Source organism: Topomyia yanbarensis, chromosome 1 (genome assembly GCF_030247195.1).
Source record: "Topomyia yanbarensis strain Yona2022 chromosome 1, ASM3024719v1, whole genome shotgun sequence".
Classification (NCBI taxonomy): domain Eukaryota; kingdom Metazoa; phylum Arthropoda; class Insecta; order Diptera; family Culicidae; genus Topomyia; species Topomyia yanbarensis.
The window spans coordinates 139,375,304-139,447,392 of NC_080670.1; the positions used below are offsets into that span (position 1 = coordinate 139,375,304).

The window sequence follows — 72,089 nt, forward strand, 5'->3', positions numbered from 1 at the left end:
TTCGGATTGGATTTAGGGTTCAACCCATAACCGAGTAATGACGAGGGCTGATAGCCTCTCGCTTCGCGTATGCTGTCAGTATTATCAGACCAAACTTGAGCAAACATTTCACCGATGAGGACACTCGGTCGATTAATTTTTTTGGATGAATTATTTATAAATTGCGGAAGAAATAATTAGGTGTAGTTAGTTTTTCTTTGTTTATTTATTTATTTATTCATTTCGTTCATTATTATTGTATCGGTGTTAGGTGTTAGGTTAGAAAAAAATTGTTTCCAATTTTTTTTCCACCCGGTGTGGGCGAGATTGTAACCCGCCAGGGTAACAATTTTGCACTGGGTGGCAATATACCCTTTTTTTGCGTATACACTCCGTAGAGTGTATTGTTTACGTAAAATTATGCTCACCGCTGTTCGGTACCGTTCACATTTAGTTGTAAATTTTTGTTCATTTTCGCGTTTGTGAACGGTTTTATTCGTACAGATAGGTTAGATAATTTTTGTTTTATGTTTGTGAATTAGTAACATAGGGCTTAGCTAGGCTACCGCTCTCCTCTTGCAAAAATTCGTGTGTACTGGTTATGCTGCTCATCGTTGACAGCTGTGCGACAAGGCGGTTGGCGGTTTGTGATAGTCGAGTGCGGAAGGCGGCCATCGTGTTAGAGTGAACAGATAGTGACGGACCACAGCCAGGAACAGACGTCCCAAATTTGTTTCCTTTCTCCGGGACAGTTTTCCGCCACCGTAACTCAGTTCAGTGCGCGCGTGCGACGGCAAATTAAATCCGTCAATAGTGTCGGTGTGTGGTCCGGGCATTCGTAAACGCGGTGTCGATTCGCCATTAAGGGGTAAGCTAAACGTCAAGGAGTGTTTTCGCTACCCCGGCTAAACATTAAGGAATCGTATCACCGACCGTTCTCACTGTGGAGGATCAGTCGAACGAGCCTAGCTCTCCTCCACAGTTAATCGCCAAGGAGAACGAAGCAGGGCGGACAAAGGTTCCCCCTGGGAAGTGCACTGCGGTGACTTCCGGGATCGCTTGCGGCGAGCAAGTCGATCCGGCGATAATTCGCCAACGTCGCTAGGGAGGTTCCAACAAAGGAGCCAAGCTCACCTTCCTAGCTAAACGCCAAGGACCGCTGCCGGAGCAGCCAACGATCAAAGGAGAACGCGGCCGTTGTTGTCCCGGCCGGTCGGAAGAAACCGCCCTCCTTTCCGCCAGCAGTAGCAGATCACCAGCAGCAGCAGCAGCAGCAGTTGAGAGTGGCGGGAATAAAAGTCGGTAAATTTTATAATTTATTGTTTGTTTACATTTTTTTTGTTGTGTTACGAAATCCGAAAGTCTTGGTAGAAGCACCTAGGCCGCCCTGAAAAGAAGGGTACGCCGGGCAAACAAGAACCCGAGTAGTGGGCAAAACCCTACTTACAACATCAATTCATCTTCGTATAACGTTAACCGTGCTCATCTCTTAGATACTCCTGCTCCAACTGTATTTTTCGACACATCCATGAAGGAAGAGATTTGTGGAATCCCGGATCACATTCGCGGACAAGTGGTCCCAAATATTTTCTATAATAAATACCATCAAGTCGACTGCGGCAAAATATTCTACATTGACGGATCAATTCTCGACGGGTCCACAGGCTTCGGTATCTTCAATGAAAATCTTGCTGCCTCATTCAAACTCAATGATCCTGCTTCAATTTACGTCGCAGAATTAGCTGCCATTCAGTATACTCTCGGGATCATTGACACCCTGCCCTCAGACCATTACTTCATCGTTTCGGACAGTCTCAGCTCTATTGAGGCCATCTATGCGGCGAAGCCTGGAAAGCATTCACCGTATTTCCTGGGAAAAAATACGGGAATATCTGAGTGCTATATCTGAAAAATCTTACCAGATTACCTTAGTTTGGGTCCCGTCACATTGTTCTATTGCGGGCAATGAGAAGGCGGACTCTTTAGCCAAGGTGGGCGCATTAGAAGGCGACACTTGCGAAAGACCAATTTGCTTCAATGAATTTTTCAGTATCTCTCGTCAGAGGACGCTCGAAAGTTGGCAAACTTCATGGAGCAATGGGCATCTGGGACGGTGGCTACATTCCATTATCCCGAAGGTATCAACGAATTCTTGGTTGAAGGGTTTGGATGTGAGCCGGGACTTTATTCGTACGATATCAAGGCTTATGTCCAACCATTACACGTTTGATGCGCATCTCCGTCGTATAGGGTTTGCTGAAAGTAATCATTGTGTATGTGAGAACGGCTATCACGACATCGAGCATGTTGTTTGGCTGTCCGCAGAGTATCGTATATATATATATATATATATATATATATATATATATATATATATATATATATATATATATATATATATATATATATATATATATATATATATATATATATATATATATATATATATATATATATATATATATATATATATATATATATATATATATATATATATATATATATATATATATATATATATATATATATATATATATATATAAAAGCGGGGCAGTTCGGGAAGTTGATCAATTTATCTGGGCTGGAGGAAGAGGCTGTGCAACTAACCTGATTAACAGCAACGGTGGATGGAATAGCAGGTAGTTCTTCGCAAAGTGCTCCAAAGGCAGCATACGACAAAGAGAATGTTTACATCTACAGTGGCTCTTCCGATGAATCCATAAGTGGAATCAATGAGACTGGTCTTTCACACTATTCCCAGTCTAGACGGCCTAGACAAACTACTGGCAAATTACTAGAATTGCAGCTCAAACAACAACAGTTTCATGCTGATGTCACATCAAGTATGAGTTCCTCAAACAAAAAGTTTGATGATCTGATTCATTACCAGCGCTAATCAGCGAAAGGACTGATGTCTATTGATGCGACTCTTAAACAACAATCAAATGAACAACAGCGTCACAACAAGGAGATGGAAAGGCTTACCTCGGAGAAGCTTGAACTTAAGAGAAGATTTCTAGAAATGCAAATAGCTTATGCACAGAGAACAGACGTCCATCTTCAGCATTCAACTTGTGTAAAATTTCTAACGGTTTCGAAGGTAGTTGGGATATTCAAACCAGGTGCGCTACTGTCGTCATGTTTTTTTGTGGCTGAGTGCGACAGAATTGACAGCGGTTATTCCTCTACCAAGTCAAACTAGTCCGGAACCGATTCGTGTCGATAATACCGTAAGAAAACACGAAGTATTTCTGTAGGTTGGTTTGAGATAACTTTATTTGATTCTTGTTCTTCAAGTTATATAATGCTAACATAGTTCGATATCGATTGATATTTCATGCACAGTCCCTTATTGACTACCATACCCTGTCATACCCTCAGCCTATAGTAAACAACACATCCATGCGCGGCGTCCATATGTAAAAGCTCAAGTTACCCAATTGAAGCTTTTGTCACATGACGTTCTGTCAGATGACATCTCAGAGCTTTTTATAGCACGTTCCGTATGACAGTTCTTACTGTCAACTGCCGTCCCGTGAATGGCAAATTGTTTATATACAAAGAATATTTCGTACGTATATCACTGCGAAATATTCTTTTTCAACACTTCCCCACAATTTGTACATTCAATACACCGAATAACTTTCTGTGTATATTTTTAGGTAACCCCTTAGTGAAGGCATCTGCAGGTTGATCGACGCTTGGGATGAACTAGTTTTACTCTACCATTTTTGATGAGATCCCGGATGAAAAGGTATTTGATATCCAAGTGTTTCATCCGTTGATGTGATCTTGGCTCCTGTGCTATGTTGATACATGGGATGCTGTCTTCCATTATGATGAATGGTGTTGTGTTTACATCCAATTCATTGAGAAGTTGTGTTAACCACACTCCTTCTTTCGTAGCAGCGCAAAGTGCTATCAGTTCTGCTTCACTTGATAAGCTTACAGTCGGTTGTCGTTTCGTTGACCACGAAATAAGATTACCGTATAGTAGAAATGCGTATCCTGAAACTGATTTCCTATCATCAGGATCATTTGCAAAATCTGCATCGGCAAATCCTACTAAAGCTGGATATTCGCTATTTGATGAATAAATTATTTTTGTGTTGCTCGTTCCCCTCATAATATCGCAATATTCATTTTAATCCTGACCAGTGCCAATCGGTGGCGCAGTTAGCATATTTGCTTAGGGTGTTTACCGCAGAGCAAATATCAGGTCTAGAAGTTAGTGAAAGATATTGTAGGCATTCCAGCAGTTCTCTGTATGGCCTTCAGTGATTTTTGCCTCAGATTTTGACCATTTCGTGTTGATATCCAATGGTGTCCCCACTGGTTTACAATCAGCCATCCCAAATCTACTAAGAAGTTTCTCCACGTATATTGTTTGAGAAATTTCAATAGTCTGGCTTTCCAAATCACGATTTATCTCCATGCCCAGGAAGTGCTTAATCTCTAACATGTCTTTAATTTGGAATAACCTTCCAAGTTTCTTTTTAATCTACGTAATTGCTTCGATGTTTTTGGCAAGTAGTAAAATGTCGTCTACATATAGTATTACTATAATGCCTCTAGATTTTGACTTATAGATGCAGTTGTCATTTTTGAGAGGGACAAAACCTAGTGTTTTCATTGCTTCATCAAAATGTTTATTCCAAGATCTGCTTGCCTGTTTCAATCCATACAAACATTTGTGTAGACGAACAGTTTGTCTTTGCCCATTTACGTTTGGTGGAAGTTTCATGTATATTTCTTCTAACTTCCCATGTAGAAATGCAGTTTTGACATCCATTTGATGTACTAACAATTTATGCTCGTTAGCAAGAGCTAGGGCTAACCGAACACTCTCTAGTTTGGCGACTGGTGCAAATGTTTCACAGTAATCGAATCCAGCACGCTGTGAACACCCTTTTGCCACTAATCGTGCTTTATATCTTCCATCTTCTTTCATTGAGAAAGCCCATTTTGAGTTAATCGGTTTAACTCCTTTTGGCAAACAGTTAACCACTGTCCAAGTGCCATTTTGATGTAATGCATCAAACTCTTCTTGAATAGCATGCTTCCATTCTTGCCAATCAGAAACTTTCTTCAATTCCTCAATAGTTTGCGGAATCTCTTCGTTGAAAATCTTTGCTGTTTTTGCTGTATAATCGGAATACCAACCCGGTATCTTTCTCTCCCTCTTGCTTCGACGCAATGATTGACCATCATCGACGTCCTCTCTTTCGTCTGTTGGATTTTCATTTTTACCTTCATAGTCAGTTTCGCCAACTGATTCTTCAAGTGAATCTAGATTATCTTGCTCTGTTTCGATGAGTGTGCATTCTTCATGCTGTTCTTCATCAGAAGGATGTATAGCAGCATCCTCGTCTTCGTTCTGTTCTCCTTGGTTTAAGCGTGTACATCTAATTAAATCTTGACCAGATGATTCTACGAAATCCATGTTTGTGTGGTCAATATCTTGATTGGCTCTGGTAGATTCATTGAATACTACATTTCTGCCAATTTCTATTGAACGCGTATCCTTGTTCCATAATCTAAAACCATTATTTGCGTACCCCACAAATATCACTGGTTTTGTTTTGAAATCTAATTTCTGACGCCTCTCTTTAGGTATTTGTTTAAATGCTTTACACCCAAAAATTCTTAAATGATTCAAGTTTGGTCGCTTTTTGAACCATTTTTCATACGGAGTTTTGTCCTCTTCTATCCCACTTGTTGGAGATCTATTGATTAGATATGTTGCTACATATAATGCTTCTCCCCACATATCTTTCGCTAATCCACTTTCGTAAAGCAAAGCTCTGACCTTTTCCATTAAAGATCTGTTCATACGTTCACTTACACCATTTTGCTGCGGTGTGTATGGAACAGTGAACGTCATTCTAACACCATTTCTTTTGCAATGAGCTTGAAATTCGTTACTTGTATATTCCCCTCCATTATCACACCTTAGCATTGAAATACGTCTTTCGAAGAATGCTGTCGCCATTGCTTCGAATTCTTTAAATTTCTCGAAAACCTCCGATTTCTGTTTCATGAGGTAAACCACGAGAAAGTGCGTATAATCATCTATAAAGGTTACAAAGTAACGATAGCCATCATAGGTTTCCTGCTCCATGCTTCCACAAACGTCCGAATGTATGAGTTCCAGTGGTCGTTTTGATCTTGGCAGCTGCAATTGTTTAAATTTGGATGCAGCCTGCTTCCCTGCCATACAACCATCACATACATTTGTTTCACTAATATTTCCAGAAGTTAGATTGATACCCTCAACCATTCCCTTCTTAATTAGTTTCTCCAAACTCGTATCACTGATATGGCCAAGTCTTTTATGCCATGTTTCTAAACTCACCTTCTTTCCGAACAATGCCAAGTTTGTTCCATCTTCCGCCGACTTTTCTTCCCGAAATAGATCAAGGTGCAATAAACCATCAACGAAGATTCCTGAAGCAATTACTTCATCTTCAAATTCAAAGATAACCTCTTCATCTGTAAAAGAAACCCTTTTACCATTTTTTCTAACCCTTCTAACCGAAAGGAGATTTTCTTCAAGACCCGGAGTAAAAAGAACGTTGTACAATTTCAATTCTTTTATTGTATTGTTACCCACAACACTCATTAATCGCATTTTTCCAACTTTTGTTGCCCGTAAATTCTGGCCCGCTTTCGCCGTCGAAATGGTGATTGGCTTCTTTAATTCTTGGACATCTTCCAGCAGCTTCTCGTCATTAACCATATGGTCGCTTGCTCCTGAGTCAATCACGAATCTGACTCTCCTACCACGATCCGCTTTGGTCATCATTGCAAAGCTCTTTTTAGGCTCCATCTTTTGCTGCTTCTTGAACTTATCTTTCTCCTTCGCGTTAAACTTTTTCATTAGTGGGCATTTATTTTTAAAATGCCCAGTTTCGTTGCAACCGAAGCATCGGGTTACCTCTCTCTTTGGCTTGTATTTTGAAGACAGCGCAACGTTTTTTATTTCTCCTTGCTTCTCTTCCCCAGCTTCAGCATCAATAAACATTCGTTTGATCTCCATGATCGGCTTGGCACACAGTTCTTCATTCGTCAGTACCATCAGAGCGCCTTTGACGTGTCGGTACTTGTCTGGCATGGAGATCAGTAGAGCATGAACTTTTTCCGATGCTGTCATTTTTGAACCCATACGATCTAGCTCGCGAATAATCAAATCGTACTCATCAAAAATCATGGACAATTTGTCGTGATGTCTTTGTTTGATGGTATACAACCGGTCCCGCATATTAACCATAGCGGCTGTACCGCCCTTTTGGTACGTTCTGACCAGAGTATCCATGGCTTCTTTCGCATAGTTGAGCCCAATGAGTTTATTCAAAACATCATTGTTGACAATCATGACAATCTCGTCCAATGCTTCGACGTCGTCATCAAGCCGTTTTCTGAGCTTAGCCTTCCTGGCTGTTTCTAGCTCTTCCGAGGCACCTACTACTGGTTCGCAGAAGTCCTCTTCTTCGGGCGTTCGTAGCAACGTGTGCTGGAGTTTCATCTTTATAAGATGATGTTCCATTCGCCATTTCCAGGCTGGGAACCGCAACTCCGAACCGTCGAATATCGATTCGCGGTTGACGCTACCGAAGTATGCCGTCGTCGGCACGGTGCGCTCGAGAGTTCCCCTCTCGTAGCCACCACCTCTTCTGTCCTCGAGAGTAACCCTCTCGGCAGATCCTCCAGCTTGCTGCTGGGTTGCCATCCTCTCGGCAGATCCTCCAGCTTGCTGCTGGGTTGCCATCCTCTGCTTGCTCCTGAAACGCTGGTGCTCGCTGGATGCCGTTTCTTCCCGAAACGCTGGTCCTCGCCGGATGTCGCTTCTGTCCGAAACGATGGTTCTCGCTGGCCGTTTCTACCCGAAACGCTGGTCCTCGCCGGATGCCGTTTCTACCCGAAACGCTGGTCGTCACTGGATGCTGCTGCTACCGGAACGATGGTTCTCGCCGGCCGTTTCTACCCGAAACGTGTATCTTCCAAAACAACTATTTTACAATAGTCCAGGTGGTTAGTTCCAGTTAACTACTGGGCCCATAACCTGTTGATAATACCGTAAGAAAACACGAAGTATTTCTGTAGGTTGGTTTGAGATAACTTTATTTGATTCTTGTTCGTCAAGTTAAATAATGCTAACATAGTTCGATATCGATTGATATTTCATGCACTGTTTATCACAGTCCCTTATTGACTACCATACCCTGTCATACTCTCTGCCTATAGTAAACAACACATCCATGCGCGGCGTCCATATGTAAAAGCTCAAGTTACCCACTTGAAGCTTTTTGTCACATGACGTTCTGTCAGATGACATCTCAGAGCTTTTTATAGCACGTTCCGTATGACAGTTCTTACTGTCAACTGCCGTCCCGTGAATGGCAAATTGTTTATATACAAAGAATATTTCGTACGTATATCACTGCGAAATATTCTTTTTCAACAATTCGGACTTCCAGCATGAATTCCAGCTCAAATGCGTCAACCGATAGAGTCGGCACAGAGAACAGACGTCCATCTTCAGCATTCAACTTGTGTAAAATCTCTAACGGTTTCGAAGGTAGTTTGGATATCTAAACCAGGTGCGCTACTGTCGTCATGTTTTTTTGTGGCTGCCCACTGAGACGCCCAAAAAATTGTTTCAAAATCGTTCAACACGGGTCCAACGATGGACGTTCGTTGAACGGTTATTTGGACGTTGTCCAAATTGGTCCAACGAACGTCCTTCATTGGACGATTTTGAAACCAACCGTTCTTAGAGGGTGAGTGCGACAGAATTGACAGCGTTTATTCCTCTACCCAGTCAAACTAGTCCGGAACCGATTCGGACTTCCAGCATGAATTCCAGCTCAAATGCGTCAACCGATAGAGTCGGAATCGGTTGTTTTCTTTGAGCTAGATTCCATGCTGAATCCATCCAGGATTTCGAACCGGTTCCGGAATCGATTTGACGGATAGTTGGGATAGGTTGGTGTGGCGGCGCTAGTGTTTTTCGTATATTAGTTCAAATGTTTACACACGTTTTTTAAATATTTTTGTTCGATCATGGATGTCTGTTCTCTGTGGCTTATGTTTCGGATACGAATTAATATGTTGATCCCTTAAGTATACACAATAAAATGCTTGCAATCTTATTTTGTTTTCCTTTAGCTTGACAAATTAATCAATTCTGGGAAGACATTAAAGGTAGCTGAACAAAACTCCGCAAAACTTATATTCATTCTAGATATACTTTTCGGAAGAAACCAAACAATCGGTTCTTTTTTGAACTTGTTGAGGATTCTGCAAGCCGTGATACTAAGATGAGCGTTGCTAGTTGAGTGGGTCTGCGTTATATCTCAGCCGAGCTTGGGATTTTATGAGGTGAGTAAGTAAAGCCATTGATCCCGGTTTTTGTGCTCAAGGGCCGAGGGTCAAGATGCTACACGCAAAAGAAAAACTACCTAAAATTCAGTACTTTTGACTCAATCTCGGGTTATCGTGCAGGAAGATAAAATTAGGTAAACCACAGATAACAGACGTTTAGGCTAGAACAAAATTTCTTCAAAAACCTGTGTAAACTTTCAAATTGATATACGTTGAAAATCCGTGTTTCACTATTGCCATCTGCGCAACTGTTTTCTACACGTGTTTGACAGCTGCACTCTAACTGCATTGTAGTGATCACTGCGCCATCTGCAAACGTTTGCCAAACATGTTTCAGACATCTGATTTATTCGGAATTTCAGTAGCGGGTATTTACACACGATTCAAATCGAGCCTAAACATCTGTTATCTGTGGGTAAACCATGTTGAAGGTAGTTTCCATTTAACAACGGCAAAAATTATAACTCAACCTCAATTTACTTAAATTTAAGTTGAATTTACTAATTTTGAGTATACCCCAAACAACTCAAAAGTACCTTACTGAACGGAAGACTTCGACTGAGTCTGCTAGTTCCTTTCATTTTGTAACAGGTTGGTCACAACTCAATTACTAGAAATGCTGTCTTTTTAAACGAAGTCAATAATGTAGCACAGAGAACAGACATCCATGATCGAACAAAAATATTTAAAAAAACGTATGTAAACATTTGAATTGATATACGATAAACACTAGCGCCGCCACACCACCATCCCAACTATCCGTCAAATCCATTCCGGAACCGGTTCGAAATCCTGAATGGATTCAGTATGGAATCTTGCTCAAAGAAAACAACGATTCCGACTCTATCGGTTGATGCATTTAAGCTGGAATTCATGCTGGAAGTCCGAACCGGTTGCGGACTAGTTTGACTGGGTAGAGGAATAACCGCTTTCAATTCTGTCGAACTCAGCCACAAAAAACATCATGCAGAAAAATAATTTTTAATGTCAAATAATATGAGGGTTGAAATAATAAATTTACCAAGTTGTTCTGTGTTCAATAAAAAATACATGTTTATATAAATAAAATAATTGTTGAAATAATTCTGAAGAATTTATTGGATCAAACATGGAAAATAGTTGAACCAACAAATTTTTTTTATTGATTATATCATAACAACAATCGAAACAACAAACAACTTTGTTGAATCAATGAGCTCGTTTTGTTGAATAAAACTAATAAAATATTTGGATCAATGCATGTCAAATGTTCAATACAAAAAACATTTTTGTTTAATCAAATAATATCTTTTATTGTTTTAAACATAACAAAGATTTGAATCAATGCATAGCAAATATTGAAGCAAAACCAATTTTATTGTATATAAAATATGCCTATTCTTTAATAGGAACCAAAGGCCAACTGTCATGGTGACAAATTTAGAACAAACCATTACTCGCTGACGATAGATAACATCAGTACAAATGAACCTCACAAAGTAAATACTTGCCATTGACTTATTGGCCTTTCTCTAAAAACAGGCTACAAACGCATTAATTTTACGCAGTCAAATCATTCTGGAACCGCTTCGGAATCCTGAACGGATGCAGTATGGCCCAGTCAAACCCATTCCGGGATAGGTTAGGAATTCTGAATGGATTCATTATGAGTTTCAGCTCAAAGGCAACAACCGATTCCGACTCAACCGTTTGTTGCATTTGAGCGAGAATCCATAAGGGATTCCAAACCTGTTCCGGAGTAGGTTTGCTTGGAATGAAATGAAATTTTATTACATGCAGCGCATACGATTCCAATCACCGTCCCTTTATGTAGTACCTTTGGCCGTGCGCGTGGTTTATTCCAGATATGCGCTATAATGTAGTGCTTCAGAGTCTCGGCTTTTCCAAAAAGATTGCAGAAGGCGCACGAATACGCTGTGTCTTCCTGTTGGACCAGAGATGGTGAAGTACAGGAAAGTGCCCTCTCGAACGGGTATTATTTATCTCTGGTGCGGTGACGTATTTTCAGTTCTGCGATAGTCGTTTTTAAGCCACACAGGGTGTTTTGTTTGAGTCCTGGAATAGAGGAAGGCACCATAAAACGCACTGTGTGCATTCGACTTAATTTATTCACTAACCTTTGTGCGACATCATGATTATTTTCAAGCTGCACTTTCGCCCTTCGAGTCCGGAAAATCTGAGCACTATAAGAATTTACCGAAATCTGAATTCCCTGATTTAAAAATAGCGAATTTCTCCAGCATTGACGCACGTGGAAAAAGTTTTCTTCTTCGTAGCAACTTTTATTTTTTATTTGTTTCAATTCAACAAGGACTGTTGATGTAATGTATTCAGTCCTTTTGAATCAATTAGCTGCATGCTTTTGTTTGAATCACTGATTTGTTTGGAACAAACAATAATTTGGCGATCTTCGATAAGCACAGATAACAAAACTTGTAAGATTGATTCAAAAGATATTTTGGTTGATCTAACCAAAAAATTAAGTTTGGTTTAATAAATTCCTTGGCTCACAATAAAGAATTTTTATCGATTAAAAATGAAGAAATAATTTATAGAATCAAACATGCACAATTCTTTTGCGTGATGACAGTAGCGCACCTGGTTTGAATATTCCAACTACCTTCGAAACCGTTAGAGATTTTACACAAGTTGAATGCTGAAGATGGACGTCTGTTCTCTGTGGTAGTGCACTGAAACTGCACCGTTTTTGCACTTTCTAGCAGAAGTGCAGAAAACTGGATATGTTCCATTGACACTTCTGCTAGAAAGTGCAAAACCAGTGCACTCCACTACACCGGTGTCAATCAATCGAAAATCCCAATTGAAATACATTGTAGCACAGAGAATAGACGTCCATCTTCAGCATTCAACTCTAAAATCTCTAACGGTTTCGAAAGTAGTTGGGATATTCAAACCAGGTGCGCTACTGTCGTCATGTTTTTTTTGTGGCTGAGTTCGACAGAATTGACAGCCGTTATTCCTCTACCCAGTCAAACTAGTCCGGAACCGGTGCGGACTTCCAGCATGAATTCCAGCTCAAATGCATCAACTGATAGAGTCGGAATCGGTTGTTTTCTTTGAGCAAGATTCCATACTGAATCCACAGAGAACAGACATCCATGATCGACCAAAAATATTAAAAAAAACGTTTGTAAACATTTAAATTTATATACGAAAAACACTAGCGCCGCCACATCAACCTATCCCAACTATCCGTCAAATCGATTCCGGAACCGGTTCGAAATCCTGGATGGATTCAGCATGGAATCCAGCTCATTGATTCCGACTCTATCGGTTGACGCATTTTAACTGGAATTCATGCTGGAAGTCTGAATCGGTTCCGGACTAGTTAGACTGGGTAGAGGAATAACCGCTGTCAATTCTGTCGCACTCAGCCACAAAAAAAACATGACGACAGTAGCGCACCTGGTTTAGATATCCAAACTACCTTCGAAACCGTTAGAGATTTTACACAAGTTGAATGCTGAAGATGGACGTCTGTTCTCTGTGCTGCTATTGTTCCTATCTGACAAGCGGTAATAGGATTGACGCACCATTCTCACACAAACCATCAGGCAGTGCCTTAACATATAATGGAAATTGCGTTATTTCAATGGCGGGAACTTACCATTGGAAGAAGATTCTCTGCCCATTTTGATTGCGCAAAAATGTCTCTGTTTATGGCTCCACTCCTTTTTGGCCCTTTATACAGTGATAATGTGAATGTCATTTGATAATATGATTTAATCCTTGCTGTTAAAAGCATCTGCAGCCACCGGAGTATTCCATGCACTGATGGTGGGTTCTTATATCATCATTATCATTACGTGGATTACTTAGAACTTTAAAAAAAATGGAAAAATGAAATTTCGGAAAAAAATGTGGGTTAGCTCCTTTTGGACGCCAGCCATTCATATACTCTAGATTCATTTCATAGAGATTTGAGCATTAAAACATATTCAAATATTGTCGCGCTTATAATAAAAATCTCACATTGCGCGCGCTTGAAGTGTCCATCAAATATACACTGAGGAAAAAGTACTTAAGAATTTTATAAGTTACGACTTATGAACATGCGCAATTGTGATTTCATTAGACGCTTATGCATTCCATAAGCGAATACACGAATTTCATAAGTTCACATTATTGAATCCATAGACGAGTGTTAAGATTATTATAAACATTAGTATTGTGAAAATGTCATAAGTTTAAACAAAACTGATGGGATTAGCTTCATGTTAGGTGTGTTGCAATTGAACTAAACTAGCTGTTTCAAACGAATGGAAAGTTAATGTGAGTATTTATTTTGTGTTCATTGACTATTGTCTCATATTATTTGTATATATTTGACAGCACCTAAGCAATATTGTAGCATGACTGAAACTTTTACGATGGATGCTTAGCCGAACCATAGTGTTTCAGAAACAAAGGGCTTCCAAGTAGGTGAACTGGAGACTTGTTTGAAAACGTATGTAAATTATGCTTAATGATTTTAAAAATATATGACCAGAAAAAAGAAATATAAAAGGTGTTCTTATTTACAAACTCTTACCATGATGAATAATATAAGTATAATGGCATGGAAATCATAAGAGTATCCTCAGAATTTCATAAGCATGGCTTATGAAATTCTTAAGTGATCCAATGGCCAACTTCCCCTCTGAATCATAAGACACACTTATGATTTCTATATGGGATCCTTGTGGCGCAAATTCATAAGTAGTTCTTATGGATTTCGATAGTTATTTTATCTCGGTGTAGCCGCAGTTGCTCCGCCAGCCGATTCCCGGTCAAACTATTCGGAATTTGATTCGGAATCCTTAATGGAGTCAGTATGGATTCCAAATCAATTGCAACAACCGATTCCGACTCAGAATCGGTTGTTGCATTTGATTTGGAATCCATAATGACTCCATTTAGAAATCCGAACCGGTTCCGGAATGAGTTTAACTGGGTTTGACTGGAGCCACCCCACTGAGAAGTCCAAAAAATTGTTTCAAAATCGTTCAACACGGGTCCAACGATGGATGTTCGTTGAACGGTTATTTGTACGATGTCCAAATTGGTCCAACGAACGTCCTTCATTGGACGATTTTGAAACCAACCGTTCTTAGAGGGACTAGACAATGAGACAGTCGAACATAAGCAAACTGGGTGATGGGCTGTCTCTATTGCAAATGAATGTTGAGGGTCTTCTCTTGCATTGTTTGTTTATTTTTCTACTTGCTATGTGCTTTTCGATAGCTCCAAGGAATAAGCCTCCCATAAATGCATATAGGCGGTTGTCACGTGCTTATCTGATGTGACCTTTCATATAATCGCACATCGAGCGATTATCCTGTAAGGCACAATATTATTTTTTTTATTAACGACTAAGAATGAGTCAATCCTTTTTTTTATGTTTTTAACGACATTAAATTAGCAAGGGACTGGAAAGTGACGAATATTTTTTCAATATTAAGAGCCATAGTACTCAAGGAAGAGCAAGGAGTTGAAGGAAGAAAGTTTAAAAAAGCGTGGAAAGGGTCATATGAGCAAGCTTAGAGTTTACCGGCGACTTAACCCTTTGTCTGCTACCACAGGAGTCAGGATCTTTTGGCATTAGAAATGCGAATCACTTGAGTCTGTGGCATGACCGGACGAGTGTAAAGTAACTTGTTACTCAGGTGATTCGCATTTCTAATGCCAAAAGATCCTGACTTCTGCGGTAGCAGACAAAGGGTTAAGTCGCCAGTAAACTCTAAGCTTGCTCATAAGGGTCGTATGAGTCACGCTTTTCTAAACTTTCTTCCTTCAACTCCTTGCTCTTTCTTAAGTACTATTGCTCTTAATATTGAAAAATATTCTTCACTTTCCAGTCTCTTGCTAATTGAATGTCGTTAGAAACATAAAAAAGGAAAATTGACTCACTCTTAGTCGATAATCAAAAAGGAACAAAATGTACCATGATGGGAATCCATCCAGCAGCTTTGGGTGAAAGCTGTCGACGCCGTGTTCAATCAGCACACAGTGACCATATGCCACAACTGTTGATGCAAAAACAAAATGCCGATTAAATAAAACACCTCGACAGGCAATTAGTGAGGGCGAAAACTAGCTCATTCAATGAGTTTCAACGTCGTAAAAAGCTTAGTGTGGATGTTTACCGTGAGTTACCTTTTTGTCGGTTCCGACAGCATGAAGTAACAAGTTACTTTACGTAATTTGCATTTCTAATGCCAAATGGTTAAATCGCCGATAAACTCTAAGCTTGCTCATATGACCCTTTCCACGCTTTTCTAAACTTTCTTCCTTCAACTCCTTGTTCTCCCTTGAGTACCCTCTAAGAACGGTTGGTTTCAAAATCGTCCAATGAAGGACGTTCGTTGGACCAATTTGGACAACGTCCAAATAACCGTTCAACGAACGTCCATCGTTGGACCCGTGTTGAACGATTTTGAAACAATTTTTTGGGCGTCTCAGTGGGTATTATGGCTCTAAATATTGAAAAATATTCTTCACTTTCCAGTCCCTTGCTAATTGAATGTCGTTAAAAGCATATTTAAATATATTTTCTTTTTTTTTGGAATATCATTCATTTGAAACATGGTGCAGCGTTCAAAGGACAAACTATAGTCCTAATCAAAATTATTTTTAGTTCCGTTCAAGTTAAGCTTATCCCCTCATGATCAATATTCTTCTGGTTCCAATCACAGTAAAATTTAAATTCTGATCCATAAATTATCACAATCATTAGTTTTAGGTATTTTAGAAAACACGTATTTAGTCCAATACGTGTTTTCTAAAATATGTTTTTCTAATTTTATGCCGAAAACCGGTTATGTGTCCACTATACTGCCGCTAGAAGCATTACTGTCCCATGTGCTATGGGAATCCCTATACAAATGGGACAATTATGCTTCTAGCGGCAGTATACCACTGAGAACTACACCACAGACTAACAGACATAACACTATAAGGGAATTCCCTCAAAAAACATCGATCCGATAATTTTCCCAGAACACTAGCTCCACCTTTTATTCACGGTCCCAAACACTCATTTACTGGTAGGTTACCCCTCAGGTTTGGGAGCAATTTTTCACTAGTGGTCTATCCCCCGTATGCTTGTTCATATGGCAGTGGCGCCATAATTTCAAATGTGGCCACAGGCCCAACTACAAATATATTTAAAATGACCGTTAAAGCGGGCGAAGCTTTGTTTTTAAGTGTTATGTCTGTTAGTCTGTGACTACACTGCAGAAAATACAACAAATAGTTCCACTCAAGATCATCTACCCTAATACGAATTGTATTACTGTGTAAACCGTTTGGTTCGAACTTTTTAGAAGAGGTGCCTTCAAGGCCGAATACGAGACAAAGAAGCAAATAAAAATTAGTTAAAGATGGTCAGGTTTCGGATGAATTAATACAAAAAACCATAGTTTGACTTTAAACATCACTTAACTTGTTCCTGAGTCAAGGATCATTATGTTATCAGTGCCACCTGTCATACTTTCAACAGCTTTTACTTCTTATACTTGGCTTTCCGATCGAAAGATTTGAGTTCTCCTTGTTGTAAGGTAGCATCAGAGAAAATTCGTTTAACCTTATCACGTCGGGCTCGGTCATTGGCCGCCCTCTGTTTGAACTGTATCTTGGCAATAAATTCATTATCCTGTCGAATTTCACGAGCAGCGGCACGTGACTCCTGTTTTACTTTTTGCTTAAGCTTTTTCTGTTGCTCTCTTGCAGTCAGCGGGTTTTTTGGACGTCGGCGAATATCATCGTAAATTGGTTCGATTTTTGGCTCAAGTAGTCTAAGAGCCGCTGTTTTTTTCTCCGCTTCGGTCAGGTACTGCAAAGGACGTGAACGTAACAATCGAACAACATTCAACACCTCTTTTAGCATGATCTTCAATGGCAGGGGGAGAAGATCCTCATCTAGTAGGGTTAGATTTGGGAGAACATTATCGCATATGTAATGAGCACCAGGTGAATCAATGAGCTGTTGACATACGACTGTCACTAGTCCCAGCGCGGAATGCAAAGCTCTCAACTTAAAAGCTTCATCGATGTGAACAGTTATAAAATCTTCTGCATGCAGTTTGAAATCAACTTTAGTTTCATCGTTTACTGTTTTCTCGAAAGCCAGCAAATTGTTCCACGGTGCCGATGATTTAAACGGAGGAACCACTGAGGTGACTTGAACTGGTCGTTTTCGGGAACACATATAAATAACCCCAGTAAGAAAGTTTAAGGATGCCGGTAGGAAGCGATTCGTTTGCTCAACACATTCTAGAACCGTTGTTACAATGAACAAACCAGCAGTAACGTCCTTTCGTGTCCGAATTTGACATCGAGACAGCAATCCGCTAGCAAATACTAGAAATGGAGAAACTACTGGGTGGCGAAAATCAGACGCCGAGAAAATAACCGGGACTAGTTTTAGGAATATTAGTGTATCAAGTGGTGGATATTGTCGTGGTTGCTTGCGGAATTCTTCGTGTTTTTCTTTCAGTACTTCCAGAAAACATTTAGAGGTTTCTGTTGGGTTGCATTGCGCTAAATCATGCAGATATGGTGTCAAAATCTCAACTATCTGAAAACTCTTTGCGATATCATACAAATGACAATCTGGGATGAATAGGTCATTAATGTATTGCATAACGAAGGCGAATAATGATATTAACTGGTCCTTGCCTGCCTGGGAAGTTCTAGTGCTATAGGATTTCTGCATTCTTTCCAGAATTAGAGCTTGCTCATCAGGAGAATAATTGGTTAAAAGTTGAGATAGCTGTTCATACTTTGTAGGAAGTTCAAAAGTGTATGATAGTTCAGCATCGATGCGTATGTTGTTTCTGGTCAATTTTTTTTCTGTCGTGATCAGATTCAGTTTGTTCAATTTCTCCATATTGTGGTTCGATTTGACTACCTCTTTAATATTCTCTTCCTCGATTTCTGAGCAATCTTTTAGATCAGAAAGATTGTCCTCTTCGCTATCAGAATCATTTTCTTCGCTGCTGTCGTACTTGGAAACTTCACTGTCACTTCCCTCGGCTTTGTCACTTTCTTCCTTCGATGTATCCCGCGGATTGTAATCTCCATGTTCAACCACTTCTGAGGTATACTTAATCGTCCTTTCCTGTTCCCCTTCTAGCTCGTTCACCTGATGCAATAACAAATATCCGTCATCTAAATCATCTGCCGATCTGTGTTTCGATTTACTTCCTGCGTCTTCGCCTCTCATTCTTGCTAATCTTTCTCGCTCTAGTTTTTCCATTCTTTGCTTCTCAATCCTAACCAATTCTTCTTCTGATTTGAGCCTATCCGCCGGTTTACCTCTTCGTTCAAAGATCATCTCTCGCATAACTATGTCGTAATCTTCTAACTTCGGTCTTTCGTTGTTATGTTTCATGTGACTGCCAACGACAGACATCAAACTCTGCCAATTCTGATCTAACTTTTTGGTCATCTCATAAATTTCATCATTTTCACGCTGCTTTTCCGCTTTCCGGCGCTTTGACTCGGCAATCATTTCTTCTATTACAGTTTTCCGATCTTTTCCATCTTCACCTCCACCAAAATGTACCGCTTTGACAAATTCATCTACAATAAGCAAATAATTTCATTTGTATTTTTTTTTTGTCTCACATTAATCTATTAACTACACATTAAGTCAAGGATTCGTGTAACTTTATATTTTTAAGGAAAAGGTCTTTAGTATTTATTATTAATCTTCCCATGTATAACTTCTATTTAAGATATTATTTCTTGACCTGATGTATAGTGCTAAACTGACAGACTATCATATGATTAATAATAATAAATGTGATTTTTATTGAGCTTAGTTAGTACAGACTTTAAATCAGGTGAAGTAAACATTATTTTAGCAAAAGGTTCTTACCATTCAGCAGGCCGCCATCATCTGAATCACTTTCATTGTCAATGGCATCATCAAAACGTTCTATTTCCTCCAATGTTTGGCCTTTATGAGTAAGTTTGATGGAATCATTCAGATTGTATAATTCCTTTCGGCGAGACGACACAGACTGTCGTACAACCGGATTATTGTTGTGTTGTGGGCTATTTATGATCTGGTTATGCTTGCGTTGATCCACAAATCTGTTGGTTTTATGCTTCAGCAGATATTCTTGCCCTAGGGTTTGTTTACGTTTTTCCATGGCTCGAGTACGCTGAACTCCCGGCATGCCGGTACACCGATTAATTCGTTTGTCTCGATTCAGGATGGTAAACTTTGATCTTGTTGTTTGTATTTCAAACGGGTTTGATTTTTTTACCGTTTTGAGAAAAATTTTTTTTAGTAAAGCTTCGGAATTCATTTGATTATTTTTTAATTTTCCCATGATGATTGAAATCTGTTGTAAATATTAGTTCTCAATTCTAAATACTAATATTAAATAATATTGAATATTTTAATAACGACTTGAATAATCAAAAAGTCCGATGTTTGCTTATTTATGATGCACGTGTCGTATCTATACGTCAATATCAGGAGTACTTATTCAAAAGGTCCTAAGTGACATTGAGCTCGAACCCTGTCAAAAAAAATGCGAACGAACATGGTCAGGCGATTTAAAAAGTTTGACGTTTGATTCAACTCGCCTGTGCTAATTGCCACTAGCAACAAATGCAATTGGGTCATTAAGCTATATATAGTTTTCCGTTCCATTCGATAAATTTTAGGTCCAATATACATAATAAAACATTATTTCAAAATAAATTTCGTTGTAATACGTAAAAATGATTTTTTTGTTTTTTTAAAATAAATCTTACACTGTACCAAAACTGAAGCGTTATTCCGAATGATATTCAATATGACCCGGCCCTTTAACATTTGTCAGTTGTGTTTTGGATGACAGCCTTTTGATTTTTGTTGCAAGTTACTTTCCACCCTTGTATGCAAGTATCAAATGATAGACATTCAGAAAATAGAAGCAAAAGTTTCGCATTGCAAAGCAACAACCGATCAAGATTGAAATGTTAACATTAATTTTACAATAACTAAAACGTCGAATTTGATAAGACATCTCCATATTCAGCGTATATACCAAATCAGAAAATCGAAATACTTCCATTATTTCTTAGCATAAATGTCATTGAAAAGTTGAATGAAAGTTGCTCAAAGAACAAGACGATATATATTTGGTTTTAAGCAGAAGATCAGTTCAAATCAAGGAATTGGTTGTACATATATAATTATTATTGAAACAGTTTATTGCATTTTGCAAACGTAATTTATTGTTATTGGTTTTTTAAAAACTACTGATCAAAATAATATATTCTAAAAACATCAAAACACAATCCAAATGCTTGTAACATGCTACCGTAGTATAAAAAATAACCTCACATTGAATTCAAACTTTTGACACTTTGCTTAATATAGTTTCGTTACCAATGTCACCATGACAATCTTGCAGCTTTAGCACCCAGTTAAGCTCAGCCGGAAATGAACCGGAATTCTGGCTGGTTCCAGTTCGTATTCCGACTTCAGTGGCTAATTAGAATCGGTTGTGTTACTGGAGCCAGAATACGAACTGGGACCAGCCAGAAATCCAGTTCATTTCCGGCTGAACCACAACTTTTTTTATCGCTACTCCCCCGGTACGTGAGTCTTCGAAAAAAATTCTTCAGTTAAAACATGTTACGTAACGTCGGTGACTACGAAAGTAAACGAAGGGAGACAATTACGCAGTATTCAAATTTAACGGTAAAAATTTGTTGCCTTCCTTTAGCGGAGAAAGTTATGTCTTATGTGTAATATAACTTGTTTTAGTTTAGTGCTAGGGCGTTTAGTGACAACGGTTTGCCTTGCTCTCTTGGTTCGATCTCGACTATAGGTTCTATCTCTCGATGCTGAATCATGGCAGCTAGCAACGGAATTATTCTTCAATGTGAAATTTACCTAGCAGTACCAGAATATAATATTCGCGCAATCAACGAAGCAGTTTCCGGAATTTGCGTCGGAGTCAGTCGAAACTTTTCATAGTTTGGATTGATACCGTTTCCGAGCTAGTGCTTGTTTAAAGATATTTTTCTGATGAGTCACAATTTGTAATTCCGGACATATTCTCTTGTCTAGTGCGTAATTCTACTGGATCGTTGATCAACTTTTAACAATCGCACCGGGAGGTTGCTGATCTAGCTCAGTGCCTTCAAGTTTTACGGTAAACTTAAAAATTGCTGGGTGACTTGGTTTCTTGCTTGAGCGCAAAAGAGTGGTTTCCTTTCTGCTAACAATGATTAGGTTTGTTCCAGTACACGGAACTCACTCCCTGTTGCTCCGGAACAAAAAATTCTTGCTCCTTTTCACTCCGATTTGCTACCAGAAGAAGGAAAAGAAAAGAAGATAATACAGGAACGATTTTCTCCGGAGTACTTCCAGTTTCTCCTGGTACTGGAACAAACCTATTGCTACCAGTGTTCTCTTGCGGCAACGTTGGTCCATCACAGAATCTCTTACGTTTGCGCGGTGCTGGTGTTTTCTGAAAAGAGGAAATAAATCACTATTACAGCAAGATGGTGAATAGTGGGACGCAATTCTTGAGCGTTTTTTCAAAAAGTCATATCTGCAATGAGTTACTCTCTTTGTTTACTTTCTCTTCTGTTAATAATTCGGTCACTTTAACATTTATCCCTCAAGTCTGGTCATAATATGCTACTTAAAACCACCGTCTTTCGATCTGTACTGTAAAATAAGTGAAAAGCGTTATAGTGACACCGTAAAAATCGAAAGAGAAAGTAAACAAAGAGAGTAACTCATTGCAGATGTCTTTTTGAAAAAATTCTCATGCGTCAAAATATTCGTAAACAGGCGTGTGTCATGAATGCCACCTGTATATTAACCACAATCATAGTACACTCAAAATAGTAAACGTTATGCCTATTGGTTTATAGATTTTTGCACTATTGCGGAAGAATACGTTTACGACACTATTTACTGGCACATAAACCTAATGTGTGTATTTACAAGAAATATTAATCTTACATTCACATTTCATAATTATTAGGCACATAAAACCCCATTCTATAACAATATGCACATATAACTTATGTGTGTGCATACATAGTTTATACAATTGACACATAGAAGGTATGTGTGCGCGCGATAACAATAGCATTTCTTCTTCATATGAATTTTAAGCGGTTTGAAACAAATAGAATTAACGTTTGGATTTTTTAGTGTACTTTTGTGCAGAGAATATTGTAACAACATAACGATAAAGTCAAAGTAACACCTTTCCGATCCGCTTTGGCAACGGTTCCGTACCGTGCACGAATGCCAATATTATTTCACACGCTTCAAATGTGAGCACACTTGTCCGGGACGGTGCCGTGCCGGACAAGTGTGAATGCTCGCTTTTGATTTGTATGAAAGAATATTGGTGTCCGAGCACGGAACTGAAACGGATCGGATAAGTGTAAATAGTGCTTAATGCTATAAATTGAACCCTTCCATAATAAAATTGAAATACCTGCGTCAGATTGTTTAATTGATTGTACATTTCCAAAGGTAATCAGCATTGTGGCGCAATGTAGTTCAGCCGCCATGGTCATCGGGATAGAACCAAAGCAGATCGAACATTGGCTCCTCATGTTGCATATCATGCGATCCGTCTAGCTCTCGAATCTGATTCAGGGACTAAGACGGCTATGTGAAACCAGTAGATTTGGCCATCACCTAGTGCCGGTCGCGTGGAAATTTTCCAAACCTTGGGATAGGAATACCTGTAACTACAATCTCTCGGGACTCGTGGTTCCTAGGGCTGTGATTCCCGTACGATATTGAATCGTTAGTGCCACCATTTCACCAGAATAATAGTTTCGATCAACATAGTCATCAATTGACAGCTATTTGGCATCCATCCTAAAAAATATGATCGTGAAACTAGCTGTGCACAAACTTACGAAACATTTTACCTATTGTATACTTCACTCCCTTTCCAGTACTCCCTTTTTGCCTTGCATACTATGGCTTTGACCAGTTATTTGCACTAAATAACGGCTATTCCCTGTATGTTGAAAGACACCATGTCAGTGGCATTGCTCGAAAATATGCAAATAAATCCTTTGATCCGGACGCTAGTTTCTCTCCCAATACCAGGAAATCAGCTCCAAAGCAATTTTTCTAGGGTACGTTAGTCTTGAAGATGACAAGCAGCAGTATTTTCACGTTTTGATGTCGCGAACTGACTTTTTGCGACTGCACAGAAACAATGAAAAAACTTATCTCGCAAACGCATGAAGCGCTTCAAATGACTGTCTTTCGAGCCAGCCCAAACACTGGAAACAGATGAAACACGAATGATCAACTACTGTTAGTTGAGATGATAATAATAAGCACCATCGTTTACTTTTTTGGGTGCAAATAATTCATATGGCGTTATGTCTATCCTTCGAATATCACAGACTGTTCATTCCAATACAGACATGAAGTCATTCGATCTTGAATCCACCATTTTTTAGATGATTGCCATTCGAAATCGTCAACATTGAGTTTTTATGTCGTTCAAATGACAAATCATATGCTATATCGCAACAATTTTTGTTCAGTGTATGTAAACTTGGCAACTATACATAGGAAAACTGCGGTTGTTTACATCTGGCCTATCAGGACAACACCCAAAATGAAAAAAAAACTATATGCAATGGATGGTGTTTATGTCAAATAAAAATAACCCTCTGGGAAAACCGAGAAAACATGCCCTAATTTTTTCTGACAGGGCATCAGTTGTCGTGAAATTCGATATGTCAAATCCTTCCTATAGTGTCAAATCCAGACTATATTTTCAAGTTTCCTGAGTTGGAAAAAAACATTGTTGCAATCACGAAAATCAGCTTTATCGATGTAAGTAATAAAAAAACGACTTTTTTCTCATTTATTGACCCAATTCCAGCTCAAATTCATCAACCGATAGAGTCGGAATCGGTTGTTTTTTTAGCAAGATTCCATACTGAATCCATTCAGGATTTCGAACCGGTTCCGGAATGGATTTGACGGATAGTTGGGATAGGTTGGTGTGGCGGCGCTAGTGTTTATTGTACACGCAACCATAAAATAACCTACAGAAAAAGTTCTTTTAACTTAAATTTAGGTACTTTTGAGCCGTGCGTCGCTTTCGCACTTATTAGTGTTGTCAAAAATAAAACGAGAGATTCGACTCAGTCGAGGTCTTCCCCAGTGAAATTCAGCCGGAAATGAACTGGAATTCTGGCTGGATCCAGTCCGGCTCCATTGAGTTCTTGTCGCCCAGTCTCACGAACACTTCTGCAGCTTCCTGGTTGAAAACAATCCCATTTGATTTTGCCGTCTTTGTTTATTATTTTCCACCAGCTAGTGATGTAGTGTTTGTGTCATGTGCCGTGTATGTACATGAGCCGTAGAAAAGTCTATTGACACAACCGATTCCAACTAGAATCGGTTGTGTCAATGGAGCCGGAATACGAACTGGAACCAGCCATAATTCCGGTTCGTTTCCGGCTGAGCTTAACTGGGTCCGTGCAGTAAGGTACTTTTGAGTTGTTTGGGGTATACTCAAAATTAGGTAAATACAACTTTAATTTAAGTAAATTAAACTCAAGGTTGAGTTATTATTTTTGCCGTAGTTAAATGGAAACACGGTTTACCTAATTTTACCTTCCTGCACGATACCACGAGATTGAGTCAAAAGTACTGAATTTTAGGTAGTTTTTGGGTGGCGTGTATATTAATTCAAATGTTTACAAATGTTTTAAATATTTTTGTTCTATCATGGATGTCTCTTCTCTGTGCTAAAAGGGATTTGTTTTAGGTTCATCCCGGTCAGCATGGCAAGCAGAAAGTTAGCAAAAGTTGGGCAAAGCGAAATTGATGCTGGCAGAGTTTCTGCGAGCATTTTGCGCGATTTGTGCGAGAATTCTGGCAACGAATTCGCTCAAATGCAACAACCGTTTCAGACAAAAGCGGTTAAACCAACCGATGCTGCTCACTTTGATTCAGAATCGAGCCAGAAATGTACGGCCAAGATCTCTGCACGCTGCCTGCCACATCTTTGTCAGATGTTTTTCCAGATTCGTGCTAAATTCTACCAGGTAGGAATTGGCAGGATCTTTGCACAGTTTATGTCCGAGTTATGCCAGGGTTTAGCTCGGTTCCTGTCAAAATTTGCCAGAAAACGCGAGCGAAACCGAGTTCGCCCTAGCTCAACTAACCCGACAGGATACGCGCAGAAATCTGTGTTGATCGTGTTGAAGGTACCCACTGAGACGTCCAAAAAATTGTTTCAAAATCGTTCAACACGGGTCCAACGATGGACGTTCGTTGAACGGTTATTTGGACGCTGTCCAAATTGGTCCAACGAACGTCCTTCATTGGACAATTTTGAAACCAACCGTTCTTAGAGGGTAGTTTCCATTTAACTACGGCAAAAATAATAACTCAACTTTCAGTTTAATTTACTTAAATTTAAGTTGAATTTACCTAATTTTGACTATATCCCAAACAAAAGTACCTTACTGCACGGAAGACCTCGACTGAGTCGAATCTCTCGTTTTGTTTTTGACAACACTAATAAGTGCGAAAGCGACGCACAGCTCAAAAGTAGCTAAATTTAAGTTAAAAGAACTTATTCTATAGGTTATTTTATGGTTGCGTGTAGACTGTTTTGGGCTGGATCCCGGTCAGCGTGGCAAGCAGAAAGTTAGCAAAAGTTGAGCAAAGCGAAATTGATTCTGGCAGAGTTTCTGTGAGCATTTTGCGCGATTTGTGCGAGAATTCTGGCAACGAATTCGCTCTAATGCAACAACCGTTTCTGACAGAAGCGGTTAAACCAACCGGTGCTGCTCACTTTTATCCACAATCGAGCCAGAAATGTACGACCAAGATCTCTGCACGCTTCCTGCCACATCTTTGTCAGATGTTTTGCTCGATTCGTGCTAAATTCTACCAGGTAGGAATTGCCAGGATCTTTGCACAGTTTATGTCAGAGTTCAGCCAAGGTTTAGCTCGGTTCCTGTCAAAATTTGCCAGAAAACGCGAGCGAAACCGAGTTCGCCCTAGCTCAACTAACCCGACAGGATAAGCGCAGAAATCTGACAGCGCTGCCAAACCAAGACTTACAGAAATCTAGCAGAGCGGTCTTTGCAGAAAATTTGCTCACTGGGATGTTGTTGGCTCGAAACAAAACTTGTCGAAATGTCAATTGACGAAAGGTTCAGGGCTGGATGTTGTGGGCTCGAAACAAAACTTGTCGAAAGTAAACAAAGTTCATTTCATATCGTCAAACTGGCGCCCAGGTGGTGAAATCGTTAGAATTCAACGGGGTGCTGGAGCGTTGCCAGAAAATTTTTATTTCCCAGACTCAATTTTAGGAAACATCCCAGTTAAGCTGGCTGGTTTTAATTCGCATTCCGGCTGCAGTGAACCAACCTATTTTAGTTAGAATCGGTTGTGCTATTGATGCCGGAAAACTAATTAGAACCAGCTAGAATTTTGGCTTATTTACCGTTGAACTTTACTGGGTTCCGGTAACCATCCGATACCCTTCAGGAACCTCTGTTCAGTGCTGCATTCGGTAACCGTAAACAGAAAACCATCCTACACGCTCGCAAGCACTCATATTCGACTCTCTTTCCATGTAAGTTCTCACACTGAGATAGCAACATATACTGTCAGTCATACTACGTGAGTACCTTTGCGGACCTTTTGTTCTGTCTTTTTGCTCTTTTGCTCACTTCGTTTCGTTTCAGCTTGACTGAAACCTCTCGATGACAGTCAGTTTCGAAAATTATTGTCATTAAGTCTGGCAAGGGAAGTTTTAAATTCTGCACGATACAAGCCTTGAATTCAATATTACAGTTCAAATACATTACCTATTTAAAAGTGGTTTGGTTGCTAACCAAAGATTGTTCGAGAAAAATTGTATTTCAATTTCCTTCGCCGTTTGGATAAGAGCTGTAATAGAATTACGCGCATTCATAAATTAATTTGATGTATGACTATGGAACTAGCTAAAGCAATGTAATATTTAATAATATAATATTCGTGTTGCATTCTATGGGCTTCCCTAATAATATGAAACTGACTTTTATTCTCAATCGCAGTAGGCAGAGTTGAAATGCAAGGAAAACAAAACAAATAGATTTTAGTTTTTTCGTCATATTGATGTGTTTGGTTAGTTAAAAATGTGCTCTATCTCTTGATAAATATGTTTACAGATAACCAGGTCAAAAAGCATATACGCATCTTTCAAGTTTAAATTTCAGTATATTACTGTTTTCGTTCGAATATAAGGCAAGCGCAGAAGGGTCAATAAAACTACGCTTGTTGAATTTACGAGGTAGACAAAACAGCGCGAGGTAAACAAAACGGAAAGAGGAGAATTTGCATTTGTGCTCACTTGACTCTGCTGTCTGCGCTGCGTGCCGTCATTTTTTTTCTCACTCTCCCTCATCACTGTTGCTGGCACTCACTAAGCTAAGTTTTGGTTGCTCAAGTTCTCTCAACTAAAAACGACGATCATTTTGATTTGTGACCGAAGTTTTACGTACATTTTGATGAAAAGGTGATAGTCATGATTTCGTGCAACTCTGCCTCTGTTTAAGGGGCACCATAACCAAGGCCCATCCGGCGGGCGAGGTGGTCACCGACCCGCCTTCGGAAGCAAGCGAACCTGTGATCCACTCGTTTGCCCGGCTTACTCAAACATAGGGGCTATCCCTAATGAGCGGTAGCGAAGTCGGACAGCACACACAAAAGCGATGTGGCGTAGCCACATTGGGTGGTGGAAAAAAAATAAAATTGGCAACGCTAGCAAAATGTAAACACAAATTAACCCTTAAATGCGCAATGTTGTTTTAAAACAACATTGCGAAAACCATCTCAAAATTTTCATAGAAACGTATTAAAACTGTTAGACAATTTTCAGAAAATTTGAAAAAAATTGCTTTGCGCCTTTAAGGGTTAACACTCCGGATGAACCTACACTGCTGGCCAATAAAATAGGTGTGTGATAGATTATTTTGTTTTTCTCTCAACTACACATACCAAGTTATAGCAGTCTCAATCACAACTACCGCGCACACAAGCCTTGACATCTGTCAAGTTACTAGTGGGTTGTTGGCGCTGATGACATTTGCAATCTTTGTCAAGATGTAAAAGAAGACTGTCGCAGTCTTTTTTGTCTGGTCAATATAATAGGTGTGAGAAATATATTAACGAGTTATTATTATACATAATTTCATTATACGTGTTATTTGGTAAAGTTTGTATTCTGCGTGCTAATAAATGTATTTAAATGTTGAATAATTCAATGATTTGTTATAGAATGGATCGAGCATCTCACTGCACTCATGTGGAATGAGTTTTGCTAAGAAATATGGTTAAAGAAGATAAGACAAACAAATAAATCGCGAATACTCTTCGGCATTCCGAAAACTTCGTTACAAATGCCTTAAAACCTTTGAAAAAAGGAAACACGAAAAAAACCAAGAAAACATCTACAGCAGCTGACCATTGTATTGTATTATTAGCGAAATCTGATCCATTCGCGTCATCTAGGACTATTACTCGAGAGGATACGCGCAGAAATCTGACAGGGCTGCCAAACCAAGACTTACAGAAATCTAGCAGAGCGGTCTCTGCCAGAAATTTTGCTCACTGGGATGAAACTTCAGCCTTGTTTTTCTTAGTTCCCAGTCAAAAAGGGCAAATTGCTGACTAGCAGGAGGCTATTTGCCAACTCGAATGCGCTATATGCCCTACAATTTGCTAGCAATTTGCTGGCAATTAGGGGGCTATTTTATATGCAACATTTGGGCGATTTGCCGCCGTCATTTTTTGCCGCTCTACCCGCCCTTAAATCGCCCAGGGAACGCGCCATTTAATCGCCCTTAATTGCCTGATATGAAAATTAAAAATAATAATTATTTTCGGATTCACTATCTACTCACATAAATTTATCGGTACACTAGGTAATCACCACCAGACTATAGGAATAATCGATGGTGAAATTCGTACTGCACACCAAAACTTACCACAATCTGACTTTCATTTAGACTCAGAGATCTTCTTCCACTATACTTACACACGATTTCACAATTTCCACATTCGTTGGCTGAATTAAGTGCACAAAACAAACAAAATACAACCTGGAACGCGCCAATTGTTTAAAAAAACAATTCTAAACTTAAGCGAAACATGAACCGCCATGTTTGAAAAACGCAAAAAACAACCGAGTCCATTTCAGCCGCCAGAAAATTTGTCTAAGTGTTGAAATTGCCTTTAAATCGCATTCGCAAATTGGGTCATTAAATGAGAGAAAAAAATCATGTGATCGAGCACAATTTTCCCTACGTTGTGACTTTTGCGTAACGTTTCACCAACGACGAAAGAAATCTCCTTACTCGACGATGGAAGCGAAAATACCACGGCAGCGGGATGGACTAAATGCACTAACAGCAGTTTGGATCACACAAAAAGGTAAGATTTTATTTCACTACACTTTAATTCCAATTTTCATTTAGGCGATGTTCACTGTTTGACGGTCAAGAACTAATGAATTTTATTTCTTCGTTTCAAAAACCAACTACCTAGGAAACAGCTGATCCGTACAACACTGTACATGCGGAACAGCGGAAAATGAACCTAACTTTTGGTAGCAACATAACAGCGTACTAGATGCCTACAGTGACACTTCGCTTATCTACTTCAACATCACCGTCTCCTTGAAATAACACATTTCAAAACAAAACAAAACAATTTCGGTAATTCTACATGCTTCACATTACTAACAACTATTTACTAATATTTTCTTTTTCTTTTACAGCAAATCATCCAGATTGGGCCGGTTGTGGGTTGGTGGCCAGCAGCTAATTGTCGTCGTCGTCTCCTGATGCAGCAGCGAAATCCGGCAGCAAGCAGATTTTAGTGATCGGACGGCTGATTGTACCACGAGCAGTGCGCAGCAGTACAACTCTTGCTAGCCCATCCGGGCCCGGGGAAGTTGACTCAATTCGAGCAAGTGGCCAACGGATTGGTGGTTGCAGTTCATCTACGACGATAACCATACGCCCAGGCAAAATTTGTTCGTTGCGCAAATGCTTGGTGGTATCCTTTTGCAGTTCCTGCAAATATTCTGAGCGCCAGTGTTTCCAACATTTTTGAACGTGCAACTGCAGCTGCTGATAATGATCCAGTCGGTTGACCGGAATGTTGTGGTGATCTGGGTCGGGCAAGGCGAGGATGCGGGTGCCGATAAGAAAATGGGCCGGCGTGAGAGCAGCAAGATCGTTAGGATCATCAGACATTGGCAGTAAAGGACGTGAATTCATCATTGATTCAACCTGCGTGAGCACTGTGCTGATATCCTCAAACGATAGGCGCGATGGACCCAACTGCCGAAATAGATGCTTCTTGGCCACTTTGACTGCTGCTTCCCATAATCCGCCGAAATGAGGTGCCTTCGGTGGATTTAGATGCCAAGTGATTCCTTCCTCTGCACAATACGATGAGATTTTGTCGATTTCGTTCTGGTTTTTGAGCATAGCAAATAATTTTCCCATTTCATTTTTAGCCCCTTCAAAGTTTTTGCCGTTGTCCGAATGAATGTGCGCTGGACGTCCTCTTCTGGCTATGAACCGACGGAGTGCACATAAGAAAGCCTGCGTTGTCAAATCACTCACGAGCTCTAGATGAACAGCTTTGGTGGCAAAGCAGACAAACACGGAAATGTAGGCCTTCGTCGGAGAGGCACGTTTGTGGATTGGTTTGAGATAGAGCGGGCCAGCATAATCTACACCGGTGATACTAAATGGACGGCTTGGAATGATTCGATGGACGGGTAGCTGACCAATTTGCTGCTGCGCAGGTACAGGATTGAGTCGAGTGCATCGAAAGCCGAAAGCGGTACTGTGCGCCAATCTGCGTCCGTGCAGTGGCCAAAATTCCTCGCGTACTGTTGATAATAAAAGGCGCCCATCGGCGTGTAGCATTCGGCGGTGATAATATTCCATTAGTAGACAGGAAAGCGGGTGGAAGCTAGGCAGTAGGGCCGGATGTTTTGATTGGTAGGGCAGTTGGGATAACTTTAATCGACCTCCGACTCTCAAAACTTTCTCTTGATCCAGAAATGGGCTCATTTGACGGACGTGCGAACGCTTTGGAACCGAATTCCCTTTTCCAGCTCTCTGATTTCTGGGGCGAAGGCTTCTTGTTGTGCAAGTCGAACTATTAACGTTTTGGCTTTCGATAACTCTTCCACAGATAATGTTCTCGCTGGATTCGATGTGGGGGGAGGCTGAGTTCTGGTTCTTTTACGTGTATTGACTATAAAACGGATACAGTATCCAATGACGTGAAGCAGGCGAGTGAACGATGACCAGCGAAGAAATAACGGATTGACCGATGTGTTCAATTGCACAGCTGCTACGACGTGTCGCACTTCGAGTACATCATCAGCAACAATTGGCGGGGTACGAGTTTTCCATTCTCCTTCGGTCAGTGACAACCAGCGGGGGCCTTGGTCCCACAACGTACTTTTCAGAAAATCTTCTACCGACATTCCACGGGATACTAGGTCAGCCGGATTTTCGCATCCAGATATGTGCATCCACTGGCAGCCATGGGTATAATGCTGCACCTCAGAGACTCTATTCCCTACGAACGTTTGCCAAGTGTTTGGAGGTGATCGAATCCACTGCAGCGTGACGGCGGAGTCCGACCAGAAGTACGAGGCAGAAACTTCAACATCTATGGCCTGCTTGATGCGATCATGCAGATGCGAAGCCAAAACAGCAGCGCAAAGTTCAAGACGGGCAAGGGTGAGACGCTTTAGTGGGGCGACTCGTGACTTGGCGGCGAGAAGCTGAATTCTTACGTTTCCCATTTCGTCTTTACAGCGGGCGTACGTGCATGCACCGTATGCCGATTCGGATGCATCTGCAAATGTATGCAACTGGATGGTTGATTGTGGAAGTAATACATAGCGGGTTACTCGATAGGCAGAGATTTTGGGCAGCTCCTGATGATATTTATTCCACTTATGACAAACATTTTCAGGAACTGGCTCATCCCAACCAGTCGATAATAACCACATCTCTTGCATTAGAATTTTGGCTCTAACTATGACCGGAGCAATGAGGCCAAGTGGGTCGAATAATTTCGCAATATCCGATAAAATGGAACGTTTGGTAGGTGCTTCATCGCGATGCTGCACATGCGAATCGAACCGTAGAAAATCTCCTTCCGGCTCCCAGTTAATTCCAAGCGCCTTTATTGTTTCATGGGGGGTGAATTGTAATGTAGATTGGGTGCCAATTTCATCGTCGTTCAATCCCTGCAGAACATCAAGCCGATTTGATGTCCACTTACGAAGTTCAAATCCTCCCTTCTCGAGTAATTCGCTAAGCTCTGTGCGGAGGTGAATGGCTTCGTCTACCGACTTTGCCCCGCCGATGAAGTCGTCGACGTAGAAATTTTTTCGTAAAGCCTTGCTGCCAAATCGATACGATCCTCCTTCGTCGTTTGCCAATTGCTGAAGCGTGCGTGTTGCGAGAAAGGAGGACGGAGTTAGACCGTAGGTCACAGTACGCAATTCGTACGTTTGAATAGGCGATTCTGGAGAGAACCGCCATAAAATGCGCTGCAATGGAGTATCGTCGGGGTGCACTAGAACTTGTCGGTACATTTTTGCCACGTCTCCGACGAGGGCGATCGGGTATGTACGGAAGCGAAGAATTATGGCGAGTAGGTCATCCTGAACCACTGGTCCGACGCAAAGAGCATCGTTGAGCGAAAATCCAGTGGAAGTTTTTGCTGAGCCGTCAAATACGACGCGAACCTTTGTCGTCGTGCTGGATTCTTTAACTACTGGGTGATGGGGTAAGTAGTATTCTATACCACAGCTAGTATCTTCGGGTTTGACCAACTGCATGTGCCCAAGCTGGAGGTACTCCTGCTTCAAACTGGAGTCTCGTTCCAAACGTCTCTCTAGAAATTCGAATCGGCGCAATGCGTTTGTTTTAGACTGGCCTAGCATAACGGCGAAGTCTTGCTTTCTGGGTAAACGAACCATATATCGTCCTTCGGAATTTCTCGCAACCGTTGACTGGTAAAAGGACTCACAATGCCGTTCTTCGGTGGAATAGTTGTCCTTGGTAGTTAGTTCCTCCATTTGCCAGAATCGTTCTAGACTTTCCTCCAAAGAGACCATCGATACAGCTACTACACTGCAAGAGTTGGAGGTACATGTCAAGCTTGGTATAGAGAAAGCTGAACCCGCAGAGCCTGCCACAATCCATCCGAAAACGCTATCTACTAATAACGGAAGATTGCCGTGCAGCTGTATTCGAGACGCGGTTGGGAAGAAAGAGTAAAAGTGTTTAGCGCCGATGACCATATCGATTGGCTGGCTTTTGTTAAATGCTGGGTCCGCCAGGAACAGGTCCTTTGGAATATTCCACATCTTTGTATCGATGGTTTGTGCAGGTAGGTCGGCGGTGACCTTATCCATCACAAGAAAGTTAACGCCGCACGAAAAATTCTCTTTTCTTGAAGTGATCTGGGCGTATACCGATTCACGTATCGCCTTGGATAGCTGACCGGCACCTTGAACAGTAATGTTAACGGGACTCCTTTTCATACGAAGAATTCGTGCGACACGCTCTGAAATTAGATTCGGCTGCGATGCACTGTCCAACAGTGCTCGCGCTGGATGTGCATGTCCGAATGCATCGATCACGTTTACGATGACTGTAAGCAAAAATACGTTCTCGCGTGGTTGTTGGAGAGAAGCACTCGTTTCAATCGAAAGAGGTATTTCCGTCGCCGCAACGGTTGTTTGCCCACGATTGTCGATGGAATTGGTTGGAATCGGTTGCCTAGAATCCGGGTGGCGCGAAATATTCTCATTGTTGGGCTTTCTAGGACCGTTGGATTGATCGAAATGCAAAAGAGTGTGGTGACGCTGGTTGCATTTTCTGCAGTTCAGATCACAGGGACAGTTGCGAACGAAATGGTTCCCTTTCAGACAATTGTGGCACAGTCGCCTCGAGTTGACTGCCCGCTGTCGCTCAGCCATCGAAAACTGAATGAATTTCTCGCACCTCGACAAAGAATGGGCCTGGTTGCACACCGGGCATTTAAGAGAAGAACCAGTGGTAGAAGCACAAGCAGATAAACGAAATTGGGAGTGCCTCTTGAAGTGGTGGGAAGATGCAATGTCGCTACTGGAACCGGGGTTGGAAGCAGGCTGGTGATTGACGGATATCGACTCTAGAACTCGTGTTCTCCTCTGCAATAAATCTATCAAACAAGTGTAGTTTGGGTTATCTACTGTAGATGCGTGGTCTTCCCAGGCCTTGAGGGAATCATCGTGGAGGCGCGTACACAGCAGGTGCTCAAGAAGGGTACTCCATGCGTCGGTCGGTTCCCCCAATTGGTGCAGAATTTTTGTGTGGCGCTCGAATTCATCTACCAAGCTATGTAGCGTTGCAGCAGTTTCCTTCTTCATGTGCGGAATGTCGAAGAGTGCCTGCAGATGTCGCTTTTTCAAAAGATAATCATTGGAATATCTACCTTCAAGTGCTCCCCATGCTAGTGAGTAGTTAGCAGAACATATAGCAATGGTCTCGATTAGCTGGGCAGCATCTCCCTTAACGGCAGCCTTCAAGTAGTGGAATTTTTGAATAGGCGGAACATCAGCATTATTGTGAATCAGAGCCAAAAAGGTATCGTGGAAGGTAAGCCATTGTTGGTAATCCCCATCGAATTCGGGTAGCGAAATCGTCGGAAGTTTGATGCCAGAAAGAGCGGAATTAGCATGCAGAGAGTGAGGGATACTAGCGTCAGGAAGTTGAGGCAATTTAGTAAGCAAAGAAGCTTTTATTGTAAAAAGCCGAGGTTCAAAGTTGGCACGAATTGATGCATGGTGTGCCCTACCTTCATCATCTATCGCTTCAGCTTCCAGTTCAGCTTGCACTTCCTCCAGCGTAGTCCACATCGTGTCCAAGTACTCCAACCTCAACTGTACTTGCGCCTGATCTCTTTCAGCAATATAGTCCTCTAAAAAAGCCTCTGCCCGACCCAAAGCCTCGACCACTGTATTTCTCCTCGTTGTCAGCTGGTAGATTCGCTGGTCATCGGCCATCTTGAATGGCAATGATAAATGTGGGTCGTGCGATCCGCAAAATACGTAGATCTGTTGAAATAAAGACCACGGTAGACCCGACGGATAAAATGAATCTACTTGGAAAGGTACTCACCTTTTCCAAGGCAAGAAAAGCCTTGGATTTTTAATACAACAGGAACAGGTTACACTGCACGTGTCCATCACGGCAGTTTGATTTCTATCGAACGATAAGTGCAGTAAGCAGCTTAATTCCGGAACGAAAGGAAGCGTTCTCCTCAAGTTATTACAGCGATGGCCGCAGGCGACGTTAACAAGATGGCGTCGGATGTGTAAGGCGATGGATCTCAAGCCCACCGGATACGGCGCAAGGGCCGACAAAGTAATCCGAAGAATGGCGCAGGGGCCGGCGTATGAATTGAGCGTAGAACCTGGCTGCCTACCTCTTTGCTGATGAAGCTGATTCACCAAGATCGTCCTTCTTGACACGACAGTCGAAGTTGCCGAAAACTCGAGAAAAATGCAATGCAGAAGAAAGAAACGGGTATCTAGAGCGCACCAGAAAGCACCAAAAAAGGATTGGACAGAAACTAACCTTCTGCCTGAAGGTATCAGGCCTTGTACGAATATTTCCCAACAGCTTGTATCCAGAACTTGCGATGGCGGTCTTCGGGTATTCAGCAAGAATAGACGGCGTCTACAAATGGCGATTTGGCGAACGTTCAGGGTGTTCTCCAGCAGCGCAATGGCGTTTTCCAGCGAATCGACGATGGTGGAACCGATCGTTTGCAGATGGCGATCCTGGTCACGGCACCAAATATGATCGCGCACAATTTTCCCTACGTTGCGACTTTTGCGTAACGTTTCACCAACGACGAAAGAAATCTCCTTACTCGACGATGGAAGCGAAAATACCACGGCAGCGGGATGGACTAAATGCACTAACAGCAGTTTGGATCACACAAAAAGGTAAGATTTTATTTCACTACACTTTAATTCCAATTTTCTTTTAGGCGATGTTCACTGTTCGACCAGAGACTAATTGAGACGGCGGACTCGCGAGTTTTCCGTGGCTCAAGAGGTACTAACTCAGGTAGTACTAGACGGTCCCTCGAAATGTCAAACAGAAAACGCGTTGATCATCGAGGATGCTTTGCTTTTCTTTGCTACGTGTTTTTATTTTTCCTGCTAGGTTATCTGTTGTTTACGAAACAGTGAAAAAATTAATTGTAGAGCTGCTTTTTATGGAACTAACAGAGCTTTTTATGAATCTAACGGTTTCCAATTGAGTAGTTTATGTCGTTTCTGCTTACGTTATATGATAGGGTGTGCTTTTCCATATTTTAAACATCTTGCGGCAATATACATGAAACTAGAGCTACTTTATGACGACACATAGATGTCCGTACCATAAAATATCCTCATCCCAGTAAATTACATTCGGAATGAGACTTGGAGTATGGGCTGATTTATGATGGAATTTCAACCGAAGGTTGTTACTTTTGCGCTTAAATTCTAAAAGAAAACATTCCGATAGCGATGAGCAGGGAATCTGCTGTCAAAACGAGTGAAACAGAGAGTTGTGAGAGAAAGAGTTTCAACTTTTCTTGGTGGAAACCAATGCGTAAAATGTATGGGCGCAAACAGTTTTTTTAGATTTTATTTGAAAATTTTCAAGTAAGTATCTAAATAAACTTCTGCAAACTATTCCCATATTTTTTCTGCATCAAATGTGTATTCATTTTACAACCACAATATTATAGTTTCTCCAAAATCCCAAGTTTTAATATCTTTCCCATACATTTAAATTCACCATAGCCACCACTGAAGCAGTGCCATCTCTAAAATATTTCCATGAAAGTATTACCTAATTACGAGTCGCCCGCCCCACAGTTAACTTTTCCAAAACTATCCCTAAGTAAAGGTTGATGAATTCCGAACAATTTTTGTTTTCCAAAATATTTTAAAACAGTATGCAAAACATGCAAAGGTTTCATAGTTTTTAAACAACAGTGGCTTGGCATTACACCCGGGAGAGAAAACAACACAGTGGCTGAAATATTAAAAGAAATAAGATCCAAAAACGAAGTTGTGCGAAATCTTACGACGCTAATCTGTCTGGGCATTTATGGTGCATCTTTCGTGCATCGAAATGCCTCGGACGCTATGGTACACATATTTGCGAACTTTATGTTGTTAAAAACCTCTTGGGCACAATCGCACTTAAATGCATACGAACTGCGTTTAGTCCCCCCGAACGATTAATCCCTGAACGATAACAAACTGGCCTGTGGTTGAAAAGCTAGAAAGTGTCGTTGCATAGATGAAAAACGAAGACATTTTTGTATATAAACAACAGATGCAGCGACGATCCTAGCAACGGTCAATAAATAATACCTGCTACCAACTTTACAAGCCCGATGCAAAGGGGATCACTAGATTGGTTTGTTAAGGTTGGCAAAACTGAAGGGACCGTGGTACCAGAGACTAATAGAGACTACCAACTGACGAAGAAACACTCGAAATTCCGTGGTACACTGTGTACTAGATCTTAAGAAGTAGCAGAAGTACCACGGTCCCTTCAGTTTTGCCAACCTTAACAAACCAATCTAGTGATCCCCTTTGCATCGGGCTTGTAAAGTTGGTAGCAGGTATTATTTATTGACCGTTGCTAGGATCGTCGCTGCATCTTTTGTTTATATACAAAAATGTCTTCGTTTTTCATCTATGCAACGACACTTTCTAGCTTTTCAACCACAGGCCAGTTTGTTATCGTTCAGGGATTAATCGTTCGGGGGGACTAAACGCAGTTCGTATGCATTTAAATTGCTGAAACTATAAGTGCGATTGTGCCCAAGAGGTTTTTAACAACATAAAGTTCGCAAATATGTGTACCATAGCGTCCGAGGCATTTCGATACACGAAAGATGCACCATAAATGCCCAGACAGATTAGCGTCGTAAGATTTCGCACAACTTCGTTTTTGGATCTTATTTCTTTTAATATTTCAGCCACTGTGTTGTTTTCTCTCTCGGGTGTAATGCCAAGCCACTGTTGTTTAAAAACTATGAAACCTTTGCATGTTTTGCATATTGTTTTAAAATATTTTGGAAAACAAAAATTGTTCGGAATTCATCAACCTTTACTTAGGGATAGTTTTGGAAAAGTTAACTGTGGGGCGGGCGACTCGTAATTAGGTAATACTTTCATGGAAATATTTTAGAGATGGCACTGCTTCAGTGGTGGCTATGGTGAATTTAAATGTATGGGAAAGATATTAAAACTTGGGATTTTGGAGAAACTATAATATTGTGGTTGTAAAATGAATACACATTTGATGCAGAAAAAATATGGGAATAGTTTGCAGAAGTTTATTTAGATACTTACTTGAAAATTTTCAAATAAAATCTAAAAAAACTGTTTGCGCCCATACATTTTACGCATTGGTTTCCACCAAGAAAAGTTGAAACTCTTTCTCTCACAACTCTCTGTTTCACTCGTTTTGACAGCAGATTCCCTGCTCATCGCTATCGGAATGTTTTCTTTTAGAATTTAAGCGCAAAAGTAACAACCGATTCGAAATCCGATTCATTCAGGATGGGTTGTTGCCTTCGGTTGGAATTCCATCATAAATCAGCCCATACTCCAAGTCTCATTCCGAATGTAATTTACTGGGATGAGGATATTTTATGGTACGGACATCTATGTGTCGTCATAAAGAAGCTCTAGTTTCATGTATATTGCCGCAAGATGTTTAAAATATGGAAAAGCACACCCTATCATATAACGTAAGCAGAAACGACATAAACTACTCAATTGGAAACCGTTAGATTCATAAAAAGCTCTGTTAGTTCCATAAAAAGCAGCTCTACAATTAATTTTTTCACTGTTTCGTAAACAACAGATAACCTAGCAGGAAAAATAAAAACACGTAGCAAAGAAAAGCAAAGCATCCTCGATGATCAACGCGTTTTCTGTTTGACATTTCGAGGGACCGTCTAGTACTACCTGAGTTAGTACCTCTTGAGCCACGGAAAACTCGCGAGTCCGCCGTCTCAATTAGTCTCTGGTGGTACTTCTGCTACTTCTTAAGATCTAGTACACAGTGTACCACGGAATTTCGAGTGTTTCTTCGTCAGTTGGTAGTCTCTATTAGTCTCTGGTTCGACGGTCAAGAACTAATGAATTTTATTTCTTCGTTTCAAAAACCAACTACCTAGGAAACAGCTGATCCGTACAACACTGTACATGCGGAACAGCGGAAAATGAACCTAACTTTTGGTAGCAACATAACAGCGTACTAGATGCCTACAGTGACACTTCGCTTATCTATTTCAACATCATGTTTTATTACATACATCGAAAAAGCTGATTTTCGTGATTGCAACAATTCTTTTAATGTAGAATACATTTAAGCTTTCAATATAGGGGTCCCGTTTCAAAATATCGGCTGCGGCGCCGCGTCAGATTTTGAACGTTAATAACTTTTATCATACTTAACAGAATGATTTGATTTTTAGGCCAATTTGTTGCAAATATGTTCCTCTATGCTGTATTAAAATTTGAAGTATGTATAACATGCACTAATAACAAAAAATTGTGTTTTGAAAAATCTTTCGAAAACGACTCGGAAAAGTGAAAATTTTCAGCCCATCCCGCACAGAGCCGTCAAAATGGTGGACCAACCGAACAATAAAATAATGAAAAGTTTATATATAGGTCCACTACATGTTTGTTCCTATGGTTATTCGCATTGGGTTGCTTGACGAGAGCAGTTGGTGGGGGAAAGACGGCATATTCCTTTGGTTAGGCCATTAGAAGCCGGACGGAAAGGAAAGGCTCATGCACGGCACGAGAACGAGCGAGAAAGCGATAGTAGTGCATATTAGCGCGATTATATAAATATCTGTCGGTCGGTTTTTCTCATCATTCGTATTCGTTCAAGCACTAGCAAGCAGCCAGTCCACCGAAGAAAAGCAGTTGGCAATGACGACGGCGGAAAAAGTGCCCCAGCTACTGGTGACTCATCGCAACCCGACCAGGAACTGTCGCCCTGCAAGAATTTCGCCCCAACTAAAGGGCAACAGAGTAGGCTATCGTTCCAGCGTCTGGGTCGTGAGATTGTGCAGGACTGCAAAATCGAGCCACGCTTACAAAGCTCAGTCGTAATGATGCCCCGAGAAGCCAACGATGCCTACTTGGTCGGTTTGTTCGAGGATGCAAAATAGTGCTTTGTGGCTCACCGTGTCCGCGGGGAGTGCGTCTGAATTATGCTCCCGCAATAAAACAATAAACGGTTCTTTACAGGACCAATTAATTGTGTTGTAATAAGAGTTAAACTGAAATTTACATTTTATGGTGTATAACAAATAATTTTCAGAAAGCTATATAAAAAATACGATGTGTGGAAAGAAAGAAAGAGAATTTAAATTATCCTCTCTTGCTCGTTTTCGTGCACTGCTTTTCCTTTCCTTTCTGCTGCTACTACCATCATAACTAAAACGAATGTGCGTGTTCCTTCACCATCTCTTGGACAGTGTTGCCACAATTGCATGTCGCTATTACAATTTGAATTATTTTATTGATCCTCTCTAGTATTGATAAAATATAGAACGTGCAAAGTACACTAGTCGCATGCTTTTATTCGAACTTTTTGGCAGCCTCCGTTGATTAACTGCATAAATCGATTTGTTTGTGCAGCTCCTTGCTAGTAGCAAACTAAATAGCCTTTATCAGCGCTAACAAATAACACGAAAGAATTTAAATTTGTGAAAATCTTTTCCTTCTTTTCAAATCTGCAGCATTCTTTGAAAATATTGTTTGAATGTTGTTATTGAAAAACTGAACATGCAAATTTGCTAGCACTGGCCACTAGATTGAAGGCGATGGAAAGACAGAATATTCGTGTTGGTTATGCTAGTATTGGTAGCCGAACGGAAAGGAAAGGCACAGGAATGGCACGAAAACGAGCGAGAGCGATAGTAGCGCTTTCTCGTGTGTTCATATATGAATATTGGTCGGTCGGTTTTTCTCATCATTCGTATTCGTTCAAGCACTAGCAAGCAGCCAGTACACCGAAGGAAAGAAGTTGGCGATGACGACGGTCGGAAAAAGTGCCCCAGCTACTGGTGACTCATCGCAACCCGATCAGGAACTGTCGCCCTGCAAGAATTTCGCCCCGACTAAAGGGCAACAGAGAAACTAATCTGTGTTCTAATAAGAGTTAAACGGGCTCACCGTGTCCGCGGGGAGTGCGTCTGAATTATGCTCCCGCAATAAAACAATAAACGGTTCTTTACAGGACCAATTAATTGTGTTCTAATAAGAGTTAAACTGAAATTTACATTTTATGGTGTATAACAAATAATTTTCAGAAAGCTATATAAGAAATACGATGTGTGGAAAGAAAGAAAGAGAATTTAAATTATCCTCTCGCTCGTTTTCGTGCACTGCTTTTCCATTCCTTTCTGCTGCTACTACAATCATAACTAAAACGAATGTGCGTGTTCTCCCACCATCTCATGGCCAGTGTTGCCACAATTGCATGTCGCTATAACAATTTGAATTATTTTATTGATCCTCTCTAGTATTGATAAAATATAGAATATGCAAAGTACACTAGTCGCATGCTTTTATTCGAACTTTTTGGCAGCCTCCGTTGATTAACTGCATAAATCGATTTGTTTGTGCAGCTCCTTGCTAGTAGCAAACTAAATAGCCTTTATCAGCGCTAACAAATAAGACAAAAGAATTTAAATTTGTGAAAATCTTCTCCTTCCTTCTTTTCAAATCTGCAACATTCTTTGAAAATATTGAAAATGTTGTTATTGAAAAACTGAACATGCAAGTTTGCTAGCACTGGCCACTAAATTGAAGGCGATGGAAGGACAGAATATTCGTTTTGGTTATGCTAGTATTGGTAGCCGAACGGAAAGGAAAGGCACAGGAATGGCACGAAAACGAGCGAGAGAGCGATAGTAGTGCTTTCTCGTGTTTTCATATATGAATATTGGTCGGTCGGTTTTTCTCATCATTCGTATTCGTTCAAGCACTAGCAAGCAGCCAGTCCACCGGAGGAAAGCAGTTGGCGATGATGACGGTCCGCAAAAGTGCCCCAGCTACTGGTGGCCCATCGCAACCAAATCAGGAACTGTCGCCGTGCTAGTATTTCGCCCCAACTAAAGGGCAACGGAGCAACTAATCCGCTGGCTAACATTCCAGCGTCTGGTTCGTAAGGTTGTGTATTACTTCAAAGTCGAGCTACGCTTACAAAACTCAGCCGTAATGAAGCCAGTGATGTCTACTTGGTCGGTTTGTGGGAGTGGGCGTAAATTACAATAAAAGCAACGGTTCTTTTCAGGACCAATCAATTGTGTTCTAGTGAGAGTTAAACTGAAACTTTCATTTTAAGGTGTGTAGCAAATTTTCAACAAGCAACATAATACGTTGTGTGGAAAGAAGTAGCTTGCACACGGAACAAAAATTTAAATTATCCTCTCGCTCGTTTCGTGCACTGCTTTTCCATTCCTTTCTACTGTTATTATCAGTATTACCAAAACGAATGTGTTGTTGCATGTGTTTAAGAGAAACGTTGAAGTCGCATGCTTCTATTCAAGCTTTTTGGCAGCCCCCGTGAACTAACTGCATTAAATGGTTTTTTTGTGCAGCTCCGTGCTAGTAGCAAACAAAATGGCCCTACTAGTGTCTGATTCGTGAGATTGTGCAAGATTTCAAAGTCGAGCTATGTTTATAAAGTTCAGCCGTAATGGTACCCGAAGAAGCCAGTCTTGTCGTTTTGTTCGAGGCTACAAAACAGTTCGCCAGGCACGTAACTATCATGCCAAAAATATCCAACGATCCAGCGCATCACCATCAACACCAACGCCGATACCAAAGGTTCTTTTCAGAACCACCATTATTACCATAGAGAATTATTTGAAAATTTCCCATTCAAACGTGATTCTGTTGAATATTATTAGATTTAAATTAACGTCTCGAATTGAAATCACGACGCTCCGGTTATGTGACAGACATTACCCACCCATCTTTTTTTATTGTGAGCACGACTAACGGTTTAATATAGACACCCCATTTCAATATTTCTGAAGGAACAGAAGGTCGAGTTTGGAAAGTTTGTAACTTTCATTGTACTTAACCAAATTACACAATGTTCGCACTAATGATTCAGAAATATGATCAGGAATCTTCTGTTAGATTTGTAAGTATGTATAATTCACATGAATAAAGAAAAATTGATTTTCAGGAATCAATTATTATCTGCTCTTCCATTGGCCAGTACTACGCGACTTCCTCATGCTAACAATTAATTTCATCGTTAGCCATCTCCCTCACCAAGGCCAACAACGCCAACTAAACCGGTCCTTTTCAGGACCACCATCATTTTTGTAAAGAATAATTTGAAATATTCCTCGCCCAAATCACCTTTTGTCCGAAAATTCCAATGAGTATCAAAATATTTAAAGAACGTGTTCCTTATGTATTCTACATCTCTCCGGTTATGTCGCAGACATTACCCACCCATCTTTTTTTCCAACTCAGGAAACGTAAAAATAATATTAAAATTTAAAATAAAGAAATATGTTGACAGTCTGGATTTGACACTATCAGAAGCATTTGACATATCGAATTTCACGACAAATGATGCCCTGTCAGAAAAAATTAATACATGTTTTCCTGGTATTCCGCAGGGTTATTTTTATTTGACATAAACACCAGCGATGCCAGATACTTTTTTCAAATGTCTGCAGTAATAATTTTAAAAGTCTGGGAAGAACAAAAAATGTCAAGAAAGTTAGTGTAACCAAAAGCCTTTATATTCAAAAATTTGTAAATATCTGCAATCAAACTAAAAAATCTGCAAATATCTGCAACCAAACTAAAAAATCTGCAAATATCTGCGTTATCGAAAAAATCTGCAGCTAAAATTAAAAGTCTGCGAATTTGCAGACATGTCTGCAAATCTGGCATCTCTGATAAGCACCATCCAATGCACAAAGAGAATAGGGAAAGAGACGAATAGTGTGAAGCCAAAAATACCTTATTGAGCAGACCAATCGTGCAATGTAAATAAACATTACTCATGCCTGAGTTGGAGGAGATAAGTATTGTACTTCTATTAAAAAAGAAATTTGAATTTTCATCAGAATTTAGTTCAATCGTGATTGTAAGGTGCATTCTAGAGTATATGTATGAGTAAAAATAAGCTTTAGAATTATTTCATCTCTTTGTTTCGAAATGCACATCGTTTGATAAACAAATCCATCGATCGACATACGGTTTGTTTTCAAAATATAATAGGAGTCATTTAAAGTGCTACCTATAGAAGCGGTTGCCAAAATTCTAGTGTTGAAATCATCATAAAGGGCGTGTTGCCGTTTTGACTGATTTTCACTCTTCGTCTCTTTCCCTATTCTCTTTGCCAATGCATATAGTTTTTTTTCATTTTGGGTGTTGTCTTGATAGGCCAGATGTTAACAACCACAGTTTTCCTATGTATGGTTGCAAGGTTACACACGATTTATTTTAAAAACAAAAAATCGTATCACAACGATTTTTTTTAAATAACGTTATATTATGTATATTGGACCTAAAATTTATCGAATGGAACGGAAAACTATATATAGCTTAATGACCCAATTGTAAAATACTGAAAACACAGATCTCAGACCAAATCCAACCCAAAAAATGAATGTTGAGTAGGATGTGTACAAAATAAATAAAAATCGGTAGTTTTCGGTAGGGATAACAAAATCGGTAGGTCTGGCCACCCTGTATATATATATATATATATATATATATATATATATATATATATATATATATATATATATATATATATATATATATATATATATATATATATATATATATATATATATATATATATATATATATATATATATATATATATATATATATATATATATATATATATATATATATATATATATATATATATATATATATATATATATATATATATATATATATATATATATACTGCTATATATATACTGCTGGCCAATAAAATAGGTGTGTGATAGATTATTTTGTTTTTCTCTCAATTACGCATACCAAGTTGCAGCAGTCTCAATCGCACCTACCGCACACAGAAGCAATCTTTGTCAAGATGCAAAACAGGACTACGGCAGGCTTTTTCGTGTGGTCAATATAATAGGTGTGTGAAATATATTAACTTGTTATTATTTTACATAATTCCATTATACGTTTTATTTGGTGAAGTTTGAATTCTGCGTGTTAATAAATGTATTTAAATGTGTAATTAGTCCAAGATTTGTTGTAGAATGGGTCGAGCATCTCACTGTACTCAAGTGGAACGAGTTTTGCTGAGAAATTTTGTTCAAGAAGATAAGACGCATAAATAAATCGCGAATACACTGCGGCGTTCCGAAAACTTCGTTACAAATGCCTTAAAACTTTTTAAAAAAGGAAACACGCAAAAAACCCAAGAAAACATCTACAGCAGGTGATCATCGTATTGCAATTTTAGAGAAATCTGATCCATTCGCGTCATCCAAGACCAATTCAGCACAAATTGGAAAAGTGGTAGGTCCGAGAACAGTTCGCTGTAGGCCGTAAAATTCCAATCTTCCAGAACGAATTGCTAAGAAGGTTCCACTATTTCGAAGCCAAAGCCTTTGAAGAAAAATGCAATTTGCTTTTCAACAGCGTTAATGGGCCTGGTTCAGAAGGAATCAAAAACTGGCGACATATCCTTCGGAGGGACGAATCACAGGTAAACCTGTTTTCCTCCAATGCCCAACGAAACGTTAAACGTCCAAAGTGCAAACAGTTTGATCTGCGACACACGCAAAATATGGTAAAGCACGGAGGCGAGAACAATTAGGTTTGGGGCTTGCTTTTCGTGGAATGGCGCAGGTCCTATTCTTCGCAACACCCCTATAATGGCAAGATTCGAATGCAAGGCTAAAGGATGGACATCCTGAAGGATGTCATGCAGTCCTCTGCCAAAGATAATGTGCCTTTACATGACAGTTTCAGCAAGATATTGACCAAAAAGACACATCGAAGTATGTCAAGGAATGATTTCGGGATAATAAAGTGACTATAGCTTCGGACCATGCCAATCTCCTGTCATCAATCCCGTAGAAAATTTAAGTAATGTACTTAAAAAGAAGTTATTTGGTCGAAATTTCACAAATAAGGATCGTTTATGGGCAGCAGCTTAAAAGGAATGGTACCCTATACCAACGGAAACTTATCAGCGTTTGAATGACTCAATGCCAAGACAAATGGATAAAATTTGGTTGAATTAGGGAGCTTACACAGGTTACTAGTTGTTAAAAATTTTGAAGTCTTAAAATCATTGGATTTGAAAAATTTTAACGCAATTTCATTGACCAGGTACTTTTTTGGATTTCATGGAGAAGAAAGAGGATAAATCATAATATTTAATTTACAAATAAAAGTGTTCTTTTTCATATTTACGACTGTGCCTAACTATAAAATATTTGAATATAAAAATATTTTTAGAGAAAACTCAAAATTTCATGTTTTTTTTATCTCTCACCTATTTTATTGACCAGCAGTGTATATATATATATATATATATATATATATATATATATATATATATATATATATATATATATATATATATATATATATATATATATATATATATATATATATATATATATATATATATATATATATATATATATATATATATATATATATATATATATATATATATATATATATATATATATATATATATATATATATATATATATATATATATATATATATATATATATATATATATATATATATATATATATATATATATATATATATATATATATATATATATATATATATATATATATATATGTATATATACTATAGTATCAGGTATGTCAGGTGATATTTTGAAAAATCTGTGCGTGGCCCGTTTAAAAATCTGTGTCTATCTGTGTTACTGAAAACGTACAAATTTGGCTGAAAACAAGATGTGGTGACCTTTTTTTGTTTTTGCGCGAGACAAAAAATAAGCGCAAGGTCAAAAATTGAGAAATATGTGCTAATCTGTGCATTGTAGAAGAAAGCTGTGAAAATCTGTGTATTAAAACAGGAAACTGTGGAAATCTGTGCAGTTTTTGCAATCTGTGCAGCGTATTGAAAATCTGTGAAACACAGATAAATCTGTACACCTGGCATCCCTGAACTTGACAATCTGTAACTGCCCGGTCAAAAAAAAAAGATGGGTGGGTAATGTCTGCGACATAACCGGAGAGATGTAGAATACATAAGGAACACGTTCTTTAAATATTTTGATACTCATTGGAATTTTCGGACAAAAGGTGATTTGGGCGAGGAATATTTCAAATTATTCTTTACAAAAATGATGGTGGTCCTGAAAAGGACCGGTTTAGTTGGCGTTGTTGGCCTTGGTGAGGGAGATGGCTAACGATGAAATTAATTGTTAGCATGAGGAAGTCGCGTAGTACTGGCCAATGGAAGAGCAGATAATAATTGATTCCTGAAAATCAATTTTTCTTTATTCATGTGAATTATACATACTTACAAATCTAACAGAAGATTCCTGATCATATTTCTGAATCATTAGTGCGAACATTGTGTAATTTGGTTAAGTACAATGAAAGTTACAAACTTTCCAAACTCGACCTTCTGTTCCTTCAGAAATATTGAAATGGGGTGTCTATATTAAACCGTTAGTCGTGCTCACAATAAAAAAAGATGGGTGGGTAATGTCTGTCACATAACCGGAGCGTCGTGATTTCAATTCGAGACGTTAATTTAAATCTAATAATATTCAACAGAATCACGTTTGAATGGGAAATTTTCAAATAATTCTCTATGGTAATAATGGTGGTTCTGAAAAGAACCTTTGGTATCGGCGTTGGTGTTGATGGTGATGCGCTGGATCGTTGGATATTTTTGGCATGATAGTTACGTGCCTGGCGAACTGTTTTGTAGCCTCGAACAAAACGACAAGACTGGCTTCTTCGGGTACCATTACGGCTGAACTTTATAAACATAGCTCGACTTTGAAATCTTGCACAATCTCACGAATCAGACACTAGTAGGGCCATTTTGTTTGCTACTAGCACGGAGCTGCACAAAAAAACCATTTAATGCAGTTAGTTCACGGGGGCTGCCAAAAAGCTTGAATAGAAGCATGCGACTTCAACGTTTCTCTTAAACACATGCAACAACACATTCGTTTTGGTAATACTGATAATAACAGTAGAAAGGAATGGAAAAGCAGTGCACGAAACGAGCGAGAGGATAATTTAAATTTTTGTTCCGTGTGCAAGCTACTTCTTTCCACACAACGTATTATGTTGCTTGTTGAAAATTTGCTACACACCTTAAAATGAAAGTTTCAGTTTAACTCTCACTAGAACACAATTGATTGGTCCTGAAAAGAACCGTTGCTTTTATTGTAATTTACGCCCACTCCCACAAACCGACCAAGTAGACATCACTGGCTTCATTACGGCTGAGTTTTGTAAGCGTAGCTCGACTTTGAAGTAATACACAACCTTACGAACCAGACGCTGGAATGTTAGCCAGCGGATTAGTTGCTCCGTTGCCCTTTAGTTGGGGCGAAATACTAGCACGGCGACAGTTCCTGATCGGTAGTTGGTTGCGATGGGCCACCAGTAGCTGGGGCACTTTTGCGGACCGTCATCATCGCCAACTGCTTTCCTCCGGTGGACTGGCTGCTTGCTAGTGCTTGAACGAATACGAATGATGAGAAAAACCGACCGACCAATATTCATATATGAAAACACGAGAAAGCACTACTATCGCTCTCTCGCTCGTTTTCGTGCCATTCCTGTGCCTTTCCTTTCCGTTCGGCTACCAATACTAGCATAACCAAAACGAATATTCTGTCCTTCCATCGCCTTCAATTTAGTGGCCAGTGCTAGCAAACTTGCATGTTCAGTTTTTCAATAACAACATTTTCAATATTTTCAAAGAATGTTGCAGATTTGAAAAGAAGGAAGGAGAAGATTTTCACAAATTTAAATTCTTTTGTCTTATTTGTTAGCGCTGATAAAGGCTATTTAGTTTGCTACTAGCAAGGAGCTGCACAAACAAATCGATTTATGCAGTTAATCAACGGAGGCTGCCAAAAAGTTCGAATAAAAGCATGCGACTAGTGTACTTTGCATATTCTATATTTTATCAATACTAGAGAGGATCAATAAAATAATTCAAATTGTTATAGCGACATGCAATTGTGGCAACACTGGCCATGAGATGGTGGGAGAACACGCACATTCGTTTTAGTTATGATTGTAGTAGCAGCAGAAAGGAATGGAAAAGCAGTGCACGAAAACGAGCGAGAGGATAATTTAAATTCTCTTTCTTTCTTTCCACACATCGTATTTCTTATATAGCTTTCTGAAAATTATTTGTTATACACCATAAAATGTAAATTTCAGTTTAACTCTTATTAGAACACAATTAATTGGTCCTGTAAAGAACCGTTTATTGTTTTATTGCGGGAGCATAATTCAGACGCACTCCCCGCGGACACGGTGAGCCCGTTTAACTCTTATTAGAACACAGATTAGTTTCTCTGTTGCCCTTTAGTCGGGGCGAAATTCTTGCAGGGCGACAGTTCCTGATCGGGTTGCGATGAGTCACCAGTAGCTGGGGCACTTTTTCCGACCGTCGTCATCGCCAACTTCTTTCCTTCGGTGTACTGGCTGCTTGCTAGTGCTTGAACGAATACGAATGATGAGAAAAACCGACCGACCAATATTCATATATGAACACACGAGAAAGCGCTACTATCGCTCTCGCTCGTTTTCGTGCCATTCCTGTGCCTTTCCTTTCCGTTCGGCTACCAATACTAGCATAACCAACACGAATATTCTGTCTTTCCATCGCCTTCAATCTAGTGGCCAGTGCTAGCAAATTTGCATGTTCAGTTTTTCAATAACAACATTCAAACAATATTTTCAAAGAATGCTGCAGATTTGAAAAGAAGGAAAAGATTTTCACAAATTTAAATTCTTTCGTGTTATTTGTTAGCGCTGATAAAGGCTATTTAGTTTGCTACTAGCAAGGAGCTGCACAAACAAATCGATTTATGCAGTTAATCAACGGAGGCTGCCAAAAAGTTCGAATAAAAGCATGCGACTAGTGTACTTTGCACGTTCTATATTTTATCAATACTAGAGAGGATCAATAAAATAATTCAAATTGTAATAGCGACATGCAATTGTGGCAACACTGTCCAAGAGATGGTGAAGGAACACGCACATTCGTTTTAGTTATGATGGTAGTAGCAGCAGAAAGGAAAGGAAAAGCAGTGCACGAAAACGAGCAAGAGAGGATAATTTAAATTCTCTTTCTTTCTTTCCACACATCGTATTTTTTATATAGCTTTCTGAAAATTATTTGTTATACACCATAAAATGTAAATTTCAGTTTAACTCTTATTACAACACAATTAATTGGTCCTGTAAAGAACCGTTTATTGTTTTATTGCGGGAGCATAATTCAGACGCACTCCCCGCGGACACGGTGAGCCACAAAGCACTATTTTGCATCCTCGAACAAACCGACCAAGTAGGCATCGTTGGCTTCTCGGGGCATCATTACGACTGAGCTTTGTAAGCGTGGCTCGATTTTGCAGTCCTGCACAATCTCACGACCCAGACGCTGGAACGATAGCCTACTCTGTTGCCCTTTAGTTGGGGCGAAATTCTTGCAGGGCGACAGTTCCTGGTCGGGTTGCGATGAGTCACCAGTAGCTGGGGCACTTTTTCCGCCGTCGTCATTGCCAACTGCTTTTCTTCGGTGGACTGGCTGCTTGCTAGTGCTTGAACGAATACGAATGATGAGAAAAACCGACCGACAGATATTTATATAATCGCGCTAATATGCACTACTATCGCTTTCTCGCTCGTTCTCGTGCCGTGCATGAGCCTTTCCTTTCCGTCCGGCTTCTAATGGCCTAACCAAAGGAATATGCCGTCTTTCCCCCACCAACTGCTCTCGTCAAGCAACCCAATGCGAATAACCATAGGAACAAACATGTAGTGGACCTATATATAAACTTTTCATTATTTTATTGTTCGGTTGGTCCACCATTTTGACGGCTCTGTGCGGGATGGGCTGAAAATTTTCACTTTTCCGAGTCGTTTTCGAAAGATTTTTCAAAACACAATTTTTTGTTATTAGTGCATGTTATACATACTTCAAATTTTAATACAGCATAGAGGAACATATTTGCAACAAATTGGCCTAAAAATCAAATCATTCTGTTAAGTATGATAAAAGTTATTAACGTTCAAAATCTGACGCGGCGCCGCAGCCGATATTTTGAAACGGGACCCCTATATTGAAAGCTTAAATGTATTCTACATTAAAAATGCGGACGAACATGGTCAGGCGATTACTAAATTTGCAAAAGGGCGAATAAGATTTGTAAACAAACTTTTATTTTGATGGTTTCTCTTAATTTACTATAATTTCAAAGCAGAAAACAATTGAAATTACTTCTACGAAGGGTAAAAATTTACATAAACGCATATTTTACATGAAATTCCACTCTGCAGCAGACTAGTGAGCGAATTAAGTTTGCTTACAAAAACAATTTCGCCCTTTTGACGAATTAATATTAAGATTTCTGACAGCTCATTTACAACCACAGATGCAAAATCAAACCAAAGGAAATTGGCTTGTTTTCATCACGAAATACCTAACCTCAACCGATTTTTGCAGTGCAAAATATTTTGTTTTCATCACGAAATAATTCAGCGCCTTTTGTTTTTTAACGGGAATAGAAAGGTCAATTGATTTAAACAGTTTGACGTTTAACTCAACTCGCCTGTACTAATTGCCCCTAGGAACAAATGCAATTTGCGAATGCGATTTAAAGGCAATTTCAATACTTAGACAAATTTTCTGGCGGCTGAAATGGACTTGGTTGTTTTTGCGTTTTTCAAACATGGCTGTTCATGTTTGGCTTAAGCTTAAAATTGTTTTTTGAACAATTGGTGTGTTCTCACTTGTATTTTGTTTGTCTGGTGCACTTCATTTAGCCAAAGAATGTGGGAAATTGTGGAATCGTGTGTAAGTATAGTGGAAGAAGATCTCAGACCTAGAGTCTTAATGAACGTCAGATTGTGGTAAATTTTGGAGTGCTATACCAATTTCACCATTGATTTTTCCTATAATTTGGTGGTTATTACCTAGTATACTGGTAGGTATATGTGAGTAGATAATGAATACGCAAATAAGTATTATGTTTAATTTTCATATTAGGCAATTAAGGGCGATTAAATGGCGCGTTCCGTGGGCGATTTGGGGGTGATTTAAGGGCGGGTTTGGCGGCAAAAAAATGACGGCGGCAAATCGCCCAAATCTCGACAAACATATGATTACGGTCTAAAAGCCAACTGTCAAAATCCACTTTCAATGGAAATTCCGGACAAACCGTTACTAGCTGAACACAGTTCACAACAGTTTATGAAAGAGAAAACTATTGTCTTTCGTTTACTACCAACATCTGTGATTGGCGTGTAACAGTTTGTCCAGAATTTCCATTCAAAGTGGATTTTGACAGTTGGCTTTTAGGCCGTAATCATATGTTTGTCGAGAAATGTTGCATTTGAAATAGCCCCCTAATTGCTCTTCAATTTGCCAACAAATTGCTGGCAATAAGGGGGCTATTTTAAAAGCAACGTTTGCCGCCTTAATTTTTTCGCCGCCCAACCCGCCCTCAGATCGCCCATGGAACGCGTCATTTAATCGCCCTTAATTGCCTAATATAAAAATTAAAAGTAATACTTATTTTCGGATTCATTATCTACTCACATATACTTACTTAAATTGGTATTGCACTCTAAAACTTACCACAATCTGACGTTCATTAAGATTCTAGGTCAGTGATCTTGTTCCACTATACTTACACGCGATTCCACAATTTCCCACATTCTTTGGATAAATGAAGTGCACCAGACAAACAAAGTACAAGGGAGAACACATCAATTGTTCAAAAAACAATTTTAAGTTTAAGCCAAACATGAACCGCCATGTTTGAAAAACGCGAAAAACAACCATTTCAGCCGCCAGAAAATTTGTCTAAGTATTGAAATTGCCTTTAAATCGCATTCGCAAATTGCATTTGTTCCAAGAGGCAATTGGCACAGGCGAGTTGAGTCAAACGTCAAACTGTTTAAATCGCCTGACCATGTTCGTCCGCATTTTTTTGATAGGGAGTGTGTTCAATGATTCCCAGTTAAACTAATTCCGTAACCGGTTCGGATTTCTGAATGGAGTCAGTATGGTTTCCAACAGAGCCCACTGAGACGTCCAAAAAATTGTTTCAAAATCGTTCAACACGGGTCCAATGATGGACGTTTGTTGAACGGTTATTTGGACGTTGTCCAAATTGGTCCAATGAACGTTCTTCATTGGACGATTTTGAAACCAACCGTTCTTAGAGGGAGTGTATGTAAGAGAGTGAAGATAACTGTCATGATTATCTGTCAGTAATATTCCAAACGAACAAACGACGTCTCAAAATACATGGATTTGACTCGTTTGGAATGACACATAATCATTGTTCCAATTTTGACAGTGTCGTCCCTCTCCTTATATGCACTCAGGTTTCCATCTCAAATTCAACAACCGCCCAGTTAAACTCATTCCGGAACCGGTTCGGATTTCTGAATGGAGTCATTACGGATTCCAAATCAAATGCAACAACCGATTCCGACTCAGAATCGGTTGTTGCATTTGATTTGGAATCCATATGGTGCCTTGCAGGATCAATTGAGATAGGCGCGTGACAGCCGCCTATATATATTTCAACGCTTTTTCTTGAAAAGGGCGATACTAGCAGTGACACCATTCACAGAAAATCAATAGTGAATATTTCAAGGCTTGGTTTTATTTCCTATTTAAGAAATATTGTGTTTTTTACATCCTTGATTGCATGATTCAGTGATCGAAACCCAAAACTGCATTAAGTATTTGAAATTATTAAATTAAAATTTGTTTTTGCTATTTAAATCGACAAAATGTATAGTATCGCCCCTTTGGCGATTGTTTACTTTTTCGGTCCCACCTATCAGCATTGAAGTATCGCCCTTATGTTTTTTTACAATAACTACCGTATTACACCACCGATTTCGTCCGGGTTTTTTCAAGAGCGATCATTGTTACTATTTACAGCTGGTATCAGCTTGATTATCAAAAAAAAAATCGAAAAAAAAACAGTTTCGCCTCTAAACTGCTAGCAAAATAAGTATCGCCCTTCTTGTTTGCATGGAGCGTGGAGGGCGAAACTTTAAATAAACAAACAAAAATACAGTTTCGCCCGATGTATTTTTTGCTGTAGTTTAAGAAAGCAATATCGTAGAATCCAAATTTTTAGGTTAATTTGTTGCGTTTTAAAGCCCTCATTCGCATGTATGAAAAAAGCCTTATGTTTACATTTGTAAGCAACGCCCTTTTCACAAAAAAGCGTTGATTTATAGGTAGCTTTTTCCTTGAAGCTTTCGAAAAGCACACAGCTGGCAGAAAAATAAAGCTCCACTGAAATCTGCTTGCGGAGCAACTGCGGCTATATTTGATGCGCATTTCAGACGCCCGCAATGTGAGATTTTATTATAAGCACGACAATACTGACTCCATTCCGGATTCCGAATCAAATTCCGAATGGTTTGACCGGGCGATTCCGACTCAATCGGTTTCAGAATCGGTTGTTGCATTTGAGCTGGAATCCATACTGGATCCATTCAGGATTCCGAATCAAATTCCGAATGGTTTGACGGGGTTTGTTTTCCTCCAGGGGCCCCAATTATTGGCTCGAAACGAAACTCTTCGAAATGGCAATAGGGACCTTTAATTTGGAAAAATTGTGCCATGTATTGGTAGCGGGTGTCCTTACGAGTACACTCATATCATTCTTAAACCTTAATTATTCTTTTATGATTTTTAAATTTATAAAAACCAAATTAAACTCAACCAGCAAACTGACAGTTGTCCTACTAAATGACGTATCTGCAAATATCTCGTTCGCCTCATTGTTAACTGGGACAGCACCCCACACAGCATGATCTGGTACTTTGTCAATCCGCTAGCAACCTGCCATCTCAAGTTTCATCTGCAAACTATGGTAGATCTGATAAGGCAACCTATAGGGTCGTGCAAGTCGCATGGGTTTGGATGTGTTATTGTCCTAAAAGGAAACAAACTAAAAAATGTTTTTTTCAATAGTTTCGGGCCAAAAAATTGAAAAAGGACTGAGATATTAACTCACGGTACTAATCTGCATCAGAATATGCCTTAACCCGCACACCCCTAAAGATCCCTATTGACAATATTCCAGTCACCGTGGCAAGCAGAAAGTTAGCAAAAGTTGAGCAAAGCGAAATTGATTCTGGCAGAGTTTCTGTCAGTATTTTGCGCGATTTATGCGAGAACTCTGGCGAATGGGCCCATTTTATTGGCTCGAATCAAAACTCGTCGAAATGTCAATTGACAATGCTACAATTAAATAGGCGTGAGATAAAAATACATTAAATTTAGAGTTTTCTCTAAAATTTTTTTTTTGTTCCAATATTTTAAAGTTAGGCACAGTCGTAAATATGAAAAGAACACTTTTATTTGTAAATTAAATGTTATGCTTTACCGTAACCAAATACAAATATGTTAATACGGAATGCTCTGACGATTTTTAATGGACACATTTTATAACCCAGGTAAACCGATAAAGGTACACTGTCAGATTGACAGCATACTTTGATGAAGTAGTGTCAAACTAGCAACACAGCTTTTGCTTTGTTTGAAAATTTATGACATTTAATTTTGCTTGCGTTTTTGATTTCGTCTAAATCTTCGGAATTAATATTTTGGATACCAGTAGTATGGTCGGTAATTGTATAGTTTAGAGACTTTACCTGGATAGAATTTTACAATAGCATTTACCCTACAAACAATCATAAAACAATAAATATTATAATTATTACTGTTTCAACATTGTTCGATACCAAGTTCTCACAGTAGATTTACAATAAAATTTCATGTAACAATAAATTTCACTGTTCAGCAAAAAGCTGATACAGTGCATTCACATTAAATTTTACTGTTTTCGAGAAAAAAATGCATGGAGAAAAATTGATTTTTTTAATGTTAAGATACATAACCACCCCCCTTTTTCACTGTAAAAGTCTATTTTACATTGAAATTTACTGTAAAAACGTTAAAGTTTATTGTTTTTGTATTGTAGCATAACACTAAAACTTACTGTAAAATATTGTAAAATTACTGTACTGTCACAGTGAAAATCATGGTTTTGTTACTGTACATTTCTATTCGGGTAGTGATAGAGGTACAATTTTAATACGTTTTTTTTGCCAAAACGGTGTATTTTATCCTAAATAAACCGAATCCGAGCGGAAATGTGACAATAACTAATAACTTACATTTGCACCAAGTAATAAGGGATGATCCATAAATGACGTAGCATTTTTTGAGTGATTTTTAACACCCCCCTCCCCCATCGTAGCATTTCGTCACAAACCTCGAAATGCCCCCCTGGTAATTACGTAGCTTGACGGTAACTCTGCCCCCCCCCCCCTTGTCCCGTAATTTTTTTTTAAATTCTATTCTATTCCCCTTTAAAAAAGCTACGTAGCATGACATGACCCCCTACCCCCCTGTCGTCACACATCATCACAAAATACAAAACTCCCCCCTCCCCCATATAATGCTACGTCATTTATGGATGATCCCTAAAGTCTGGACTGCGTTGCGGAACTGACTTCGCTTTGCTTAGGTACTTTTTGTGTAAAATAATTAGACATTGCAGCAAAGGGCGGATCCGCTTCCATTTTCAACCAAACATCCAAGAATTCTGTCGTTTTAGACTCTGGTGTAATATGTCCTTTTCAGTTCGCACGTATACAATCATCAATTCAATTTGTTTTTGAGGCGAAATAGTATCCAAAACATATTGCTGCCCCCCACGGATCTGGATTTCATGGCCTTCGCACGGATAATTTGGAGGCCTATACTGTATCAATTTTGCCCTAGGAATTCTAAAACATTTCACCACCAGGTCGGGTGTTCAAACGGCTTGGTGAGGGTATAAAATTTTCAAATCATCATTATAGACCAAACTCCGGCCTGTCTAATAGAAGGCTTGCTATACGTCGCGGTCATATACGGCTGACGACAACGATGCATTGGTATTGCTCGTGAGCACTGTCAGCAAGTCTCGATTAAAGGCTACGCATAATTATTTAATTTTCCGGCAGTCGCGCTAGTGCACTGAGTGCACGGTGCTCTGAAAAACTAACGAAATCGTCTTAGCTGCTTTTCGTTCAGTGGGCCATATACGCGACGTCCGGAGGGTTAATCAGCGCATTTGGGTGGGTAGTATCTCAGGGTAATAACGGGCGAAAGCATTCTGCCTAGTACCGAAACAAGGACTACAAAATCCAATTTGAAAGATATCGAGAAGGATTGTGCATCTTACCATGTTTAGAAAACTGGGTATGTTCCTTTGGCGTTCCGCTAGAAAGTGCAAAACCAGTGCACTCCACTACACCGGTAGACATCAATCGAAAATGCTATTAAAAATATAGCTGCTTTATTTTTCTATTTTTCTTTTTGTTGAATCGGGGTTTTGTTAGCAAATGAGAAATGATTGTAATAAACAAAATTTTCTGATCCTAATCAATTAAATGGTTTTTCTTGTGTTCTGTAAGCAGTGCTGCTGCATTCGAATCACTCGCTCTAATACTAGCCTTAACCCTCCGGCACTCGCGTCGTTGTATTTTGTGCAACACCTTCCGAAATTCTAGCGAAATCTTCTTTCAGCACCAGCGGCTGCTCATTCGGGGAGCCATTCGCGCGAGTGCCAGAAGGTTAATGATGCTAATGGGGTTTTTCATTGAAAACCCCTGGGCAGTGGATTGCACTGGTGTTGCTTTTTCTAGCAGAAAGGCAGGCCACTACACGTGTTTCATTCCCACTTCTGCTGGAAAGTGCAAACCCAGTGCATTCCACCGCCCCAGTGTATTTCAATAAAAACCGACATGAGATTCCGGCGAGCTCACTATTCTAGTGCTAGTTCGTCGACACTATTGATGGTATCACATTGTACTGTTTGTGATTTGTCCACTGGAGAAAGGTTACAGTACTAGCTGTGGATGTTAGCCGGAATCGTTCGTTCGGGCGTCTCGTTGGTGTAATTGTGCTGGAACTCTATAAAAGTCGTGGATGTTTTCTTCACACTAATTGTCAACGCAGCAGAAGTCCTGTTGTTGAGTGTATGACTATACGTTTGTACGGGTTAAAACGCTTCTCATCACGATCACTGAGTTTATGTGTAGATCGGATGTGACTGTCAACGGTGTCGACTGGACTGGTGTACCATTTTTTGTATTATTTAGCAAGAATATTGCTTTATATAATATTGAAGCGACGAAAATTTTGAAAGTGATTCCAGATTTTCCGTACACCGTATTTTATGCCGATGGGGTTCATATTTTCTTTTCGGGACAACTTCCGTGTACTGGAACAAACCTAATGCCTTTTACTTCAACACGAGGTTGAGCTTCTTCCAGTAAGGTACAGAAACAGTCGTATGTAGCACCATAGTATGTACACACACAATCTCCGGGATCAGGCGAATCACGAAAACGTCACCCGTTTGCTGATCAAATCCGAAGCTTTAATAGCTCAACTGACCATTTGTCTTCAATTCATTTCTAATTGAGCCATGTCTAAGCAGTTCTTCTACACCTTCGCATGCCATATCTGCTGTCGACGCAGTTTACATGTTTTGAATTTAAAGCTACAGAAACTACAAGGGGCAGCCCTATGGGGTTGCACGAACTGTAGACGTAGGACTATACTACTTAATGTAAAATATTTATTTTCTTAGTACTTAGTGTGTGGGAAAAAACACCGGGAGCGGTGAAGAGAAATCAAATTTTAGACAATATAATCACATCTCATGTATAGAACAAGCTTTCTAGTTGCTCTCAAACAGATACTAAAAGTTCAAACACCCATGGATAACCCCAAGTTTGTAGATGTGTTTCGATGCCACAGGATTGTAAAATTCTTCCGTGACAATTTTGTTTGCCTACAAAATGCCCTGTGTGTTAGTTAGAAAATAATGACTTTGCTTAATGTGTTCATTTTACCGCCAGTTCCCTTACCTTCCAACACATTCGCACCAAACATTGAACCCAAGCGTACAATTCAAAATGAGTCAACGCTGATGATGATGGGTAGAGCGAAAGATACAACTAGTACCACCACGACTCAATTAGCGCATTTCACCAAAATTCCACTCGGCTTTTCCCGATTGATTTTGCATAGCGAAGGGCTGAATGATAACACATTTTGTTCCAAAAAACAGCCCTGCGTTATGCAACACTTTGTGCAGGTTGATTATACCAGTTGCAAGTGGGGCCAAATTCACCAAGTTCCGTAAACTTCCTTTTAAATTACAGAATTGATAAAATTGCTTAGATGAGCTAAACTAATTAATCAAATCCTGTTTTAAAAACTGTCCTTGCGTTTAAACCAAAATGGGAAGCTTATTACTACCACTACATTACTTAATTTCAAGCGCAAATAGCAAATACATGTGCTAGCTAAACCAAAAATTTACTGGCAACATTACAGCGGCATTTAGGAAGCAGTTGGAGCGGTCGCCTGTTGGACGACACAGGGTAGCGTCCCTCCACAGCCAGTGTAACGGACTTCTAGCTCAGCTACACTGGCTGTAAAAAACACAGCGCAGTGATCTGCTTCACCAGCCGTTCAACAGGGAACTGAGCGTGCCTGGCCAAGTCCGTTCTTTAAATAGTCGATGATGACGTCATTCATAGAAGCGTTGCGCGCTAGGTACACCAATCCGTCGTACAGGGCTTGGGAAGCGCTATCTTCTGTGTATAAATGCGCGATATTTTGACAAGGTTGTATATTATTTAATTTTTTAATGCTATGATATCAAAAATCTTTGGGTTTATCTATTGGAATCTATTCTTAGAAGTATTTCGGGGCGATTTGTGCAAAAAATTTGAATATTTATCGTGAGATGGCTGAATTATATGCATTTAAAATTGGACAACTTTTCGTTACATACCATTTTTGTAGAATTTGCAGAGTGCACCCCCATATCGAAAACAAAGACGTATCTTAAAAAACATTTATTTAGGCCCAAATGCTGCAGCTTAACGAGGCCGATAATTCATTTTTTTTTATATTACATGTCACATGTTAGTGGGGGAAGGGAAAGCCGTATTTAGGGGCGGCCTGCTCCCCTCTTATGTAAGTAAAGGAAAAAGGTAGGAAGTGGGATACATATTGTGTAATTGACATCGTCGTTTGCTGATTGATCATTGTGGCGGATATGGACACTTTGTTGTAGTGTTGTTGTTTCCAGCCTGTAATCGCAGGGGCGAGAGGGGAGGGTCGATATTTCGGATAATTATTGGCACTCTATATCATCTGCATGTGCGGTATGTCATGATGTTCTGGATAGCCGGTTATCAAGAAGAGTATGCACCGAAGACTCGTGAAGCAATGCCATATTGTAGATACAGGGATAGGTTGGTGAGATTCTACTGTGAATGAGAGAGGGTAAAATGTATTAAACTTGGACATCAATGGTTTTCAAAAAGATATAGATAAGAAAAATATAGGAGTGGTCACGGCTTGCCAGGACGTCCCGGACTGGCACATAGGGTGATCTACCTCGGGCCCGAAGGGGATCTATTAGTTGGGACCTGGCAACACAGTACTCTGCGCACAGCCAAACAACATGCTCGATGTCGTGATAGCCGTTGTCACAAACACAATGATTACTTTCAGCAAGCCCTATACGACGGAGATGCGCGTCAAACGAGTAATGGTTGGACATGATCCTTGACATCGTACGAATAAAGTCCCGGTTCACATCCAACCCCTTAAACCAAGCATTCGTTGATACCTTCGGGATAATGGAATGTAGCCACCGTCCCAGATGTCCATTGCTCCATGAGATTTGCCAACTATCGAGCGTCCTCTGACGAGAGATACTGAAAAATTCGTTGAAGCAAATTGGTCTTTCGTAAGTGTCGCCTTCTAATGCGCCCACCTTGGCTAAAGAGTCCGCCTTCTCATTGCCCGCAATAGAACAATGTGACGGGACCCAAACCAAGGTAATCTGGTAAGATTTTTCAGATAAAGCACTCAGATATTCCCGTATTTTCCCCAGGAAATACGGTGAGTGCTTTCCAGGCTTCGCCGCACGGATGGCCTCAATGGAGCTGAGACTATCCGAAACGATGAAGTAATGGTCTGAGGGCAGGGTGTCAATGATCCCGAGAGTATACTGAATGGCAGCTAATTCCGCGACGTAAATTGAAGCAGGATCATTGAGTTTGAATGAGGCAGCAAGATTTTCGTTGAAGATACCGAAGCCTGTGGACCCGTCGAGAATTGATCCGTCAGTGTAGAACATTTTGGCGCAGTCGACTTGATGGTATTTGTTATAGAAAATATTTGGGATCACTTGTGGGCGAATATGATCCGGAATTCCACAAATCTCATCCTTCATGGATGTATCGAAAAATACAGTTGGATCAGAAGTATCTAAGAGATGAGCACGGTTGACGTTATACGTAGATGAATTGATGTTCTGTGCCATGTAATCGAAGTACAAGGACATGAATCGGGTCTGAGAATTAAGCTCGACAAGCCTTTCGCAATTTGCAATCACCAATGGGTTCAGAATATCGCATCGAATGAGCAATCGATATGAGAGGTCCCAAAATCGATTTTTCAGCGGAAGAACGCCCGCCAGCACTTCGAGACGCATCGTATGGGTCGAGTGCATGCAACCCAAGGCAATACGCAAGCAACGATACTGGATTCGCTCCAGTTTGATGAAGTGTATGTTCGCAGCGGAGCGAAAGCAGAAACATCCGTACTCCAACACTGATAATATCGTTGTTTGGTACAACCTGATTAGGTCTCCTGGATGGGCACCCCACCATGTTCCAGTCATTGTACGGAAAAAGTTGATCCTTTGTTGGCACTTCTGTTTCAGATACCTAATGTGACATCCCCAGGTACCTTTAGAGTCGAACCATACCCCGAGATATTTGAATGTTGAAACCTGAGCAATAGTTTGATCCATTAATTGAAGCTGTAGTTGCGCTGGTTCACGCTTTCTAGAAAATACGACTAGCTCAGTTTTCTCCGTGGAGAACTCGATACCCAGTTGGAGAGCCCATGCAGACAAATTGTCCAAGGTATCTTGCAGTGGCCCTTGCAAGTCGACGGCTTTAGGACCTGTAATAGAGACCACACCGTCATCTGCAAGCTGCCTTAGCGTGCAGGAATTGACAAGACATTCGTCAATGTCATTCACGTAAAAATTGTAGAGGAGAGGGCTTAGACATCAGCCCTGGGGAAGGCCCATGTAGCTAAATCGTGATGTCGATAAATCGCCATGCGAGAAATGCATTTGTTTTTCAGACAACAGGTTTAGCAAAAAGTTATTTAAAATTGGCGAAAGACCATGCTGGTGCAACTTCTCATAAAGAATATTGGTCGAAACTGAATCGAAAGCCCCCTTAATATCCAAGAATACTGATGCCATCTGCTCTTTGTTAGCATATGCCATTTGAATTTCTGTTGAGAGCAACGCAAGGCAATCGTTCGTCCCTTTGCCTTTGCGGAAGCCAAATTGTGTATCTGACAGTAAGCCATTTGTTTCGACCCAATTGTCGAGTCGAAACAGGATCATTTTCTCGAACAACTTCCGGATACAGGACAGCATTGCAATCGGACGATACGAATTGTGGTCGGAGGCTGGTTTTCCTGGTTTTTGGATGGCGATGACCCTCACCTGTCTCCAGTCATGTGGGACAATGTTACCCTCAAGAAACCTATTAAATAAATTCAACAAGCGTCTTTTGGCAGAGTCTGGCAGATTCTTCAATAAGTTGAATTTAATTCTATCTGGCCCCGGGGCTTTATTGTTACATGATAAGAGAGCAAGTGAGAACTCCACCATCGTAAACGGTGTTTCGTTCGCGGTATTGTAAGGCGACGCGGCGCGGTAGATTTTCTGTGCCGGGGCGGAATCCGGACAAACCTTCTTGGCGAAATCGAATATCCAACGGTTTGAATATTCCACGCTCTCGTTAGTACTGTTTCGGTTTCGCATACGTCGGGCCGTGCCCCAAAGAGTGCTCATCGATGTTTCTCTTGTTAACCCGTCGACAAACCGGCGCCAGTAACTGCGTTTCTTAGCTTTCATTAAATTTTTCATTCGCTTTTCTAATATCGCGTATACTCGATAACTAGCAACTAAACCGTCGTTCCGGAAGGTTTTATACGCGGCAGCTTTCTCCGCGTACACGTCTGAGCACTCTTTGTCCCACCACGGGTTGGGAGAACGTTTTTGGGTGTTCACGTCGGGTACTCGTTTCGTCTGAGTTTGAATCGCGCTATCGAGAATCGAGTTGGACAAAAACTTATATTCTTCCTCCGGGGGAAGTATCTGTGTTGATTCGATAGTTTTGGATATCTCAGCAGCGTAGCTCTTCCAATCAATGTTTCGTGTGAGGTCATAGGGAACATTGATTGGTGTCGATGGTCTTGAACCAGTGGTGATTGCAATTACAATTGGTAAGTGGTCACTACCTTCCACTTGCAATCTAACCGTAGTGATGTCGAGCATAAAGATATGTCCAGTGCACTTGCTTGCGCAGGTGGTCTAGGAATTCGTGTCATTTCCCCTGTGTTCAGAATTGTCATATTGAAGTTTTCACAAAGGTCTTGAATTGTCGAAGATCGATTATCGTCGTATAGACAGCCCCACCCCGTACCGTGAGAGTTAAAGTCTCCAAGAAGCAGGCGGGGCGAGGGAAGGTGTTCAATCACGTTGGAGAATCTTCGATATCCCATCATGGCCCTAGGAGGAATGTAAATAGAAGCAATGCAAAGATCTTTGCCTTTGATTGTTGTTTGACAAGCGACAACTTCAATGCCTGGCGTCGAAGGGAGGTTGATTCGATTGAAGGAGTAGCACTTTTTGATCCCTAAAAGTACCCCCCCCCATGTGAGTCTTCTCGATCCAAGCGGATAATGTTAAAATCGTGGAAGTTGAGGTTTATATTAGAAGTTAGCCATGTTTCACATAGGGAAAATGCATCACAATGATTGTAATTTAGCAAGTGTTTTAATGAATCAATTTTGGGGATAATACTTCTGCAGTTCCACTGTAAAACAGTGATCAGATCCCTGATTCCGTCTAACAAGTTAGCCATCGAAGGATACGATCGCTGTAAGGAGGGGCCATTGTTCAGTCAACTGTTTTAAAAATGTTCTTACTGTTGGTAGAATAGCAACCAGCAAGCTTTTCATAGGATCGGTAATGTTGAAAGCTGTGAATATCCAGTCCACAATGTCAGAGAATTTAAGGAATCCCGTTTTAGGTTGAGTTTCTGACTGTAAAATTGGAGCACTTGGGATTTTTGGTGCCCCGGGGAGTGCTGGAAACTCCTGGTTGTATCTCAATTTCCCAAAACCAGGAGGTATTATCTTCGGATTTGTACCAGCACTTCCAGTTGATGAATTATTTTTATTTTGTACCCTTGTTTGGGACAACCTAGGACCCTTACGAGGAAGTTCAGGTGAGTTTTGATTAGGTCTTTTCCTAGAGTTTCCAAGCGGAGCCAAAGAATGCCCCTCGCAAGGGTCGTTAGAGGCGTTATCGTCAGTTGGCAAGAGAGCGAATGGGTTTTCGGAGATAAGTGGAACAGCTCTTTTAAGCATTTCTGCGTAAGAGCGTCTGGAGCGATCTTTGGTGGATCGCTTCAGTTTATCCGCGCGAAGTTTGTACGTTGGGCATGTCAAAAGTGCATGCGGATTCTCCCCACAGTAAACACACTTCTCAGCGGGCCTACTGCAAGTATCATCCGCATGGCGTTCCCCACATTTACCGCACCGTTGCTTGTTGCTACAGTAGGTGGCCGTGTGACCTAGCACTCTATACCTATTGGCACTCTATATCATCTGCATGTGCGGTATGTCATGATGTTCTGGATAGCCGGTTATCAAGAAGAGTATGCACCGAAGACTCGTGAAGCAATGCCATATTGTAGATACAGGGATAGATTGGTGAGATTCTACTGTGAATGAGAGAGGGTAAAATGTATTAAACTTGGACATCAATGGTTTTCAAAAAGATATAGATAAGAAAAATATAGGAGTGGTCACGGCTTGCCAGGACGTCCCGGACTGGCACATAGGGTGATCTACCTCGGGCCCGAAGGGGATCTATTAGTTGGGACCTGGCAACACAGTACTCTGCGCACAGCCAAACAACATGCTCGATGTCGTGATAGCCGTTGTCACAAACACAATGATTACTTTCAGCAAGCCCTATACGACGGAGATGCGCGTCAAACGAGTAATGGTTGGACATGATCCTTGACATCGTACGAATACAGTCCCGGTTCACATCCAACCCCTTAAACCAAGCATTCGTTGATACCTTCGGGATAATGGAATGTAGCCACCGTCCCAGATGTCCATTGCTCCATGAGATTTGCCAACTATCGAGCGTCCTCTGACGAGAGATACTGAAAAATTCGTTGAAGCAAATTGGTCTTTCGTAAGTGTCGCCTTCTAATGCGCCCACCTTGGCTAAAGAGTCCGCCTTCTCATTGCCCGCAATAGAACAATGTGACGGGACCCAAACCAAGGTAATCTGGTAAGATTTTTCAGATAAAGCACTCAGATATTCCCGTATTTTCCCCAGGAAATACGGTGAGTGCTTTCCAGGCTTCGCCGCACGGATGGCCTCAATGGAGCTGAGACTATCCGAAACGATGAAGTAATGGTCTGAGGGCAGGGTGTCAATGATCCCGAGAGTATACTGAATGGCAGCTAATTCCGCGACGTAAATTGAAGCAGGATCATTGAGTTTGAATGAGGCAGCAAGATTTTCGTTGAAGATACCGAAGCCTGTGGACCCGTCGAGAATTGATCCGTCAGTGTAGAACATTTTGGCGCAGTCGACTTGATGGTATTTGTTATAGAAAATATTTGGGACCACTTGTGGGCGAATATGATCCGGAATTCCACAAATCTCATCCTTCATGGATGTATCGAAAAATACAGTTGGATCAGAAGTATCTAAGAGATGAGCACGGTTGACGTTATACGTAGATGAATTGATGTTCTGTGCCATGTAATCGAAGTACAAGGACATGAATCGGGTCTGAGAATTAAGCTCGACAAGCCTTTCGCAATTTGCAATCACCAATGGGTTCAGAATATCGCATCGAATGAGCAATCGATATGAGAGGTCCCAAAATCGATTTTTCAGCGGAAGAACGCCCGCCAGCACTTCGAGACGCATCGTATGGGTCGAGTGCATGCAACCCAAGGCAATACGCAAGCAACGATACTGGATTCGCTCCAGTTTGATGAAGTGTATGTTCGCAGCGGAGCGAAAGCAGAAACATCCGTACTCCAACACTGATAATATCGTTGTTTGGTACAACCTGATTAGGTCTCCTGGATGGGCACCCCACCATGTTCCAGTTATTGTACGGAAAAAGTTGATCCTTTGTTGGCACTTCTGTTTCAGATACCTAATGTGACATCCCCAGGTACCTTTAGAGTCGAACCATACCCCGATATATTTGAATGTTGAAACCTGAGCAATAGTTTGATCCATTAATTGAAGCTGTAGTTGCGCTGGTTCACGCTTTCTAGAAAATACGACTAGCTCAGTTTTCTCCGTGGAGAACTCGATACCCAGTTGGAGAGCCCATGCAGACAAATTGTCCAAGGTATCTTGCAGTGGTCCTTGCAAGTCGACGGCTTTAGGACCTGTAATAGAGACCACACCGTCATCTGCAAGCTGCCTTAGCGTGCAGGAATTGACAAGACATTCGTCAATGTCATTCACGTAAAAATTGTAGAGGAGAGGGCTTAGACATCAGCCCTGGGGAAGGCCCATGTAGCTAAATCGTGATGTCGATAAATCGCCATGCGAGAAATGCATTTGTTTTTCAGACAACAGGTTTAGCCAAAAGTTATTTAAAATTGGCGAAAGACCATGCTGGTGCAACTTCTCATAAAGAATATTGATCGAAACTGAATCGAAAGCCCCCTTAATATCCAAGAATACTGATGCCATCTGCTCTTTGTTAGCATATGCCATTTGAATTTCTGTTGAGAGCAACGCAAGGCAATCGTTCGTCCCTTTGCCTTTGCGGAAGCCAAATTGTGTATCTGACAGTAAGCCATTTGTTTCGACCCAATTGTCGAGCCGAAACAGGATCATTTTCTCGAACAACTTCCGGATACAGGACAGCATTGCAATCGGACGATACGAATTGTGGTCGGAGGCTGGTTTTCCTGGTTTTTGGATGGCGATGACCCTCACCTGTCTCCAGTCATGTGGGACAATGTTACCCTCAAGAAACCTATTAAATAAATTCAACAAGCGTCTTTTGGCAGAGTCTGGCAGATTCTTCAATAAGTTGAATTTAATTCTATCTGGCCCCGGGGCTTTATTGTTACATGATAAGAGAGCAAGTGAGAACTCCACCATCGTAAACGGTGTTTCGTTCGCGGTATTGTAAGGCGACGCGGCGCGGTAGATTTTCTGTGCCGGGGCGGAATCCGGACAAACCTTCTTGGCGAAATCGAATATCCAACGGTTTGAATATTCCACGCTCTCGTTAGTACTGTTTCGGTTTCGCATACGTCGGGCCGTGCCCCAAAGAGTGCTCATCGATGTTTCTCTTGTTAACCCGTCGACAAACCGGCGCCAGTAACTGCGTTTCTTAGCTTTCATTAAATTTTTCATTCGCTTTTCTAATATCGCGTATACTCGATAACTAGCAACTAAACCGTCGTTCCGGAAGGTTTTATACGCGGCAGCTTTCTCCGCGTACACGTCTGAGCACTCTTTGTCCCACCACGGGTTGGGAGAACGTTTTTGGGTGTTCACGTCGGGTACTCGTTTCGTCTGAGTTTGAATCGCGCTATCGAGAATCGAGTTGGACAAAAACTTATATTCTTCCTCCGGGGGAAGTATCTGTGTTGATTCGATAGTTTTGGATATCTCAGCAGCGTAGCTCTTCCAATCAATGTTTCGTGTGAGGTCATAGGGAACATTGATTGGTGTCGATGGTCTTGAACCAGTGGTGATTGCAATTACAATTGGTAAGTGGTCACTACCTTCCACTTGCAATCTAACCGTAGTGATGTCGAGCATAAAGATATGTCCAGTGCACTTGCTTGCGCAGGTGGTCTAGGAATTCGTGTCATTTCCCCTGTGTTCAGAATTGTCATATTGAAGTTTTCACAAAGGTCTTGAATTGTCGAAGATCGATTATCGTCGTATAGACAGCCCCACCCCGTACCGTGAGAGTTAAAGTCTCCAAGAAGCAGGCGGGGCGAGCGAAGGTGTTCAATCACGTTGGAGAATCTTCGATATCCCATCATGGCCCTAGGAGGAATGTAAATAGAAGCAATGCAAAGATCTTTGCCTTTGATTGTTGTTTGACAAGCGACAACTTCAATGCCTGGCGTCGAAGGGAGGTTGATTCGATTGAAGGAGTAGCACTTTTTGATCCCTAAAAGTACCCCCCCATGTGAGTCTTCTCGATCCAAGCGGATAATGTTAAAATCGTGGAAGTTGAGGTTTATATTAGAAGTTAGCCATGTTTCACATAGGGAAAATGCATCACAATGATTGTAATTTAGCAAGTGTTTTAATGAATCAATTTTGGGGATAATACTTCTGCAGTTCCACTGTAAAACAGTGATCAGATCCCTGATTCCGTCTAACAAGTTAGCCATCGAAGGATACGATCGCTGTAAGGAGGGGCCATTGTTCAGTCAACTGTTTTAAAAATGTTCTTACTGTTGGTAGAATAGCAACCAGCAAGCTTTTCATAGGATCGGTAATGTTGAAAGCTGTGAATATCCAGTCCACAATGTCAGAGAATTTAAGGAATCCCGTTTTAGGTTGAGTTTCTGACTGTAAAATTGGAGCACTTGGGATTTTTGGTGCCCCGGGGAGTGCTGGAAACTCCTGGTTGTATCTCAATTTCCCAAAACCAGGAGGTATTATCTTCGGATTTGTACCAGCACTTCCAGTTGATGAATTATTTTTATTTTGTACCCTTGTTTGGGACAACCTAGGACCCTTACGAGGAAGTTCAGGTGAGTTTTGATTAGGTCTTTTCCTAGAGTTTCCAAGCGGAGCCAAAGAATGCCCCTCGCAAGGGTCGTTAGAGGCGTTATCGTCAGTTGGCAAGAGAGCGAATGGGTTTTCGGAGATAAGTGGAACAGCTCTTTTAAGCATTTCTGCGTAAGAGCGTCTGGAGCGATCTTTGGTGGATCGCTTCAGTTTATCCGCGCGAAGTTTGTACGTTGGGCATGTCAAAAGTGCATGCGGATTCTCCCCACAGTAAACACACTTCTCAGCGGGCCTACTGCAAGTATCATCCGCATGGCGTTCCCCACATTTACCGCACCGTTGCTTGTTGCTACAGTAGGTGGCCGTGTGACCTAGCTGCTTGCAATTGGAACAATTCATGACCCGCGGTACAAACAGGCGTACAGGTAGACGAGCTCCTCCCACTTCAACGTAGCTCGGAAGTGCAGATCCGGCGAAGGTTACGCGAAACGAGTCTGATGGATAGTAATTACCATCTTCGATGGACTTTGAGTGCAATTGCTTGCACTCCAAAATCTTAACTGATTGAAGGTTAGGGTCCTTAAAGCGGCCAGCCCCATCATTCATCAGATCATCGACAGTTAGACCCGCATCACTTACACTGAACAAAAATTGTTGCGATATAGCATATGATTTGTCATTTGAACGACATAAAAACTCAATGTTGACGATTTCGAATGGCAATCATCCAAAAAATGGTGGATTCAAGATCGAATGACTTCATGTCTGTATTGGAATGAACAGTCTGTGATATTCGAAGGATAGACATAACGCCATATGAATTATTTGCACCCAAAAAAGTAAACGATGGTGCTTATTATTATCATCTCAACTAACAGTAGTTGATCATTCGTGTTTCATCTGTTTCCAGTGTTTGGGCTGGCTCGAATGACAGTCATTTGAAGCGCTTCATGCGTTTGCGAGATAAGTTTTTTCATTATTTCTGTGCAGTCGCAAAAAGTCAGTTCGCGACATCAAAACGTGAAAAAACTGCTGCTTGTCATCTTCAAGACTAACGTACCCTAGAAAAATTGCTTTGGAGCTGATTTCCTGGTATTGGGAGAGAAACTAGCGTCCGGATCAAAGGATTTATTTGCATATTTTGGAGCAATGCCACTGACATGGTGTCTTTCAACATACAGGGAATAGCCGTTATTTAGTGCAAATAACTTGTCAAAGCCATAGTATGCAAGGCAAAGAGGGAGTACTGGAAAGGGAGTGAAATATACAATAGGTAAAATGTTTCGTAAGTTTGTGCACAGCTAGTTTCACGATCATATTTTTTAGGATGGATGCCAAATAGCTGTCAATTGATGACTATGTTGATCGGAACTATTATTCTGGTTAAATGGTGGCACTAACGATTCAATATCGTACGGGAATCACAGCCCTAGGAACCACGAGTCCCGAGAGATTGTAGTTACAGGTATTCCTATCCCAAGGTTTGGAAAATTTCCACGCGACCGGCACTAGGTGATGGCCAAATCTACTGGTTTCACATAGCCGTCTTAGTCCCTGAATCAGATTCGAGAGCTAGACGGATCGCATGATATGCAACATGAGGAGCCAATGTTCGATCTGCTTTGGTTCTATCCCGATGACCATGGCGGCTGAACTACATTGCCCCACAATGCTGATTACCTTTGGAAATGTACAATCAATTAAACAATCTGACGCAGGTATTTCAGTTTTATTATGGAAGGGTTCAATTTATAGCATTAAGCACTATTTACACTTATCCGATCCATTTCAGTTCCGTGCACGGACACCAATATTCTTTCATACAAATCAAAATCGAGCATTCACACTTGTCCGGCACGGCACCGTCCCGGATAAGTGTGCTCACATTTGAAGCGTGTAAAATAATATTGGCATTCGTGCACGGTACTGAACCGTTGCCAAAGCGGATCGGAAAGGTGTTACTTTGACCAAATACAAATTTGTATTTGCTTTGACTTTATCGTTATGTTGTTACAATATTCCCTGCACAAAAGTACACTAAAAAAATCGAAACGTTAATTCTATTTGTTTCAAACCGCTTAAAATTCATATGAAGAAGAAATGCTATTGTTATCGAGCGCACACATACCTTCTATGTGTCAATTGTATAAACTATGTATGCACACACATAAGTTATATGTGCATATTGTTATAGAATGGGGTTTTATGTGCCTAATAATTATGAAATGTGAATGTAAGATTAATATTTATTGTAAATACACACATTAGGTTTATGTGCCAGTAAATAGTGTCGTAAACGTATGCTTCCGCAATAGTGCAAAAATCTATAAACCAATAGGCATAACGTTTACTTTTTTGAGTGTATTATGATTGTGGTT

The 72,089-nt window shown here is 40.3% G+C and overlaps 3 protein-coding genes and 3 long non-coding RNA genes across 7 annotated transcripts in view; 3 read left to right on the forward strand and 3 right to left on the reverse strand.

Annotated features, from left to right (window-relative positions):
• The first annotated feature begins 2,529 nt into the window (after positions 1 to 2,529).
• LOC131694940 (uncharacterized) lies at positions 2,530 to 14,998 on the forward strand. The gene is made up of 2 exons (XM_058983506.1): positions 2,530 to 13,656; positions 13,717 to 14,998. The coding sequence occupies exon 1, from the start codon at positions 6,099 to 6,101 to the stop codon at positions 7,110 to 7,112; it is 1,014 nt and encodes a 337-aa protein (XP_058839489.1). The 5' UTR covers positions 2,530 to 6,098; the 3' UTR covers positions 7,113 to 13,656; positions 13,717 to 14,998.
• Positions 14,999 to 16,802: 1,804 nt separating this feature from the next.
• Positions 16,803 to 20,037, reverse strand: LOC131694859 (nucleolar protein 14 homolog). The gene is made up of 2 exons (XM_058983404.1): positions 19,247 to 20,037; positions 16,803 to 18,948 (listed from the first exon to the last, which is right to left on the reverse strand). The coding sequence occupies exons 1-2, from the start codon at positions 19,704 to 19,706 to the stop codon at positions 16,868 to 16,870; spliced, it is 2,541 nt and encodes an 846-aa protein (XP_058839387.1). The 5' UTR covers positions 19,707 to 20,037; the 3' UTR covers positions 16,803 to 16,867.
• Positions 20,038 to 20,629: 592 nt separating this feature from the next.
• LOC131695033 (uncharacterized) lies at positions 20,630 to 23,909 on the reverse strand. The gene is made up of 3 exons (XR_009306593.1): positions 23,281 to 23,909; positions 22,836 to 23,227; positions 20,630 to 21,845 (listed from the first exon to the last, which is right to left on the reverse strand). It is a non-coding gene; the product is annotated as an uncharacterized LOC131695033 (long non-coding RNA).
• A 5,229-nt stretch (positions 23,910 to 29,138) lies between these two features.
• On the forward strand, positions 29,139 to 30,875 carry LOC131676367 (uncharacterized). Its single transcript, XR_009303160.1, has 3 exons — positions 29,139 to 29,818; positions 29,933 to 30,102; positions 30,165 to 30,875. It is a non-coding gene; the product is annotated as an uncharacterized LOC131676367 (long non-coding RNA).
• A 597-nt stretch (positions 30,876 to 31,472) lies between these two features.
• LOC131675977 (uncharacterized) lies at positions 31,473 to 35,483 on the reverse strand. The gene has a single exon (XM_058955096.1). The coding sequence runs from the start codon at positions 35,481 to 35,483 to the stop codon at positions 31,473 to 31,475; it is 4,011 nt and encodes a 1,336-aa protein (XP_058811079.1).
• A 34,858-nt stretch (positions 35,484 to 70,341) lies between these two features.
• LOC131695088 (uncharacterized) overlaps positions 70,342 to 72,089 on the forward strand; it is a 3,195-nt gene continuing 1,447 nt past the window's right edge. The window contains exons 1-2 of one of the 2 annotated variants that reach the window (XR_009306604.1): positions 70,342 to 70,984; positions 71,038 to 71,429. This is a non-coding gene — a long non-coding RNA (uncharacterized LOC131695088). The remainder of the gene's footprint in view (positions 70,985 to 71,037; positions 71,430 to 72,089) is intronic. The other variant, XR_009306603.1, reaches the window with a different exon arrangement.

Bases quoted from the DNA above. Each gene is read 5' to 3' on its own strand.
- LOC131694940 (XM_058983506.1), top strand. From the start codon at position 6,099: ATGCTTCCACAAACGTCCGAATGTATGAGTTCCAGTGGTCGTTTTGAT.
- LOC131694859 (XM_058983404.1), bottom strand. From the start codon at position 19,706: ATGGGAAAATTAAAAAATAATCAAATGAATTCCGAAGCTTTACTAAAA. The intron at 18,949-19,246 runs GTAAGAACCTTT...TGCTTATTGTAG, and splicing joins TGATGGCGGCCTGCTGAATG to ATGAATTTGTCAAAGCGGTA.
- LOC131675977 (XM_058955096.1), bottom strand. From the start codon at position 35,483: ATGGCCGATGACCAGCGAATCTACCAGCTGACAACGAGGAGAAATACA.